Source organism: Scaptodrosophila lebanonensis, unplaced genomic scaffold (assembly GCF_003285725.1).
Source record: "Scaptodrosophila lebanonensis strain 11010-0011.00,11010-0021.00 unplaced genomic scaffold, SlebRS2 tig00000024-arrow-pilon, whole genome shotgun sequence".
Taxonomy (NCBI): Eukaryota; Metazoa; Arthropoda; class Insecta; order Diptera; family Drosophilidae; genus Scaptodrosophila; species Scaptodrosophila lebanonensis.
Window position 1 is genome coordinate 21,293,250 of NW_022060538.1, and position 69,942 is coordinate 21,363,191.

Below are 69,942 nucleotides of genomic sequence, written 5' to 3' on the forward strand. Positions count from 1 at the left end.
CATACGCCATGTCGCCCAAGGCAAGTGGACCAAATGGGCGTGCTTGTGACATTTAAGAATCAACGCCAGGTAGGGGTATTTGAATGGCGCTCCTCACTTCCTCGCTCTTCCTCGCTCGCTTTGCAATAGAGCAGGCTATATCCTGTCTTTAATAAACTCGCCAACGATGCCGACGACGGGAAAGTCGAAGCAGGGAGGGAGAGAGACTGACTGACGAGTATGACGCGCAAACAAGCGCCAAACTTTGTCGATATTTATCGAGTTTCATAGCCGCAGGTTAAATGTTTGTCGGCTTTCGCTGGCAAGTGTGTGTGTTGGTGTGTGCGTGTGTCTGTGTGTGTGTCTGTGTGTGTGTCTGTGTGTGTGTCTGTGTGTGTGTCTGTGTGTGTGTCTGTGTGTGTGTGTACTTGTTTGTGTGTATTCTTGCGGCTTCGCGTGTTGCTTTGTGTGTTGGCAAACGCGCTTCTTTGCCTTTGCCCACCTCAAGGGGCGCACATGCAAGCACACATGCTTAAGTGGGCGTGTGGGTCTGTGTGTGGGGGTGTGTGTGTGTGCGTGAATGTATGTGTGTGCGTATGACTGGGGTGCTTGCACTTCCTGTGTCGGTTTTATGGCATGTTTTGAGGCATGTTTTAAGTGGTTTTACAGGACGCGCTTCATTGCTTCTTGCAATCAATTTACTTTCCTCGTTAGGTTTACTCAATGCTCGACGCACACACACACACACACACACACAATTGAACGCCCACCTGTATAGATTTCACACATGAAGTGTGTGTGTGTGTGCGTGTCTGTGCCAGCTCGTTCGCTTGCTCTCTTATAAATTTATTCATATTTTAACTAAAATTTATCAATATGAGTAGCTGCGTCGCTCGCTTGCTGGCAACTCGTTTTTGTTCGTGTGTGTGTTTGTGAGTCTGTGTGTGTGTGCTATAAATAAGTATATATGTGTGTGTGTGTGTGTGTGAGGGTGTCTGAGCTGGGCGGCATGCATATTTAGTGCTTATTATGCCAGAATGATTGTTTTCTTTAGCCGAGTTACATTTATTTGCATACATACAGATGAAAATAATGCGACCTTGTATATATGTGGATGTGTTCGTGTGCGTGGATATATATAAATTTGTATTGGATGCTAAGGCATTTTCATTAATTCTCATCCATTGCGGCTTCTCCTACATGATTTGTCTTAGATATTAGCTGAAATCGAAAGCTATCGAGATGATGGGAGCAATTTTCATCTGCTTTTCAATTTCAATTACAATTTGCATTTGTATTGGAACACACAGTTAGAACACATTTAGGGGTAATTTCAATGTCTATTAGTATTAAATGCATACTTTTGAGAGCACACGCATGAGCTACTCATGATAACATACAAGTATATGTGTATTATTCAAATCGGACTGCTTTCCTCTTGGCCAAGATGCTCCCAGGCAATAATTATGTTACAATACAAAATAAATGGAGCAATTTGTTCATTAAGAAATTATTTGCGAAAACAATAAACTGACAAGCCAGGCTGCAACCGACCATTAGCTATGCAGGTTGCATGTATAATTGTATTTGCTTGTATTGTATTTACTTGCCTATTATGCCTAAGCATATGTCCTTATCGGTCTGCTGTTAACTTGTATTGAACTTCTTTTCTACCCAACTCCCATGTTCGCACAACTCATTGTTGAAAAACAACGAGACGAATTTCGAGGTGAAATGCTGAAAACATCACCGAAACATTAACGATTTGGTAATAAATCGATATGAGTAATGAATTAGGATTGGATATATTGCCGTTTGCTAGCTACCAGCAGATGGCGCCATTGACAAATTATATGTGGCGGTTGTAAGAGCCATCTATTAGTATTATATACACTTTATTTAATACAATAGTTTACAAGATAATATTCAATATTTTACGTGTTGTAGCGCGGCAAGGCTGTAGCGTCGATAGATTAGATCGAATGTCTTGCCATCGGAAGCGTTACCAATAGTGGCGAATGAGGTTGTCACATATACCTGATCTCTGGCCGATGCGTGGACGCTACTGACGCCTTGAGTAGTTTAAAAGAGTCCTGTGACCGAATTCTACAAAACCTTACAAGTTGAGCTCAATCGGTGCAGAATTGATCAACTTTTTACTTTGCAAACAACCAATTGTTCTATTTTAATTTATATAGGATGAAAATATAGGATATGTACATGCATTTATTATTGTCCAACATTGTAGTTTGTTGCCTAAATTGTCCGTAGTCATTAATTGCTAGTAGCGTGATGCGACTGCAAGCCTTTTTAATAGTAAATCCATTTCCCACAAACGACCAAACTGTTCACCTAGGAAGCTAAAAGCCTGTTATCGATAAGAAATCACTTTTAGTTCTCGATGGGGGTTCTAAATCCCAATTTTTAGCTCGCTTTTGTGATTTGTTTATGACAAAGCAGGCTGACATTACCGCAAAAACTCGTACATATATGTATGTAGATATAAATTAATATACTACACACATATAAAATATATAGGTGTGTGTGAGTGTGCGAACAATTGGACGGCGCTGCAAAATGCAGAGCTGACATTTTATTTGTATTTGTCATCATCAAGTTTCCGGCGCTTCGCTTTTTTATAAATAGTATATTTTCGTTGACAGTTTGTTTGCAAGCGTCAAATGCCAGCCAGCAGCAGAAGCAGCAGCAACAACAACAACAACAACATCAACAACAGCAATTACAACAATAGCAACAATGTCAACTTTTTAATTAATATCAAATATGGAAACATTCGCATGACCGAAAATATTTCGAAATGACAAAATCAAAGTCGAGTCGAGTCGCTGCTGCTATCACAGCTTGTTAAAACTTTTAATTAAATTTATTGTCGTTTAATTTTTGGCAAACTGTTGCAATTATTTCCTCCATCTCGTATTTATTATTTGTTTTGAATTAACTTCATATAGCATTGATTAACGCCCCTGCTAAGTACGAGTATGTCTTGAAAATGTGCTCGCAAATGCAAACAGCCATAAATGAAAACTTTTCAGTTAGTTACAAAAACCATTTGAGCATGTTTTTGAAGACATGAGGCAGAAAAATAGAACAGATTTCTAAACTGAACAGTTTGTGTAGATTAATGGTTTCCCCCAGGTGGACATCTCTATTGGCCAAATAAATTCCTTAATGCCATGATTTTTGTTATGTTTTTGGAACAAAATTCATTGCAGGCGGACATAAATGAAAACGAATTCAAATCAATTCACCAACAGAAAGTGGAAGTTATTACAAGTATTATTATTATACATATCTTTGTATATGGTAGTAGAGTCATTAAAAAATGCAAAACTCGTTATTTTTAAGTACCCTGTTTGCCATTTTAACACAATTTCTCCGAAACATAGAAGTATTATACATGGAAGTACTCCGACTCACAAGAGCGTTTGGAAAAGTTCTTTAGTTTGATGAGAAAAGTTACAATAATAACTAAATGTCTGCGGCTTTGCAAAATATTAATTGCTTTGAATGCTAAACGAAGTATGAAATGGAAGATAAAGAATAGAAGCATTGCATTATTCTTTATTTTGAAATAACTCAACTTTTCTAAAAACAATTCTTTATAATCAATAATATTTGTTTAATTTTATCTCAATGCGAGTGGATGAACAATATTTTAGTCCAAATTCAATTCGTGCTTTCAAGTGACATCATTTGGTGCAACAAAAATCGTTCAGAATGAGAATGGTCGCCATTTTCAATCAACCTTTAAGATGCAGGGCCAATTGTATAATCAAATTGGTTCTTTAATGACGCTGCCTGACACCGATTCCAAATTTGTGAATGTGACGAATAGTCGATGTCAGACTCATAAGTTACATATCACCACATATTTAGATCCAAACATTCAAAACATCGAAGAGTTTTCTCAGATTTAGATTCTTTTGGCGCCAGTTCTCTTCATGCTTAATCGTGATTTTTCGTGCGTGTTTTCCCCACCCTTTTAAATCGGAACAAAAACAGAGTCCAAGCCCACCTCTAGGCGAGACCAGCCTGCACACACACACACACACACACACACACACACACACACACACACACACACACACACACACACACCAATACACACACCACTACACACAGTGTCTTCTGCAGGACCACAGCAACAGATGTCGACCGCAGACTGTAATGAAAACTGTAGCACTGGGCGAGCGGGGAGGGGATGAGGGGCAGGACTCTGGGCGGGCTGACCATAGTGCGGCCCGTGCTTAATGCAGTTATTAATGCATAATGAGCGAAGGCGCCCGTTGAAGGCAGCTGACGGTTCATGGGGCCAGTTGGTGATGAGGATGACGACGCGTTTGGCGTTTTTGGAGCGTTTAAAAACGCGCATAATTCGCATGCAGCCAGAGCGCTTCACTCATTTACATGGAGTGTGTGCGTGTGTGTGTGTGTGTGTAAGGAATGCACGCAGCATGCTGTGGCGTGCATTTTTATTAACTGCATTGCGTGCATGTATGGCCGCGTGTGTGTGTGTGCGTGTGTATTATTATTTAAAAATTAATTACACGCCATGTTGGCTCGTTTGGGTTTTGCAGCGATCCTTTCTTCTCTTCTCTCCCTTTTTCAACTTACTTCGTCCGCAATATTTTGTTATTGCTGTTATTTTTAATTTAAATATAAAATATTGACTTGCTGCCGCAATATGAGCTGCTCTTTAACCGCTCGCCCGCAATTTGCTGGCCTTATTTATTGATAAGAAAAAAGTGTATTAATATCAAATATTAATTTATACGAGTATTGTCCGTCGTGCGAGTCGTGCACCTTGCCTTGTCTTGAGTGGAATTAAAGCGCTTTAAAATTGACGAGGGCGCACACATGGCGCAGACTTTCTCCTAAGATGAGGGCTCGTTCCACCCGTTGTCCTCGCCCACACCTCGCTAAATAAAGGAAAACAAAAGCGAGAGCTGTTGCTTCTTTTTGTGTTTGCGTTTTTGTTTTTATTGCACGCTGTCCAGCAGCAACGGCACGTTCCTGCTCAGTCGCCAGCGACAACGTCCTTTTTGCCATTTCCGGCATGGCCTGCAGTCCAGTTCAAGTGTGTATGTATGCATGTCTGTGTGCAGGACTCATAAAATTGTTTGCGATTTGAACGTTTTTGTGCGATCCAAAGCCAAGTCAAGCCCAGGCCATCCCAGCCAAGGCAAGGCAAGGCAGGGCAGCGCATTGAAAAATAAAACGCTCCATGTGAGGCTTCACACACACGGGAGACAGGGGAAAAAATAGTCCTTTGCAAGAGGAGCCAAATCAAGCGCTTGGGTGGAATTTCATCCTCCTGCCTCGGCATGTCCTGTGTGTGTTATCCTTTGACAAGCAGCGTGAATGTGCGCGCCAATGCAATGGCCGTCGCCCATAGGCACCCTCCCAGTCCATCCCCATCCTCCTCGGGCTCGTCGATGTGTTGGCCATTTTATTATATTTGCTCGCAGACATTTCTGCTCTAATACGAAAATGGGATTTTAGGATATAAAAATTATGATAGATTACCGTTTCATGCGCCCGTAGACACACACACACACAGACACACACATGCACTTGTCCATCGCATGGCGGACGACTGATGTCGGACTCCCTTTGTTTGACGTTCACGCTTCACGCTGCGCTGCCCTCACGAGTGCGTCGAGGGACTGTGGAAATCACTTGCTGCTGATAGAAGTGCTATTGTTGCCGCAGTTGTTGTTGCGGCTTATTGCTTTGGCCACTCTCATATTAAAGTTTAAGCTGCGCACTGAACTTCTGGCCTGCAGCTGCGCTCAAAAATAGATCCATCAAAATAATTGTTATGCATTACTTCCCCACTCGATGTTGTTAGCAGTTTATTATTTTTCCAAGCACCGACCGACAAATGGTCAATGGCCACTCCACTTGCACACACACACATACATATATATAACTATTTGATACATAAGTACACACATATATGAGTAAATCAAGGATTTGCTTCATTGCCGTTTTCTTAGCCAGAACTCACAGGGGCCTGTGGCGCCATCTGTGGGCAAGCGTGGCAAGCTGTGTCGTAGCAAAGGCATTCGCAATAAATGGAAGCTTGCCAGAGCTTTCATGCACACAGCTTAACCCCACAACGCCCAACATATTCGTTTAGCCCCCTATTGAGACAGCGACTGTCCTTGAAATGCCGTTTCAATCAGTGCACCACATTTTTTGTGGCACTTACAGCAACAAAAAAAGCGTTGCGAAATACACAAACAAAAGCCAACGATTATTTATTTATGTGTGTCGTTCTTTTTTGTTTTTGGTTTTTACAGTTCCAAATACATACATGTGTCTAGAAGTTGAGTTAATTAAAAGTTTTTCGAAACTCATAACGACAACTCACTGAACGATATACAGTCTTGAAGACACTCAGAAAAATTGGAGAGGTTAGCAAAGTTGGAGCAAGTCGAAACAAGTCCAATTGATAGAAGAAGAGCCGTTTTAAGGTGGAATTTAATTCTGAGCAGGAATAATAATAATCCGTAACTTTATTAAAATAGTTTCATTTTCATTAATTTTGACATGAACAATTTTTTTAAAACGTGTCATTAGGTCTGTGAAAAGAATTGCAAATCAATCACATTTTGTAGCGAAGGTGGGGCTTTTTAGATGCCCAGGGCACGTTCCAAACTAGTAATGCTTGAGGAATTAAATACAATTTAAATATATATCATGATTTCTTAAAGGTCGAACTAAAGCTCTAGAATAGAAATACAATAAATTAAATTGTCTTTTAACAGCTCTGATAGTTATTTAATTAACAATTGCTCTGAAAGTATTCATTTATTTTTTTCACTTCTATTTCTTGACGGATAAGTTTTAATAATATAAGAACGTTTTATACTAGCGTCACTAATTACGTCGACATTACACGGATCGTAAGTATTTCCAGTATTCCTGCTTTGTGACAGCATTCGACCGAAAAGCGCTCCCACTCGACAGATGTCATTATCCATTACCTAAAGCCCATCGTTCTACATGAGAGTAGAAAATCAGCCTTGTCAGAGGTAGAGTAATGATTGCGCAAACGTTGTGCAAAAGCAGCGACTCGCCGAGTCGTAGCTATTGAACACTGTTTGACAGCCTTTATAGAACGGGGATACCAGTGGGAATAAGCATTGGCCCAATGGGAGCGCGCTTCGGTCGAACACTATCACGTAGAAGGTACACTGGAAGAAAAATAGGCACTACACCCTATACTTAAAACCACTTAACAATTAGCAAACACTGTCTGGTTCATAACTTTAAGACCAACTCAATGCAGCAACATACTTATAAACTGGTCACACTTTTAAGTCAGATACGAAAAATGGGGTTTCCTGCTTGGCTTGCTTGAAACTCTATGAATTCAAACGAGCTTACGACAAAATAAATCAATAAATAGTAATTATTTGAATACCGAGAGTGTGTTGGGCCTCTTTTATGTCTCACAAAGTATTCGATGCTCCATTACTCTACATTTCCTCAATTTCCATTGGTTACCAAAAGCTAAAGCTGGCTTTAAATTTGAGCATTAAAGTGTAAGCGAAGTGAAGTCGAGCGCATATACTTGTATCCCCAACATTTGTGTTAAAATTTGTGGCTAGATTGTTATATCGAGGCTGTACCAGTCTTCGTTTGCAGGCTAAGGAAATAGGAACTGACTGGCACATTAAAAAAACATCACTGATCCATTCGGTGGCACTGAAAAGAGCAAGAGATATTCAACAAACCGTATTGCGGGGAGCATATGTATGTGTACCTACCCTATACTTTTAAAAGTAGAACCATCAAGCAGATGAGAGACATTTTTCTCCTTCAAATATCACAAATTTCATGGCGGTTTCAAGTATTGCCGAGCCTTTCTTCATTTCTTACATAGATGCCGGAGCGATCTGTCCAATTTTCAGCTGTGTTATTTTAGTTTTATGTTTATTATAACTTATTTACTCCAGTTATGAGTTTCATTATAACTAGGAACCTCTTGTTCGCGACCTAATTGTTTTTCCCTGGCAGTGCAAAGAAATTCAAAGTCAACCAGATGCTGAGAGCACTTTCGTGTGACTGAGGAGCGAGCAAAGAAAAGCAATGGCATATATACATACATCTTGATACAAATACGGCAAAATGTTAGGCCCTTCACTGAAAAAAATTTGGGTCTATTCACACAAACACGAGAAGTGCCTTGATTGTGTGTCCACAGGTGTTCCAATAAGAGAACAGGGGAACAAAAACTATACACTATACAAGTAAGCGTAATATGTGCCAATAACTTAAGCGGCCCTCCACGATTTAGGGCTACTAAGGCGAACAAAATAAATATTCGAACATAATAATTATTTAAAATAAATATTATATATACCTCTAACTTCAAGGGCCTTCTATTTAATTGTGTTTGTTTATTGTATTAATTGGACGACTAAGAGTATCCTGCTTGCCATCATTCTTTCATCTGCATTGGACCTTTTTCCTCACCAATCTACGAGCGGAGTCGTCGACTGTGCTTTTGTTGCTCAATGCGTTGCTTTTCTGTTCATTGTCCGGTTATTATTTTTTAATTAGACAACAATAGCAACAACTACTGGGTAATGGGTAACTCCGCCATGCAATTTGTAGGTACCCCCAAAAGGTCATAACTATTAAGCAACTGTCCAACTTTTTGGTTGGCAGCCCAACTAGCGACGAAATGTCTTTAAGGCTATGGTCGCCGTCTAGTTTCCAATTTCAAACTTCTGGCCCCGCCGCCGAAAGTGACTCAACCATGTAAACACCCTCCCTCCCCCTCCACCGCTCCTCCGATACACTCATCCCCCCGAAGCAGACATCGCGTGCTGCGAGATCGTGCGTCTCCCTCTCGCACGACCACTTCGCTGCTGCGTGCATGCGCCTCTGTGGGTCGCCGCAAGGGGCCGGAGGTGCTGGAGGGGGGCTTTTGTAACAAGTGGTTGGCCGAGCGCTGACGACTGCCAGCAGAGCTGAGCTGAGCAGAGCAGAGCAGTAGCCACATGCCAGAGCCCAGACAGAGTTGCGTTTTAGTTTTTAATTTAGTTTCAGTCGGTCTGGAGTGATTAGTTTAGCGACTGCAAAAAAAAAAAACATAAAACTAAACAACAACAATAAAAGTGCCAAACACTTGTCCAATATACTGGCCACCAAGCCAGTTGATGGCTATTTAGTAACTCTATAATCCCAAAGTCACGCGAAAAGTTACAGATGGGACGCAAGTGTTCTCACTGATTGTGCATCTAAATGGCCCATTGATTCCCTATATACATACTATATACATATATATACATATATATTTTTAGGTGCATACTCACCGAAAACTCTGTCAACAAGTGCATTTAATTAACCGCTCTAAAATGGGCAATTCGAGTTCCATTTGCGCCGATCGCAATGCCGTTAGGAATTTCGATGAAAATGGGTGAGAAACAAAACAAAAACCAAAGAGCAGACAAAGCGTTGGGTTTCGAGAGCTGTCTGATAAGTTTGGCCATCCAAAAAGAAATGTTTGGCCTAAGAAAGAATAAACAATCTCGATTGACTCCTTAAGTTGCTTCTTCTAGTAACAAAAGGCCAATGAAAGCAACTAGTAATCTTGATTTGTCGAAGTTTCGTTTCATATTCGTTTTTGCATGCAAATTTTTTAGACGACGAGTATTATGTTTACACCCACATTATGTTATTCTGTAAATGTGTTTATAGCACAGATAGATTCAGATGGGAACGCTTTTTGCTGTGTAATGCAGTGTGTAATTGTCAAGTGTCCAATTAGAATGTCCACGTTATCCCGGCTAACGAGATTAAGCTATAATCTCAGGAGTCTAAGTCAACATTACTTTAATACATAAATGCACACTGGTCGAAAAAGCAAAAGTTGAGGCATAAAATAAAATGCGGTTTGCAGGGACTTCCAATTTGGTACAGTTGATTGTAGTAATATACATACATATATAAAAATTGGAAAAACTTGTAGGTTAATCGGACCACGCCCACTCGTATCTCAACATACCTTTATCGGTGTTTACCATTTTAAAGCAAAGTTTATCAACAAAGACAAAAAGTTTAAAATTGAATGAAAAAACAATTTCAGTAGCAGCAAAATATTTTCAAAGTAATCAAGCTTAAAATCATCGGACTTTGAGGACGTCGTAAAAATACCAGGGTTGCAAAAAAATTTTTTTGGACACTTGTATTTTTATCTCTTGGTCTATATTCTATCAAAATACTAAGAATTGTTTTCTGTATTTTAACATTTTTCTTTTTGGTTATATGCCCCAACTTTTGCTTTTTCGCCCAGTGTGGTCCATTGGTGCAAAATATTACATGTAATAAAATATTTACAATATTTTTGAAGCAAACTTATTCTTATTCCATTCATAAGTCAGTTGTTTTTGTAACTATTTTTATTAAAAGCAAAAGAAATTGGAACGTCCGTAGATAATAAACCAATTATTTGATATATAGCTCACATATAGACATTCTCACAACTGTATGTATTTGAGAAGGAAAACCAACTCTTTTAAATGCGTAAAAAGTTAAAATCGTGCCATTCCAACTCTTGAATACCCTGTACTTAACTTTTCCCCTCCGACAGCCTTTGAACTAGAATTAACTTTGTTTCCATGGCAGAAACGAAATTGAATTTTAATGAGAGTTGGATCGAAAAATAAACCTAAATTCCAACTTAAGTCCGATTCAAAGCAAAAACATTATCAACAAATCAATAGTTGTTTCCTGCTTTTAATTCAAAAAGGGTGTTGCACTCGCATCTTCATTCTAATTACAAATAGGAAATAGGCGTCTATCTGGAACCACACACAGCACTCTGGCCACGCCCATCCACTCGTTATATCGAGTCACTGCCTTTGATTCCATGTTCACACAAACATTAACACACCTTTCACCTGTAATTAGCGTTTAACGATGTGATTTGCTGGCGTTTTATCAGCGATTCACAGGCGATTTGGAGAAGGCACGTGCCAGATCCTAAGACCCAAACGCAAACGAGTCCCATATATGCGCGGGTATATCTAGGTGGGCGGTAGGCTTATGGGCGTGTTCAATTGACGCTTTAATTAATGTCTAAAGCTGAATTAAGTTGCATGTTCGACACAAATTATCGAACGGCAACAGAGCGAATGGTGCCTGCTTTAGCGCCCTTGTCATGAACAATAAATGCACATAACATTATATAGTATACTATATCTATACAAGTATATACATAGGTATGTTTCTGAAGGTTGTTGGCATGTATGTATGTATGATTCTACAATTTGTTGTTGTATTTCATTTCGCGCTGTACTTTCAATTTTGTAACAAATACAATAGTTGGGCAAAAAGCGCAACCAAAACAAAGCCGACTCGGCTCAAGCTCAAGGCCAGGCCTTGAAGTAGACCGCGCCTAACCCAACAAAATGAATTGCTTTTCAATAATTACTGAACAGACAGTATGTACTATATGTCCTACTTTTTATAACAAGCCACCATATAATGCGAACCCTCCTCAATTATTTCAAAGCAAAAATAGCATTGCACATTTTTCAATATCATGAAATGGCTAGAAGGAGGACCACAGAATTAAAAAAGTTGGAAAATACTATAAACCAAAGCTGCTGCAACCAATTGGGGCATGAAGACAGGTCGTGTTTATGGAATGTTCTGGAAAAGCTTAACGTACATCTATAAATTAAAATTAAATAAAGTATGTTGCATGAGAGCTTCAAGAACTACAATTATCCTATTTGTTCCATTCAATTACAAACTCTGAATGATATTCATGCACTCGCGTGTACTTTTCAAACTGAAAAAAGGTTCAAATGCATTACAAATAGATTCCAACTTTGTTAATACGATTGTTCTAATTGGTGTATCGATCTGGAAAAAAGGAAACAGAATCGGATCCAGCTCTGCTTTAGAGACATCAATAGTTTTACACTAGCGATCGTTAACTGTATTTCCTTAATAGTTTAGATGCCCCGTCGAAATGTTTTCATGCCCTCACTGATATTCCCTGCAATTATCAGTTCAATGTACGCATACATGGGTCCCTGTAAGCCGCACACCTCTCCGCCCTAATGCGCTCGAAACGATGCAAAGCAAACATCAACAAAACTACATACTTATATACGAAAATATATGTATGTATGTATTTAATGCGATTGTAAAAACAAAAGCCTAGACGGCAGAATGTTTCCAATTGGCGCATTCAGTACATTTTGTGTGCCGCGACGTTTCGGTCAAAGTGAAAAAGTGACAGACAGGAGTACTGCGTCTGTGGAGAGAACACTAGCAACTAAAAATCAATTAAACTAATACATAAGTACACATATATACAAACGTCTCAGTAGCTAGTTGAAAAATTCTCGTATATACACTTAGAAGTACAATATGTACGTCGTTTTGCGCAGCTCCTACAGAACCTTTGGACGGGTCCAGTCTCTGTGAGTCTATGGTGCTAAGTATTGTTTATTAAAAAAAGGGGGCACGATTCGCATTATCGCTTATCAGCAGCCACACATATAGCAGCGGATCATGTTTTTGTCAAAACCCAATACCATCCATCCATCACCTGTTTAGCATGTGTGTGTTCCACAAATGCCAATCTATGAGATGTCTGCGACCCTTGTCTGTCTGCCCTGTCTGGCAAAAAACAGCTCATTTAAGATATTTCCTGCTGCAACGACTTCTCAGATCCGCTATATACTCGTATACTTGAACACACACTAAGTACATTTGAAAGTCAAAAAACAGCGTCAACATAGCACAGATTTATTAGTTAGTTATGTCACTTAAATCCGACAGACTTTTCAAACACCTACCTAATGTATCTACAAATGTATTGCAGCATATTCTAATATATCTCATTGGCATAGAAAATAAGTAGAAATAATGGTAAATATCGAAATACCATATTAGCTAAATACTCTCATTTTATGTAAGCATCAAGAACTTTGAATAAGAACTTCAAAATACCTTAAAAATAAAGATCGACCACTCTTTGTCTAAAATGTAATATTTTCTACGCACAGATCATCATCTGGAACCGGAAGGTTTTCAATAAAGCCCTTTTTCAATATCATATCGCTATGATAGCTACCTACTATCATCAATTCCAGTTTTAATAAAAAAAAGAATACTCTTTTAAGTTTTTTCAGTACTCCAATATTTTGAAACAGAATTAAAGGTTCCAATATTATATATTGATTAAGATTTTCATCTCAATTAGAAACTAATAACATATTCTTTAAAAAAAGTTATGGTAACAAGGTTTTCTGGAATACCTGGCCATAAAATAGGTCATCATTAGAAATGTTGTTGCAGCGTAAAATATAGCCAAATTTCCTATTTGGCAGACAAAAATTGTCTTTGATCTGAAATGAAGTTTAATTTTTTTATGTATGTACAAATATTGTGAGGCTTGGTTTCTAATCTCTTGAGCCTATTCAACCTATGTAGCATATAATACCAACTGCTCCAGAGATATTTGTATCTGGTATTGTGAATTCTTAAACTTGTACCTATTCAAGTGTTCTGCGGTGTAGATTCATTATACAATTGCCATTAGTTTCCCGCAAACACATGCCTACGCAAATAGTTGATGTGCCACAAACACTCTCTAATGACTTAGCACTACTCTCTCTTTCCACTTTTTCACGCTCTTTCTCATCTTTCCACCTCCCATGCTCTTTCCATTGACAGCACGCCGGTGTATCCAACGGCAAATAACTCATACAACCCTTCCAATGGCCAAGTATCCCCATATCATCACCATCATCAGAAGCAGCAGCTGCACGAACAACAACAACAGCAACATCATCATGAGTACTACAAAACCACAATACCAATTGGTCATACCGTTGGCAACGCCACCAGCTGTCAGTGTGAAACAGCTGATTTGAGCTCGAATAGCGTCCATACCAACAACAACAACAACCACCATGCAAAACCCACACCTACACACATGCTCACCCATACACACACAAGCACGCACTGTAGCTGTACGCCGACGCCGGCGCAAAAATGGCGCAGTAGTCGTTTGTGTAAAAATCATACGAGCGCAACAACAACAACAACGACGACGACTACTACGACACTCGAATACGAGCTTTCCAATTTTGCAAAACTAACAACACAAATCAGTACGCAACGCGACGTCGACGAGGCGACAGCAAGCGAGGCGAGCGAACGAGAATCAGAAATAATTGGTTCCACGGTAGCAACTACAGCAACAACGACATCGGACTCAAGCGAGCAAATTGTTTTGCCACCACTTTTATCCTCGCACGAATTTCAAGAACTACAGAAAAGCCTTCAGGCTCTTCACCATCAGTCCAACTACACCCAACAACAGCGCAACTACTCCACCATGAGCAAGGCCGTGTCCATAGATCAGTACGCACCACGCGATCGCCTTGGCATTTGGGGTCCTGGCGACAACGAAATCGTTGGCAGCATTTCGGGCCTGGAGCGTTTAAGGAACAAGCGCTACAACAAGGTGAGTGTCCCCTTACAATCCTCCTAGAGTAAATCCCATCAGTATTTGAAGAGTGGAAAATTACCGTCGCACAAAAATTGCCGCGATGGGGTGGGTTTCTAGCCTTGGCTTTGTTCGATGTAGGATGTGCCCGGCAACTTGTTTGGGCAACAGTAGCGGCACAAATTGTGTGCCCAGCTGGAATATTTTTTGAGGTAGTCGAAAGAATTTCGGTCGCCCTTTGGCCAGATTAGCCACGTCCGTGTCTATTTTCGTTCCAATGTGCTTGACATTTCTCAACTGCCACTAAAAGAACGCACTCATAAATAAATAAATAATAATTAAGGAAATTTAAAAAACGGCAGCTGCCACACAATTTGGAAATGTTTTTTGGCAGCATGTCTCGCTTTCATTGGCTTGCTTGCGTCGCTTTGGCTTGACCTTTAGATGACATAGCCACTCGGAACACACGCGCCAGTCACACAATCAGTCTGGAAGCCCAATACTTTGATATTTATTTGTTGCTGACGATGTTAGCATAGAAAATCGATAGCGTTTATTATTATTATTATTTGTGGGCTTCCATCAAATTGACCAATTAACTTCTGACTACACTGTGCAACAAGATACAACAAACATGTGTATACTAACTAGTCTGCTGTTCTCACTATCAAAATTTCCATAGAGAAATATAAGCACCTGTATTAGTGCCTGGCAACAAGCAGTTTGTAAAGACAAAAGAACGATTTATTTTGTGTTTTACAAACTATTTTTTCAGATCAAATCGAAAAACTATAACATACAACCTCCTTTTGTTGAGGACCCAGCTCAATGATTTTACCATCTTGATAGAATAATCGCAAGACACTTTGCCAAGCTCTGCACTTTCGATTTAGTTTAAAGTCCAAATAGTTGCCAGTTTTTTAAAACCGTCTGGCAGTGTTGTAAACCTCCTTTACAATTTCTAATTGAATCAAACACCCCAGAATGACAATGCAATTCAAGTTCATTGCCAATTTGCAGATGCTGCTGTCTGTGCCTTCTTCTTTTCTACAAACTTTCCGCTACCTATCGAGTGTGCGGTTAATAAGTGTGTAGTTTGTGAGAGCGTAGGCGAGAGAGAAAAATATAGTGAGAGGGAGAGAATAGAATAGAGCGAACACGGGGAGTGCGCATGATTGCTACTTTTTTTTTTTGCTACGGCTTCGTCACAACAAAAACAGTATGGCTTTTGCATTTTACATGAGCATTTAAAAATTTTCGAGGCATTCCGACCGTTAATGAATGATTCAATGAATTCTGTATAAAATGGAAAGTCAATAGTATTCTGAAAAAGATTCATTAAATTTCTTTTCACATTATCTGCAGCTCTTAGTAAATTATTCAAAACTATCCTGCAAACATTTTAAACATACATACTTGTACTTCAATTTCCTAGTGGTTAAATGTTCGTGTGCCTCCCTTTTTATTGCCTCCACTTGGCCCTCTATAAAGGGCATTTGTGTGGGCGGCTTACAGCATCGCCTCAGAAGTGCATTGAAAGTTCCCGTTCCCATTTCCAATTCATTGCTCTCTCCCTCTCTATTCACAACATTCTCGCTTGCTCTCCATTTCTGCTTCATTGGCTCAAGAACAGCTGATGCCTGCTCAGGCCACTCGCACAGAAGAGTGCACGCGAATGCAATCGGCAGTGTGTAAACATTGTTTACATTTACAGCAATTTCTTTTCATAGAATATCAAAATAGCAGACACTTGACAGACAGTCGCGTCCGATGAACAATGGAAAATTTAAGGCCCTTTATCGCGTGGTAACCGCAATTTTTCCACTCCAGGCTGATTCCGAATGTAATTATAAGTAACGCGAGAACTGACCTACACTAAAACACTCCCTGGGCTTTGTTGTGGTAAAGCAAACAGCGTGATTTCTTGCGGAAAGTGATAATAGGCGGTGCTTGTGGTTGGGGCATTATCAGTGGCCCGAAATAAATACAACAGTATAAGCAGCAAAGATAATGCTAATTAAAACCAGAACAACATGTATCGGCTGTTTTTTGTACTATTTGACCGTGGTATAGTCAAGTGCCTTGTCAAATACCCTCTACTGTTGAGCGTGATATGGCCAAGTGCCTTATGAAATGCCCTCTACTGTCTATTACTGTGCAGCTTTTCCATTAGTGATTTATTCCAATTGGAACTGCTTGAAATATATAAATATAATTTATTTATTTATTCCATATAGAGGCAATATAGAAATATTTTCCTTAACATTTCTGAAATGCAACGAATCCAATAGAAATGGTCTTCTTTTTCAACAAATCCTTAAAGTCCTCCCACCTTTCTTTTCAGAGCTATGGGAAATAGCAAAATGTTTTGCATTTTCAATATATATTTTTTAAAAGTTGTTTAAAAGTTTGAAAGCTTTGTTTTTTATCTTCACAGTTAGCATGATGAATAACTTAAGCTGGGGCCAGACAGACTAGTAATTTGCACAAAAATTTGGCACACAAATTAGTAGTGCTTTGTTAAATAAAACTTTATTTGTTTAAACAACATTATATTCATGATATACTCGTGCAATTCTAAAAATAATCTCCAATTATTTGCATGTCTGGCCAAAGCTTTAGTTGTTAACTAATAACAGCATTTTGAATTTGTGGCATCTGAACATTAAACACATTATTAAAAGAAACTAGTGGTCAACACTTGAACTTTGTGCCCATAATGGACGCCCTCTGTCCCACTTTTGGCGCTACCTTGAGACAATGCAGCCCCTACTGACCCACAAAGGCAAGACGCTAAACAAAAGAGCGGCAACAATTTGTGCATAATTGTTGTGTCTGTGCATCCGTTTGGACTGGGACTGCGGATTGCTGATTAAGGTGCTTTCATCATCTGACAACTGATTGCTCTGCCGACACATTATCTCTTCGCCATTAGCCAGTAGGTCGGGCAAGACACATCAGCTGAGCTGAGCTGAGCTGATTTATTAATGTTTTGGTTTCTGTTTTCTGTTTTTTGTTTGCTCGTTTCTTTCTTTCTCTGCCTCTTTGCATGCAATTTTGTCGTTGAAATTTATGCGTAATCGCTTATTACGTATACGCCATGGAGTGTAACAGATTTTGTGAGCTTGTGTTGAAAGCCAAAGCGAAATGCCAGACAGGGGGGGAGGTCAGATTGTTGCCAAGTTCGAGTGAAGTGCCGTACGCATTCGCACGCTTATCGGGCATGCCGGCACTCCGGCACTTTCAATGTCAATGGTGTCGTTTCCACAATCAGTCTATACCTCCACATATAGTATACTATATATTTGGAATGTATTTCACCAGCATCGATGACGTAGCGCAAAGGTGCGATGGCTTTCATTATCGCCAGCGGTCTCTAAACACAATTCCATCCATCGACAATTTATCAATTAACAGCTCATAAAACTACAAGTATATAAGCTGGCAGCGAACGGAGCGGCATGCACGTAAAATTTATTCCTAAATGTTTTCAATTATTCCGGGTTCAGTTTATTTAGTCTGTTTGGGGGCAGTTCCCCAGGTCGGGGCACACGCACACATCGCATGACAAGCTCAACAAATACCATGATTAGATTAAATTTGAATGCTCCAGTTGTTGTTCCGGTGCGTTGCATTATGGAGCATGTTTGTCCAGTCGGGAGAGAAATTACTCCAGAAATTGCTCGTCAGTTAGCACTTTGTGATGAAATTGTTTGCATTTTCAGCATGACTGCGCATTTTGTGAACTTATCGCTAGGGCTTTACCCGCAGCGAGCGGTGCGTTCCGTTTTTAATTGTGACGCATAAACACCTTTGGGAAATCAAACATACATATGTATATCCAACTCTGCATGACGGCGATATAAATCATGAATTAAGATGTAAATATCTACAATAATATGATGATGTGGCGATTATTTGGGGAATTTTGTTTTGTATTTTTTTGTCATTTCAAGAACTACAAGTATAAATCGAAGACAAATTATGTTCAAGAGGGTATATATTAACAATCACAAACGCCGCTTAAAATGATTAATAAATACAAATTCCTATTTGCAAATTATAATAAGATATAAATAACAAATGTTTGTATAAAAGGAAAGCCTCAATGCAATATTACCTACATAGGTGATTTCAAGATTAGTTTTGAAAAAAGTTAGAAATATGAAGACTTTCTTCTTCTTAAATGCCTTTACAAATTAGTACTATTGAAAAGATTTGCTTTCAACACCTTTTAAGTGATAGATTAATTTTGATTAATTTCTTAGTGGAGTCTCTTTCCTGTGCCTTTTGAAATATATAGTGTTCAATGAACTACCCCTACAATCTTTATTGACTGTTAGCTTTCTTTTCTATCTATGGGTGCTTCTTCTTCTTCGTTTCTGGAATGTTTTCTCCCATAAGTATTGGGGCCTAAAAATATTCAATTTTGAGTAACGGTAACCAGTTTTCGAAAGTTCTTATTCTTATGCCTTTACAGCAAATCTGTACAATTATCTTCAAATCTCTTGCATTAGGAAACAATTCTACAAACAAATCTCATCAGTTCTTTCCAGTAGCAAAAACCGCATTCCGATTAGGTCCCGGTTAAACAATAGTCTCATCTTGAAACTCGCACATATATGGTCAGCACTTTAGCATAATTAAGCATATTGTAAGATTAAGAATAGAACCGGGTAATACTACTTTATTATGAGCGTCCCTAGTTAGTCTTTGTGCGGTCACGATTTGTTGTCAATTATTAACAAAAAATATTCTAATCGTACCACCAACTGTGCATATTTACGTGTAGTTAATGACTAATTCCGCATAGATGATGTAATAAGCCCGCATTCAGGCCAGGTGCACGTATTAGCCGCATGAACTGCCATGCCAGAAACAGGAATCGTCAGTCGCGATATCTCTTCATAGCCAGCGAACAGTTTTTGGTAGGGAGTAAGCAATTAGTTGAATTAATGAATTGCGAAAAAGGTTTAATTTGATTCTCACACCCAGTACTAGACCATACACCATACTCCCATTAAAGAAAGCTCAAATTTGACCTTCTAACTTAGCTTGCAACACGAGAAATGTGCCAACTAAATGTACATTTCAAAATATCTGTAATAATTGCACAAAAAATGATCGCCTAGGCTCAGCAATTGGCGCTGTAACGAGGCCAGCGCTGACTCATGGAGCTTACTTTCAAAAAATGAAATGCCTGCCACACGCGTATAGAAAAGACGTCAACGCATTTGAATACCGGTTTGCACTTGGGCTTCGAATGGGCTGCTTGACGCATTATTCGCACACCAACTTACAAGTGTTTGCTCTGACTTTGAACTTGAAACGTTGGGACGACTGCGACTTGGGCAAACAATAATCTCAGTTCTCAGTCGAGTCTGGAGGCGTGTGCCGCGAGCGAGCGAGCGGCAATTAAATGTAGCAAAGGTCAGAAACAGCCACCAATCACGCCAGTCGTGAAGCCGCTGATAGCTGAGAGAAGCACGCGCCTGCTCACGCGTTAGTTTAATGCGATGATACATATGATAATGATATGTGGGCCATAGGAGTGTGTGACAACGATGTCGTCGCAGGTCAGACAGAACAAAAACATTTCCACGTGTAAATAGGTGGAGATAACCAATGCAATGAAAATGATTTCTGCTTTCCTTCCCACCTTCTAAGTAGTAGAACATATTTTTTAATTGAACACACTCTTCAATTTTGAAGAGGCTTTCAATGGTCAGCTCATCTATGTTCTATGAGCACACTTCCTAAGTCCCTAAGTTCATATAATATTTTCGGAATTGTCGTACAAATTGACAATTGTTTTCCTACTTTCTAGGGTCTCGCCTTCACGCATGCGGAACGCCAGCAATTGGGCATTCACGGGCTGTTGCCGTACGTAGTGCGCACCGATGAGGAGCAACTGGCGCATGCCCGCGCCCTGCTGGACCGCCTGGAAACCGATCTGAACAAGTACATGTACCTGATTAGTCTGTCGGAGCGGAATGAGCGCTTGTTCTTCAAGCTGCTGGCATCGGACATCGCCCACATGATGCCGCTCGTCTACACGCCCACTGTGGGTCTGGCGTGCCAGAAGTTCAGTCTGATCTTCCAGCGTCCAAAGGGCATGTACATCACCATCAAGGACAAGGGCCACGTGTACAATGTGCTGAAAAACTGGCCGGAAATGGATGTGCGCGCCATTGTCGTGACAGACGGCGAGCGCATTTTGGGATTGGGCGATCTGGGCGCCAATGGCATGGGCATCCCTGTGGGCAAGTTGGCCCTATACACTGCCCTGGCCGGCATCAAGCCAAGCCAGTGCCTGCCCATCACACTGGATGTGGGAACGAATACACAGTCTCTGTTGGACGATCCCCTCTACATAGGGCTGCGCCAGAAACGCCCCGTTGGCGAGCTCTACGACGAATTCATCGACGAATTCATGCGCGCATGCGTGTCGCGCTTTGGCCAGAACTGTCTCATTCAGTTCGAGGATTTTGCCAACGCGAACGCTTTCAAGCTGTTGGCCAAATACCGCAACGATTACTGCACATTCAACGATGATATCCAGGGAACTGCCTCGGTGGCCGTCGGCGGATTGTTGGCTTCGCTAAAGATCAAGAAGACGCAGCTGAAGGACAACGTACTGCTGTTCCTGGGCGCAGGCGAGGCTGCTCTGGGCATTGCCAATTTGTGCGTTATGGCCATGAAGGCCGAGGGCCTAAGCGATGACGAGGCCAAATCCCGCATCTGGATGGTGGACAGGTAAATAGTTCATTTGTTGTGTTGAAGCGAAACTTGACTCAATCGTCAATTTGTTTACAGCAAGGGCGTCATCGTGCGTGACCGTCCAAAGGGTGGCTTAACGGAGCACAAATTGCAATTCGCTCAGGCCCACGACCCCATCGATACCCTGGAGCAGGCCGTGCGTCGTGTGCGTCCCAACGTTCTGATCGGAGCTGCCGCCCAGGGCGGAGCCTTCAATAAGGAGATTCTGGAGCTGATGGCTGAGATCAATGAGACGCCCATCATCTTCGCCCTGTCGAACCCCACCAGCAAGGCCGAGTGCACAGCCGAGGAAGCGTACACGCACACACAGGGCAGATGTATTTTCGCCTCGGGCTCCCCCTTCCCGCCCGTCACCTACAATGGCCGCAAGTTCTACCCTGGCCAGGGCAACAACTCTTACATATTCCCTGGTGTCGCTCTGGGAGTTCTCTGCGCCGGCATGCTGACCATACCCGAGGAGGTATTCCTCGTAGCCGCCGAGCGTCTGGCCGAGCTGGTGTCCAAGGAGGATCTCAACAAGGGCAGTCTGTACCCACCTCTGACCTCGATTGTCAACTGTTCGATTGCTATTGCCGAGAAGGTGTTGGAGTATGCCTACAAAAATGGTCTGGCCACTGTTCGTCCCGAGCCCGCTAACAAGGTGGCGTTCATTAAGACGCAAATGTACGATCTCGACTATCCCGGGGCTGTGCCCAAGACCTATACCGTGTAAATGAGCAGCTGCAGGATTCATGGTTCCTCTCTGGAACTATTTTTGCCGTCGTCCTTTTTGTCACCCGTCGTCGTAGTAGTTGTCTATCATCACAGCGTTCGCCCATTCCATTCAACGTTCTCTTCAAATGCCTTTACGTATCTCTGGTATCCACAAATATTCGGCGATATTCCACGGGCACTGGCGGCACCTCGTATGTTATTTAATTTATAGCGTCGCACATCTCTGTAGCATATAGCAAGATTTTCAGATCAACCCATGCACCAAACCCCCCTCTATATGTTCGCTGCCCCAAGCTCACCAAAATCTTTGATAATCGTTTCTTAACTTTGCTAATTGGACCGACAATTTTTACGATGTTGATATGTAAATGGGATATTAATATACTTACTAGCAGATATATCTATATATGGAAAATCTATGTGAACTTCTACACAAACTAATCTAAGTACTGTGTATAAAATAAAGAATATGAAATAAAATTACCAAACCTATGAGAGCCCATCTTATTTATGTCTCAACTAACGATCACCGTTGTTTCTATAATTGTTTCAAAAATGCTTCCTTGAAGCTAATTTTGAAACACCTCCATCGGCGGTATTTTCTAAAAATACGATTCTATTTCATATAAAAAGTGAAAAGATTTGTATGCATAGATTTCAGCCTGACCTGCCTCAGGTTTTTCTCGCATTATTGACACACATTTCCATCGCATCAGTGGTGTGGCGTTCCAACCAGTTAGAATCAGTTCCGTTGAACTAAGCAGTGAATATAAATTTATATTGATTTATTATCCTATTTGCTGCTAGTCCCAACGACCGGATCTTTTACTGCAACTAGTTTCTTTAGTCCCTCTAGTAAGTTATTTCGAACAGTGGAAAAATTTTATGAAATCAATGAAGACTTCTCCCACGAAGTGGTACAAAGAAACAGTTATTTTCTTTTCTGAAAAAATATATTTAATTTTGAAAAGCTCTTTAGTTGCCAAATAAACAAAAGAATTGAAAAAAAAAATGCAAATATATTTAAAAAACATTGAAAAACACAAGAAAAGGGTAAATAAATAAAGGAACTATTGATCGAACTAAAGAAATTAAAAGAACTAAATTCCCTAATTATATTTCCCAACTCTACTACAGTAATAAACGCAGTCCTGGTTAGCAAACAAAACCAAAGTAGTCTGAAATTCAAATGCACAGCTAATTATTTAAATTAAAATATATTTTAACATTTCTACTGTTTAAGTAGAAAAAAGTGGATTTTAATGCAAAGTAGTTCAAATGTTTTCAAGCATTTGTATAATGCTCCAGTGTGAACAAACTATTTCTAATCAATGAAACAATTTGAAATGTATTTTTTTCCACTCCATTTCTAGTTCTATCAACCAAAGTATGGTCCAATTTATTGTGACATTTACTTTAAGGGCTTTTTTTTGAGACTTCCACATTATTTGTGCAATTTTCTAAATGGTTGGTCGTTAAGTCAATTGTCTTATATTTGTAATATATTGTAATATAACTTATTAAATCAGTAATGAATACTGGTTTAGTTTACGACTCATAAATGAAAGGTAAAACTAACGCAACAATTTAAAATACCGGCATAATTTCAACGACTCGCTGGAGTTGCCAGATAACAACATCTTGATTGTGCTCTTAAAGAGTGGCAACGCCTGTCGCACTACAAACATGCCACCATCTCTAGCAGCCATCAGCTGTTGTCCTGCGCAAAACTACGCACAGCTTCTGTGAAAATTGCAGTGGAATTTGTGTTTGCTTGGGAGAAAAGGAGTACCATTAACAGAATTAAGGCGCATTTGGGGAGCAAATGCAAGGAAAATGGGCAACCAATTGGTCGGCATTGCACCGTCGCAAATTCATGCGGTGGAACACTACTTTTCTGGCCAATTTGGCAGCGAAATCATCTTCGAGTCGAAGTGAGTATAGAGAGAGGATTACGCCTTTTTCTATGTACATATATATGTACATAGATATGTATATATACATATATATTCATACGCCCTTTTTTCCTTGATATATGTGTGTATGCAATTAACACCAGTATGGGCAGCACGCGCTTCTTCAAAGTAGCCAAAGCCCGAACGCTCGAGGGCCTGATAGTTGTCAAAGTATTCGTGAAACATGATCCAACGCTGCCGCTCGAGGATCACAAGGAGAGACTGGAGTATATTAAGAAGACACTGGCGAATGCTGTCAACTGTTTGCCCTTCCAAAGGGTTGAGGTCGGTCTGGGTTGTTGCTTGGTATACACACAATTTTGAAAATGTTGCTCACTCCCACGCCTACTCCACATCCACAGCTCATTGACAAGGCGGCGTATATAATGCGGGAATTCGTGAAGCACAGCCTGTACGATCGCGTCTCCACACGGCCCTTCCTGACGGTCCTCGAGAAAAAGTGGATCACATTCCAGATACTGTGTGCGCTGAATCAATGCCACAAGCAAAAAATTTGTCACGGCGACATCAAGTTGGAAAACATTCTGATCACCTCGTGGAATTGGATTCTGCTGTCGGACTTTGCCTCGTACAAGCCCACATACTTGCCGGAGGACAATCCGGCCGATTACACGTACTTCTTCGATACGAGTCGACGACGCACGTGCTACATTGCGCCGGAACGTTTTGTCAAGTCGCTCTCGTCGGAGGACGATGGCAACGTCTCCATGGTGCCCAACGATTCAATCATACGCCTGGCGCCCACATACACCGGAAACACCTTATTGCCAGCCATGGACATATTTTCAGCGGGGTAACCGATTTCCTCACCATTTAGTTCGCATTTGTTTGATTAGCACCGCTTTCTTGCAGCTGCGCCTTGCTTGAGCTCTGGACCGAGGGCACAGCGCCCTTCGAGCTGTCTCAACTGCTTGCCTACCGTAGTGGAGAGCGCGAGTTGGTGGAGAAACACTTGCAGGGCATTGAAAACGAGCGTCTGCGCAACCTGCTGGCCTCCATGATAGACGTTAATTCGATGAATCGCAAGAGCGCCGAGGACTACCTGGATCAGGAGCGTGGCAAACTGTTTCCCGAGTATTTTTACTCATTTCTGCAGTTGTATCTGCAAATGTTCTCATCGATGCCCATCATGACACCGGATGACAAGATACAGCACCTCCACAAGGACATATCCCACTGCATCAAGGTGCTGACACAGGCGCAGGATCTGACCCCCGACGACCAGGAGAACGAGTACAGCGCAGAGCAGGAGAAGCAGGATGCGACGCCTTGTGCGCGACTCCCGCCCGAACAGGATGGACTTATACTTATCATCACGGTAGTCACCTCCTGCATTAGAGGCCTCAAACAGTCAACATCCAAAATTGCCGCATTGGAGCTGTTGCAGAAGCTGTCGAAGTACACCACGTCTGAGACAATACTGGACCGCATATTACCTTATATTGTAAGTATATAGCATGCTCGAAGAAAAGCCCTACACTACAAGTATTTCTAAAAATGTAGAATTGCTATGGAAATGCAATCCTCAACGGCCAATCTTTGCTGATTGCAGAGTTCGATTTAAAAATTAAGAATTATTATTTCTAAACCAATTGCTAGTTCCCTGATTTGTAATTCGTACACGTTCTTCATGCAATCCTCAACGTCCAATCTTTGCTGAACCAACAGAGTTCGATTTAAAATTAACAGAATTATTAACTCTAAGCCAAATGGTAGTTCTATGATTTCTAATCTTTGCTGAACCAACAGAGTTCGATTTAAAGTTAAAAGAATTATTATCTCTAAACCAATTGCTAGTTCCCTGATTTCTAATCTTTGCTGAACCAACAGAGTTCGATTTAAAGTGAAAAGAATTATTAACTCTTAACCAATTGCCAGTTCCCTGATTTCAAATCTTTGCTGAACCAACAGAGTTCGATTTAAAATTAACAGAATTATTAACTCTTAACCAATTGCTAGTTCCCTGATTTCTAATTCGTACACGTTCTTCATTTGAAGCTGCATTTGGCGCAAACGCCGACCACAAATATGCAGGTGCAGGTGCAAGTGCAGGCCATCGACACACTGACTGCCTGCCTCAGCATGGTCAAGGACATACCACTTAGCGATGCGAATGTATTTCCCGAATACATACTGCCCTCCATAGCCGATCTGTCCAGCGAGCAGAGTGCGGTGATTGTGCGCGTAGCCTTTGCCAAGAATATTGCCGCATTGGCCAAAATAGCAGTTTACTTCCTGGAAGAAACGCAGCGCAACGCGCCCAACGACATGCCCATGCAGCGCTACGAAGCTGAGCTGAACGCTCTGCACGACATTGTGCGCCAAGCCGTGCTCAGTCTGCTGACGGACTCCAAGCCCATTGTGAAGCAGACGTTGATGGAGTCGGGCATCTGCGACTTGTGCGCCTTTTTTGGCAAGGAGAAGGCCAACGATGTTATACTTTCCCACATCATGACATTCCTCAACGACGACGATAAGAACCTGCGTGGCGCCTTCTACGATAATATTGCCGGTGTCGCCGGCTACGTGGGCTGGCAGGCGTCGGACATATTGGTGCCGCTGCTGCTGCAGGGCTTCACCGATCGCGAAGAGTTCGTCATTGGCAAGGCCATACGTGCCGTCACCACTCTCATCGAACTGGGCCACATCAAGAAGCCCACAGTGACGGAAATTGTCAAGGAGACCGCCTGCTTTTTGTGTCATCCGAATTTGTGGGTTCGTCACGAGATTTGCGGCATGATTGCGACCACAGCGCGCACTCTCAGCGCCATCGATGTGCAGTGCAAGATTATGCCGGCGATTGGTCGTTTTCTGAAGGCGCCGCTCATCCAGGTGGAGAAGCCGCACATTCTCCTCGACTGTGTGCAGCCGCCTATACCGCGTCAGGTGTTCGATAGCGTGCTGCGATTTCAGGACATCAATCGGTTTGTGGCCGCTCTCGAGGAGCGCAACAGAGTGCGCTCCAAGACACGCGCGGGCGCCGTGCCACAATACGAGGAAATGGGCCAGACTTTGCTGAACGTAAGTGCTTTGGTAATTTAAGTCGGTCTTTGTGCCACTCACATTTCCAAAACACTACAGCTCTTCCGACGCCTCAGCTCCGAGGGCTTGACGGACGCTGTCGAGCTGCAACTGCTGGCCATGAAACCCTTCCTCATCACGCTGAAGCACAAGGCCCAGCAGTATGCGGACGAGGCGACCACAGGCAATGGTCGAATTATCATCAGACGCAAGGAGGCCTGCCACGAGTATCCGCTGGCGGATAAGACCAACAAATTGCCGATCGAGACACGTAAGTGCTTGGAATAATAATTATTTTATCTCTTTGGGTAAATCAACTAAGAACTTCTGCTCTCGTCCTTGCAGGTCAAAGCGATGGCCACTTGCCCGCCTTAGTCTCGCCAGCCTCGGATGTGGCTGTAACGCCAATTGGTGGCGGCGGGCTGGCGGGTAGTCCTGCCTCCGGGGTGATGGTGCTCGGAGTACCTCAAACCACCGTGAGCGCGGCCACATCGCTGGGCGAGTACACGCTGCCGGAGCGCAATTATTTGCTCGAGCGCGCCTCGGAGTGTCGCAAGGATCTGGAGTCACTGCGCCTGAAGATCAAGAGTCGCTACAATGTGTTGGCGCTCTCGCAGCGTTGCAGCTATGACAAGCTGAGCTCGCCCTACCCGAGCAATTGGCGGCTCAACGGCACCCTAGTAGCACATTTGCACGAGCATTCCGAATCTGTGATCAAGTTGGCGCCTCTGCGACCGCATGGCTCGCTCTTTGCGAGCGGCAGCATCGATGGAACTGTTCGCCTGTGGGACTGCAGCAAGCTGAACGGCAACCAGGGCATCAACAAGTCCCGCCAAGTGTACTCAACCAACACGCCCATCTATTCAATCGCCGCCTGCGATGGCGGCCAGTCCTTGGCCGTTGGTGGCAAGGACGGCAGTCTGCTGATGATGCGCATCGATCGCAACTCCACCAAGATGACTTTACAGCACGCCCGGGACCAGACGTAAGTGATTCAACTGCTTGAACTGATCGTTCTAGGATGAGAAGGGCATTCTCTGTAGGACTTAAGTAATATTCTGCCCTTGCAGCGAGCACAACGACGGACCCATTGTGGATATGCACGCCTATGACCAGGCGGCGCCGAGTGTGATTGTCTATGCCACGCTGTATGGCGGCATTGTGGCTTGGGACACGCGGATGCAGCACAGCGCTTGGAGGCTGCAGAACGAGCTGCGTCATGGTGTCATCACTACCATTTGTGCCGATCCCACGGGATCCTGGCTGGCCACAGGCACCAGTGGAGGCAAACACATCTGCTGGGATCTGCGCTTTCGTCTGCCCATTGCCGAGATCAAGCATCCGGCGGACTCGTGGATTCGCAAGGTGGCCTGCCATCCCACAGAGCCGTCCTATTTGATTTCAGCGTCGCAGTCGAACAACGAGGTCTCGGTGTGGAACATTGAGTCGGGCCAGCGGCAGGCGGTGCTGTGGGCCAGCTCTGCTCCCGTCCTGACCAATACAAGCCTCAATGATCCGGCCACCACCTGCGGCGTTCTCAGCGGCGTCGTCGATGGCTCGCCATTCATACTGACGGGCAGCTCGGATCAGCGCATCAGGTATTGGGACATAGCTTCGCCAAAAAACTCGGCCCTCAAAGTACCAGCTGCGAATGATAATCTACAGGAGGTTGCCTTCAGCTACAAGTAAGCTAACTCGCTAATGGCGTGAAGAATACGTTTTTAATTTAAATTTCAAATCCAGCGCGCGCCTTATTGATGGTAGCCAGGTAATTGAGGAGCAGATCATACCCCTAAACAATGCCGGAGATGCGCATCAAATGCGCTCATCGACGGAGGAGAATCCCAGATCAGGTCCGGACATGCCTACGGCCAGCCATCACGATGCCATCACAGACCTGCTCATGTGCAAGGACAAGGGACAGATCTATATAGCGTCAGCGTCCCGAGATGGCGTCATCAAGCTATGGAAATAGGCATCGACAAATGCATCTATATAAACCATTTTCCAACTGTGATTCTCGATTAAGCCGCCTTATGTGCAACGAGTGCTTAGACAAAGTGTTAATTATGTATGTCTAAAGTCTTGGAGGGTCTTCCAATTCTAAAGCTAGACACAATTGACCAAAGCTTGACAATTCTACAAATTGCAAGAATTATAAAATAATTCGAAAGTAGAGGCGATCGACCTCAAAAGAATTGACATGAGCATCCAACCATTGCAAAACATCAATCGAAAAATGATGATATATACTTATGTCCATATATGTATATACCTTTGTATGGTCTACCCTTTTAACCACTTTGAGAGACGGCTTCTGCAATAAAAATGTAGCACTCTAGTAATAGTAATTGTAAGAAAAATGTTCAAAGCAATGCCAACAGCATCCAACCATTGCTGAACATCAAACACAATTTTAAGAGATATGTCATGATCGGATCGCATTGGAAAGGAGAGAATGTTACTAGTATTTATCATCTATATATGCACATATGTATATTTTTGTATTGCGTCTATCCTTTACTCAATTATAGCCATTTGAAGATGTGGCTTCTACAATAAAAATAAAACACATTATAAACAAACGATGTAACTAGGAACTAACTCTTAGTGGCCTCGGCATCCTCCTCAGACTCGCTGCTGCTGCTGCTGGAGGGATAGAATTCCTTCAGGTCGCGCGGCTTATCGCGCTCCAACTGTTCCGCCTCCAGATATTCATTTTGTGCCTTTAGTATTTCCTCGCTGCTTTTGCAGGCCGCGTACTTGTTGAGCAGCTTTTCATTCAACTCGATGAAGGAGTGACCCCAGGAGAACTTGCCCATGTACCAGTGCGCCTCCGCCTGGAAGCCACATATGTATAGTGTGGCGGCAATAGCCTCCACACAGCTCAGCTTGCAGGGCTTGCCGTAATTGATGGGATTGGCGGCCACCAGAAAGGGCAACAGACGTGGGTGTGGACTGCGCATGCGGTTGAAAGGCGTCTCCTCCAACTTGGCCCACGAGCAATCTACGACGGCGACGCCCGAAGAGGCCACAATCTCACGATCCAAGGGACTCACGCAGTGGACGCCCACCGGTGTGAGCACGAGGCCGGGAAATTTCTGACCCAGACGCAAAATGCGTATCAGGTTCAGGCGCGCCAACTTCCGCCCCGAACACTTCTTCGGATCACAGTGGTTTAGGTCCCACATGGCGACCGTGAACTCCGGAGCCTGGCCATGTGCCTCGCCCTCCTGCTCAGAGGAATCGCTTCCATCGCTACTACTATCGCTTCCTTCCGTATCACTGTCCGCAATTGCCAGTTCGCTGGCACATTGTGCAAGGCTGCGTTCGCTATCGCGATTGGATTTAAAGTTCCGGGAATGGCCGGCACCTCCACCTCCGCGCTTGTACTTGCCCTTATTCCGAGCACTCATTTGGCTTCGAGTTTTGTTGTTTTAGGTTTCCTTAATAATAAATAGCAGTCGGAGGTTGCCACCTAATTACAAATGCCGCACCACGCTTTCAACTTGTAACAGTTGGCAGCTGAGAAAAGGCGTTAACTTTTCAAAGTATCGGGAATTTAAAGAAATTATAACGATTTATGCAGCCTATATACAAGTACATAGGAAATGATTCACCAGTTCCTCATTAGATTCTAATGTTGAAAAATCTCGTAAGCTAAACATAATGAGTGAAAAATAAAACGAAAATATATATTTCAGTAATCGTAATAGGCAAAAGAATAAACTGACGGAAATGGTTAAATGTATTGGTCAAATTGTTTCCAAAAATTATTATTTATTTGTATACCATTCTTAAAATACCAATATAAATAACATAAAGGTCGAACTAATTCAATTGAAACTAAACTTTTAATAGAATTCAGCCATAAGATCTAATCAGATGGCGAAGTTGGGTAAACATTTCGAGAGCTACGAGAGTTATAAAACAATTTTTCTAGCTTCAATATTGATGCGTCTTATCATACTAATCAAGAAAATATAAATGTCTCTCTTTCAACACAACAATTGCCCTACCTGGACTAACAGTCCATCACAAACCCATAAATTATAATAGCACCTATGTTTAACGCTGATAATGCAACATTTTACATTCTGCGTAAAATTTCAATGTTATCTATTGCAATCCTTTAAGATTAATAAATTAATTAATAAGTGTTGCCCGACTTAAAAAAAAATTAGGTATTTGTATGAGTTTCATTCATTCAAGCGTATGTACTTAGTCTATTGCCAGCCACAAATTTCCACCAAAAAGTATATGCCTTTAACATTTTGTGAAGTGTTTTAACACAATTTATTTAAATAAGTTGTGCTTAATGTGTCGAAGCAATGCTAACAACCGCAAGAGCGGCGCCACTGAATGCAACGGTCTGGCAGCTCCACCGTTTGTCTAGGCACACGACAACCCTACGCCGACGCTATCCGGATGCAGCTGCAGCTGGCGCTGTTTTTCAATTTTGTATCTTTGCAGCGACCGAGCAAAGCGGCCGAGCGCCATCAATCGCTGGTGAAAAGTGAGTTTGTGCCACTATTTGGCTTTCATATATTTAAAAAAAAAACAACAACATCTACAGAAAATGAGACTAGTTTAATTCGAACACAAACTAAACTGTGCAAATAAAAGAAAGAACGCGTTTAAGTTTATTTGTGACCAAGGCAAAGTACCAAAACAACAACAACCGAATAAAGCCGCAAACGCTCAAGCAGCAGGACAACGCGACGGTCGCAACAACAACAACAACAGCACACACAAACGCATTTCAAAATGGCGCCAACGAAAGGCAATTCTCGCACTGCTGTGACGGCGCAGGCCACGATGAACGCACTGCTGCCAGCGGCGGCTGCGGCCTCGCGTCGCAATCTGGCGCGTCGGGCTAATAACAATAAAGACGCCAATGCCGAGAATATGCAAGCTCGGGCGAAACGCAAGGCGGACAACAGCCCCATCAAGAATGAGAAGATCAAGCGCTCGGCGCTGGGGAACCTCACAAACAATGTTAAGATCATGACGCTGCATTCTGGCGAGGAGGATGCCAAGCAGCAGCTGCCCAAGAAGCCGACGGCACAGCAGTTGCAGGCCCTGCTGGATGCAAAGAATTTGGACAATCTAAACACAATTGCACCCACCGTGGTTGCACCCAACAAAATAATGACGCGCGCCTCGTTCAAGACTGAGGATTCTATGGAGAACTGTCACAAGATACTGGACAAGTTGGAGGAGGGGCTTGCGCGTCAAAAACGCAAGGTGCCACAAAAGAAGAAGCCCGTAGTGGGCGATATGTTGGCCGAACCGGCTCCTTTGGTTGTGCCTTCGCTATCGCTGCCGCTTCCTGCGATTCCGGCGATCCCAGCGCTGCCCAAAATGCCAGCGCCACTGCAGCCAGCAGCCAACAAGCCGGCGCGTCGCATTTCCAATGACTTCAACAAGACTGAGGAGAGTCTCTACATGTCCGCTCTGGAGGACATCTCCAATGAATCGGTACGCCTCTCGGGCAACTTTGAGGCAGCGCGTCGTCGCTCTGCCGCAGCGGTGCAGGCGCAGTTCCTGGTGACACCAAATGCTGTGGTGCGTTCCGTGCCCGCCGGAGTTGAGGACTTTGATCGTCAGAACTGGGACGATCCCTTCCAGGTGTCGCACTATGCCATGGACATTTTCAACTATCTGAAAACGCGTGAGCCAGAGTTCCCCATTGTGGACTACATGCCCAAGCAGGTGCATCTGACCACCTGGATGCGCACGCTGCTCGTCGACTGGATGGTGGAGGTGCAGGAGACGTTCGAGCTCAACCATGAGACGCTCTATCTGGCGGTCAAAATAGTCGATCTCTATCTGTGTCGCAAGGTTATCAACAAGGAGCGACTGCAGCTGCTGGGAGCGGCCGCCTTCTTCATCGCCTGCAAGTACGACGAGCGCCAGCCGCCGCTCATCGATGACTTTTTGTACATCTGCGACGGCGCCTACAATCACAACGAGCTGGTCAAGATGGAGATGGAGACGTTGCGCGTGATAAACTTTGATCTGGGCATACCTCTCTCGTATCGCTTCCTGCGGCGCTACGCTCGCTGCGCCAAGGTACAGATGCCCACATTGACTCTGGCGCGCTACATCCTCGAACTGTCGCTGATGGACTATGCGACCGTTGGCTTCAGTGACTCGCAAATGGCAGCGGCCACTCTATACATGGCATTGCGCATGCATGGCGGCGTCAACGAGCTGGACAACAAGACATGGACGCCCACGCTCGTCTACTACACGGGCTACGAGCTGGCCGATTTTGCCGAACTGGTGCCGGTGCTGAACGCGGGTCTGCATCGGAAGTCGCGGACCACCATCAAGACGATACGCAACAAGTATTCGCACAAGATATTCCATGAGGTGGCCAAAGTGCCGCTGCTGAGCAACAAGGAGCTGTTCCAGAGCAATCTCGACCTGAATGCAAGCAACGCCGCCACATGAGAGCTGACCACCCCCGCACCAGCACCAGCAACAGGAGCAACCCAACCCCGGTCGGGAGACCTCTCGTCGCTTAGCCAAATTAAATTGATCACAAGCAAGAAAAATTGTTACGCTTCACTACGCGCTTAAGAGTAGGCATAAGTCGCTTTTAACTCAAATCGAACTAACAACAATCCAACCGACCCATCATCATCATCAACATCAAGAATCTGTTTCCCCATCCCGATGATTAAGGATTAATGACCGATCGATCGGTTTACTATAACGAAACTAAACTAATCAAGCTCGTGCGCATTTATATATATTTTTTGTAATGTTCATCATGGTTTATTTTGTTTCGTCTATTTGCCGATTTATGACATTCATATTATATTTAATTTTTAATATTCTTGCATAAAAATTCAATGTTAAGTTCATTTTGTTTTTAAACATGTTTTCTGTTCCACCTTCCCCATCCCTGCCTTCCCTCCCCTAACACCTGCGCCTTCACACAAGCCACATTCGAATAACTATACAAGTAGTAATGCACATCCAAAAGAACTATACGAACATATTTATAAGGAATCGCATTTAATAAACTTTTTACATATATATTTACATACATATTTAAGCAACCAAAGCAGCCAGACTGAACAATACGAGTAACAAACACTCCATACAGCCCACCGCAGATCAGTAGAAGCTGAACCTGAAACTGAACCCGAAGCAACAGAAGTCGTCGTCGATTAACAACTAACAAATGGTTCTTGGACCGTCCGAGAACAACCCCCAGAAATAATGATGTATGTAGTAGTTGTTGTAGTTGTTATTAACGCACTGTTTTGTTTATGCATTTCTGACTTTTTAAACGCCACAGACCTCTAGATACATATAGATACGTATGTATGTATGTATGTATGTCTGATAGTTTTGTCATTGTCCTCTAAACTAGTTATGTATGTATGTATGTACTTGTACTCCATGTTATGTATATGATGTATGTGTATATCTCGCACCAAAACCAATAAACTCATTTTTGATACTTGTATGTCCGTTTAAGTGTTGGTTGTTTAAACTAATTAACTGTGTTTCGAAGTGAGTTACACTATCGAATTTCCCTTAAATATGTATGTACATATGTACTTTTGTATACACATATATATACATCTAATTCTGTTTTTACACGATAGATTGGTTCCAGAAACAACCGTGTACAAAAAAGACATTGATCATATGCGAAAAATGGTTCCTTATCTCTAAAGGAATATATATGTAAGCAATTTTCAAACCGTGTTATATCAAAATCGTGCAAAAACAGAATTGGGTGTATATATATTTAAATTAGAGTCGCATTTTTGGCGCGCCTGTCCACATATTTTAGCGCCAAATTCTTGTGGGATTGCGCGCGCGCGCTCTCCTTGGCCGTCCTTATCCCCGCCACCAGGTTGCGCCTGCGCCGCAAGACGTCTTTGTTGTCCAAATCGCTGCATATTATACAAGTATATATGTACATACATACATTGTACTTGTATATATTGCCGATTTATGTCGCTGCAACTGAGCATGAGCATAAGGCTGAGGCTGAGACTGACTGCCTGAACTGATTGAAAAGGGCAGGCCTGCGCACACATTTCTACCACCTTTCTGCCACTGCCATTGCCACTGCCCGTGGTCTTCATCCTCGTCTGCCCATTGTGCGAGCAACGAGCAGCGCCCTCCTTTTTCTTGTCTCGGATCCTGTCTGCTGTCTTCTGTCCGCTGCCTGCAGCCAGGTAGTTTTTACTTTTGCGCCTCTTTGTGCCGAAAAGGAAAGCAATGCATGCCACGTTTTACGGTTCAGTCGGCCCAAGGGTGCCTTGCCCTAAGTACACATGACGTACACGTCTCCTAGCCGAGGTGCAGGCAACAAATAAATACATATATGTATATACATATCTTTATATGTACATGTATTGCTAATTAGTTTGGTTTAGCGCTCATGGGGCGTGCAAAAATCAAGTTTATTTCACAGTGACAGCTGCCTCATGAGATGCTACAATGGTAGGTTTCCACAAAAAACTATGCTAACGGTGTTTGCATCTTGCAGCTCAAATGCCGGCCCTGTTGAAGGCGCCGTTGTAGCCACCGCCGTAGCCGCTGCCAAAGCCAAAAGGACCGTGATTGTTCAGGACATCAAAGGGTCCCTTATGCACGCCATCCTCCTTGTACTCGGTGCTCATTTTGAATTCGTGGTCCCAATGATCGCGTACGTGTGGATTGTGGGAGGGATAGCGATGGTGGTTCTGGTAGCTGAACGGTGGCGCTGCACCACCTGCTGTGGTGACTGGTACGCCGCCTGGGCCGTAGCCTAGGTACTGCGGATATTGTACAAGTGGCGGATAGGGCTGCGGATACTGCGGCAAATATTGCCCCGGATAGAACTGCGGATTAGTTAGCTGAGGTGGTGCCCTGGCGGGATAGTGGCCCGCTAAAGGGAGAGAAGATTCGTAGTCACCAGGCGGCAGTTGCGCAGGATATCCAATGCCGAGCGGTGGCTGCTGGGGTGGCGCACCTATGCGATTCCCACCCTCGGAATAACCATATCCCGGTGGTGGCTGTTGCAGTGGCCTGCCTGCCGGATACCCAAGTCCTTGCGGGGGTATTGCATCCGCGCGATAACCAAAGTCCTGCGGCACCTGCTGTGGTGGTCCCACGGGATGGCTTGCTGTAGCGCCGCGCAAATCCAAACCACTCGCATTGGCGCTCTCGCTGCGCTCGTGACCGTGCGGCTCGTCAATGTCGGCTGCGCCATACGTAGTGCTCGGACACGTGGCACAGGGCTGTTGTTGCGCCACCGGACGACCATATGGATAAAGCTGCGAATTGACGCTGGCCCGAGCGTGGTGGCGGTTGCTCTCAATACCGCCAGTCAGCGTGGAGGCCAAGTTGAATACTGTTTTCGCCTCTTCTCTGCTTTCATCGCGCGAATATTCCGAACCACCGCAGCACGCGGTCAGGGTTAGGGCCAGCCCCAACAAGCAGAGGACATTTGCTTGCATGATTTCTGCGTTCAATGCTGGCCAACGACTAGGCCTTTGTTGGTTGTGCGTCGCGAATTTAATGCGAGTCGGAGGCCCTCAGTTTTTTCCACAGGGGTTATCAAGTGACTGATTATTGTGCGATTGAGGGAGAATGTGAGAGAAGCTTGATTCGCGAGATAACTTTTTTAAGACAACAAATTGGACGAATCACAAATCAAGGTATTCGAAAACAAGTGACGAGAAGATTCGACGTCTTCCAAGAAAATAAATATAAATAGGTCGACAGTCCAAATATTGAACTCAGGAGGAAATTCTGTAGCTCAGCCCTGGCTGCGAGCTTATCAACATGACCCATTCCATTCCAGGCCGCATCGGCAGCAGCCTGAAGGTCTCCCGAGTTCCATTGTCAACACGCTTATCAGCGCTCGGATTATTTCTACAAGTATATAAACATGAATGAATCCACACACCACATCACACAATTCCTAACAACGCAACAAAACAAACATGCAGCTGGGCACTGGATTACCGATGCTGCTAATAGTTCTGCTCCTTGGGGTCTCGCACGCACGTCCTACCTTTGACAAAATTGCTGAAGTGCTGCTCGACTTGGTGGACGAAGGACCGTACCATGGGAGACCGTATGGAAGACCACCGTCCCCGCATGGACCGCTGATTCAGGAAGGCTACGAGCAGGGCTACAACTATCACTACGGTGGGGGTGGCTATCAGCAGCAAGGTCCTGTAATTGTCGGCAGTCCGTATAGACCGCCTTCGCCAGCTTACGGACTGCAGCCGCCATCGAACAGCTATGACTATTATCCGAGGGCGCCAACACATTACAGGCCAGGAGCAACAACTCCCTATGAATATTCACAGCCTACGTACGCACAGGGATATGGCAGAGGAGGGTACAGACAGCATGGCTACTGAGCCAGCTTTGAGTTTCAGTTATCATATGTGATATTGATATTAATACCGCTATCTGAGAATTATTTAGTGTCTTGTTATATCTAAATTTTTATCAGAACCAACGCCCTACACATATAGCTGCTATAAGTATAATTGGTAAAATAAAGTGTATTTTAGTTGAAGGGCGGTGGTATAGAAAGGTAAAGGATATACATCGTGCTTGGCATTTAAAAATACTTGTATATTGTATATTTCGTTGCTTTATCCCAACTTATTTGCTTTAAAAGTTCTTTATAAAATCCGTTCGATTTCTACTTATTCTGGCAATAAGTTGTGAGTTTTAAATTACGGCTAATACATCGAATTCTACAATTATAAATGTATGCTTTATTTATTTATGAGCGCATGGTTATTGAAACCTGTTTGTAGAGATGACCGGACGAGACAGAAACGAACTTGGGATGCGGTCACAGGCAGTGCAGTGGGTTCAAGTATTTTGGGAAAATTCCTGATACTAACTGGTTTATCATTCGTTATATAACTTTAAAGATATCTACAGATCTTTCAGGGTCAGACCTTCGTCTGATGTTTCACATTTTATTATATACTATCTACAATATGTCATGCTTTATGGATAAGCTCTGTTTCGAAAAAATCGTATCACGATGGAGAGGCTTTCCGTTTAGACGGAAGAGTTTTATATATTTTATTTACAAGTACTGTATTTCTAAAATTAAAGTATTCATATGTCAGCGTCGGCGCGGATCGATCTGCTCGGCTGGATTTGTGGGCACCGACTGCGACGTTCGATCGGGCAGATGTACGTAGTGGACTGATGTTGGATAAATGATGTCCCGCAGTTGGGACAGCTGAATGGATTGGGGTGGCTTGTGAGGCAGTGGCGTGGGCGCGGGACTCGGCGGTGGTGCAGGTGCAGGTGAAGGTTCTGGTTGTGGTTGCAGCGGCGGACGTTTGGTGCCCATAATCAGTGAACCATGGGTCGGCGTTTTGGTAGTTGGAACCGTGGGCTGTGGCAGTGTGGCTGGCGTTGTAATGGAGCCAACAGGATTCGTATTGTCATAGTTGTTATTGGGATCGTATGGGCCTTGAGTGTCTCCATTGGGGTACCGATTTGTGGCTGGCGTTGTAATGGAGCCAACAGGATTGGTATTGTCATAGTTGTTATTGGGATCGTATGGGCCTTGGGTATCTCCATTGGGATACCAATTTGTTGGTGGCTGCTGATTGTTAAAATTTGCGTTGGGAAAGTTGGGGTTCAGATTATTTCCATTAGGGTAAAAGGCTGGAGGCGGCGGCGGGCGATTTGGTCCAAATGGAGGTGGAGGCGGCGGACGATTTGGTCCAAATGGAGGTGGAGGGGCCATCATGCCATGACCATGTCCATGACCACGATTATGTGGCGGCATGCCAGGCTGGAAAGGTGGCATTGGTGGCCTGCCAGCGCCCCAGCCAAACATATGCGGTCCCATGCCCGGATTGAAGGGTGGGCGGCCCATGCCATGCGGATGTGGTGGAGGTGGTTGCCTGGCGCCGCCATTTCCCCATCCGCCAAATCCGTTGTTTCCCCAGCCACCGCCTTGATGCATATTGAAGCCATTATTGTTGTTGTAATTGTTAAAGTTATTGGCGGGAAAGTTATTGAATCCACCGCCGAAGCCGGGCAGTTGAGCAACAGCGGTTACACCGCCCGCCGAAGCCACCGCGCCGAATGGTCCGGCCGAGGAGACGGCGAACTGAGCGCGGCTCAATCCGCACAAGAGCGAAGCCATTAGCAACGAGATATAGAATCGCGACATAATGGCTTATTGGACAAATCGTTCAACTAAACACGTCGAGCATCACATTCTAACTGGCGGGAGGCTCGAGCCATCGGTCACGGAGCGGAGAGTGTGCAGCGATAAGCTGTTTTCGGTTCCATTGGAAACCTGTCTCAGCATTGTTTGTTTGTGTTCATTAATTAATACGTGATGAGCGGGCGTGATTTGCTCGCTTCGTTGTTGCTCTCTACGAGCGGGCCGCTCGACTGCCGTGCCTGCTAACGGTCAACAAGGGGTTAATGTAATCATCAAAACTAAAACAAAAAGCTCGACAGCGGCGACTGCGAAGAAGCTGACTGCGGACTAAGAAGAAGACAGCAGTTTGGTAACCGCCGGTATCGGTTCGGCATTGTCTCCGACAGTCCGACAGTCTTTGGGGGATGCGTGGCGCAGGCGCGTGCTCCGCATATTGAGTGTGGATTGATGGATGTGGGCGATGGGAAAAGCACAAAAACTATAAAGAACAAATAATGCAATAAACCGTAGCTGGACATCAACAGAAAATAAAACCATTTGAATGATCCAGACCGCAATGTGTCAGCACTGGATCGGGCTATGATTTGGGTATAAAAAGGGGACAACTGCGCAGATCCGTTGTCAGTAGAACAAACGACGAGCACGAGCGATCAGCACACAAACATAATACATATATATCTTATATACAGGCAACATGAGAGTTCCTAGTCTGTTGTTCCTATCGTTGCTGCTGGGCAGCTGTTTGGCATTAAGCGAAGCGATTCTGGCGCCACTGCTGAAGGGCCTGAAGAAAGGACATGCTCCCAGTGTTGGAGTGTATGTCACCAAGAGCTATGGTGGAGGCTATGGCGGTGGCTACAACACCGGTTATGGCGGAGGATACAACACAGGGTATGGCGGAGGATACAACACAGGGTATGGCGGAGGATACAACACAGGATATGGCGGAGGATACAACGCCGGCTATGGCGGAGGATATGGCGGCGGATATAGTGCAGGGTATGGTGGAGGATATGGCGATGGATACAATGGGGGATATGGTGGATCTGGCTATGCCGGCAACTATGGCTATGGCAAGTATAAGAGCTATGGCTATTCATCTCCCCATCGCAACTATGGCCATCGTCGCCCAAGTAGCCAACGCACAGGACGCACCTTTTCCCAAATAAAGCGTATCGTCACTCCGGATCCATATCCCTACATATTTGGAGGCCGTTTCTTGCCCGGCAAAGGGCCGCTGGGCTGAACCAAGACTAAGAGTTTAAGCACAAATAAGTTGAAATTAAACTAAGATACATACTAGATAGGTACATAGATTAACAAAGAATTAAATAAAAAGTATTTTAGTTTTGAAAATAAGCGAGAATCCAGAATCCAATCTTTATAAAGTTTCTTACAGCCTCTCTTCAAATACCAATTAAAATTCAAAGTGGAGTGGAGCATGAAAAGTGTTTTGAGAAAGCAAGGAAAGTGGCGTTGTGTAATAAATTTTTCTTTGATTTCTGTGCTTGTTCAACAACTTTGTGTTGAAGAGCAATTATGGCGTGACTGCCACGCCCACTCCACAAACAACAAAAGAGCCATAAAGTCGCACATCTACTTAACTGAGCCATTGAGCGTGATTTGTTTTGTTGTTATTTTTAATTAGCTGCAGAAGTGTGTCTCTGCGGCTAAGCTAAAATTTATGATCAGACCCGCACACCGCCCGAGTAATGCTGATCGCACGTACGTGACTGACATACGATGCCTAAAATAGTGTGTATTAAGCTCACATATAAATTGTATTATTGGGGCAGGTAGCGGCAGTTTCTAGTCTACAACATTGGGTTAAATATATACTACGATTAAAAGGGCAATACTTGTTTTGTTTTTGTTTAGGAAAGGCTCGTCATGTTTAAAAGCTTACATCCAGTTCGACTTGTGCCTCAATTTGTCATAAAAGAGACGGACATTAAATCGCCAGACCGGCATTATTTTATCTGGCAATGCAGCTGACAAATGCTTATGAATCAGACACGGAGTACTGGGATGTCCAGGCCAAGTGATTCAATATGTTAATATGGTTTTATTTAGCTCTAAAGTACAAAGTGAGAAACCAAGTCCATGAACATTTTGTAGAAAAATTTGACTATAGTCTATAGAACAAAAAGCCAAATGCGACTGAGCATAAATAACAGAGCTGGGAGTAATACGTCTAGAAGTTCCACATTTGACTCCTCTGAAGTAATTATATCGAGCTTACTGAAGCACAGCTCCTTTTCTTATTAAAGATATTTAAAATCATAATTAAAATCAACTTAGTTCTAAGAACGATGATTTGAAAACTGCATACTGTATAGCCGAATACTAAGAATTCAAACACAAAGACAAATTAATAGGACAAGGAAATTAAAGTATTTAAATTATATTTTAAAGACCCAGAAACTGATCATGTTGTCTCTTCTCAAATGTGCTTTTTATAGAGAAACAATAGACACTTAAGACTAAGATATGCGTTTCTGACGCACACTTTGTTGTTGCAGGAAGTAAAAGGCATCCCCCTTTATTGACTGGAAATGCAAAAATGTCTCCATAAAGTCGAAGCCAAGACTCAGTTGGCGCACCTACGTCATTAGTCTATAATTAATTCTAAATAGTCACACCTATGCTAATCGCACAACAATGCTAGCTAAATCATTCACCTGTGCTTGGACATAAGTTTAGATCGCAAAGATCACCACAAATACAAGTGCCCGTATGTACAGAGCCGGCTTAGTCACGGCCTCTAGCTCTGGAGCATATCGGCAGCGACCGATCAATGGTGTGAATGACATTTTGCCACGAGTGTGCCTGTAAATTTTCAGATAAACTCGCCAGATACAATGAGTCGCGTCGATAGTTGATCGCTGCGCTACGTGAGGCGCATGCGTCGCGTCGTGGAGAGCGATCGTCAGAATGCGTGAAAACCTGTATGTGTTGCAAAAAAAGAAAGAATAGCGGGCTGTTTTGGGAAGTAACTATAAAAAGGGTAGTACGCGCTGGTATGAAAGCGTAGTTCTTGACAGTCCAGACGTCGGTTTAGATCTCCTCCGCACACCCCAGCTATGTCTGTGCTAATCGAACGGCTATATTGGTTGCTGACCCTGGTGCTGCTGATGCTTGCATCTGCATCTGGAACTCCGGCACGAGGCTACCAAGGCGAACGTAACGGACGCAGCTACTCCGACATAGCACGCGTTCTCAACCCGGATCCGTACGCTTTTGCAGGCTCGTATGGTCCATTTCCCAGACAACCCTTTTGGCCTTCAGGACCTTGACCAGGCGCCGCAGTAATTGCCATTAATTTTGTAAAAGACTCGTCTGATTTTTAGTTTGTAAATAAAATATGTGCGTAAAATAAGATAAGCCCAAGGTCACGCAGTTTTTAGTTCAAGTTGAGGGTTTTTTCATCTACACTGTGGAGTTTATTGTTGCCGCCCGAAAGTATGCTATGCTTTTTCGCAGAGACACAAACTTAACCCTTATAGGGTGCGGGGGAATAGATGAGAAATAACAAAGCGAAATAAGGCGGCAAATGTAGAAAGCTGGTCAGTGTTTTTAAAAGCCGTAACTTACACATGCCTTGGTGCGGGTTAATGTTAAGCAGTAGGAATGTTCAATATAGTATTTGTGTATAGAAAAAGATTTACAATTAATCGTCACATATGCATAGTTGGAAGTCTTTTGCATGCCACAAACGATTTATAAAAAGTATAAATAATTAATAATTAAATGAAATAAATAATTAAATAAGACTGAACTCCTAGTTTAAGCTGTATTTGTATTTGTATTTTTCTATAAGTTTAATTTAAGTTATTGTCGATAATAACAGTATAATTAAAGTTAAAAAAAATTAATAAATAAATAAAAAATGCCAAGACCCCCTTAGAATGTCTAACTGGCATTTGCAAGGGAATGTTTGGACTGAGTCCAGAAGAGGGTGCAGGTTTCCAGAAGGTTCAGCAGGCTTTGTTTCTAGCTAGTGAGCTGGCGGCTAGCTTTAAGCTTATAGTCGAAAGTGTTCAGTCATCATACTCTTCAGCTATATTCAATATACAGTCTTGGCTGAACGTCGCCAGCGATATGGTTGCTTTGGACATATCTGACCTAGAACTTAGTAAATAACAAAACATTAAAATATATCGTTGTCGTTTGTTCTCCAAGGAAGTCGAGAGACAACTGTTTAACATATAGAGTACTAATCAAAAATCTCGGAGACGCAAACTATTTTATATTTCAGAAATATCCTTAATCTGTAAAGCTCGTCCCATTAAATTATGTGAATCCATTTTCAAACAATCTCGAAGCCACATAACACTTTCATACACTTTATGTCCAATTCTAAGCGAGGTAAGGTTTCAACACCTACAGAAAAATCAAATGAATATGGAACAGACTAGAGATCCCTTAAACGGAACTAATTGGACTGCATTAGTAAACTATCTTAAACATACACTAATTTAAATTAATAAAACAAAAATTAAGGGAATAAATATAATGGCTGGCGACTGTAAAATATTTATTAATAAGGTTTTGCTGTAACACCAACTTCTTATCCGACCTGCTATCTGGGGAAGACCCGTGCAGCCAGGTGGAGTACACTAGCTAGTTCATGGTAATTGTTGGTGATCGATAGACGGTTTAAGCCAAGTCGATGTAGTTGAAATATAGCTTTATTTCTTTAGCTTAACTATGAATTAAAAAACGTTCTTTTTAATGTGATTATGAAAATAAATAAAGCTTCTACTACTACAGTCTTAGTTGAAATATAGCTTTATTTCTTTAGCTTAACTATGAATCAAAAAACGTTCTTTTTAAGGTGACTATGAAAATAAATAAAGCTTCTACTACTACAGTCCTAGCAACCACACATACATTCAGATCCTCACAATTAAGCCAAGCTGCTGGTCGAACGCGGCCGATGTGTAAAAAACGTAATTAACACACGGCCATGACGCGCCGCACTAATGACAAATGTGCATTAAGTTTGTCTGGCCACGCCCACTTTGGAAGTTGGTTCGCCTACGTGTCGACGACTCCATTACATGGCCAACAATAGAAGCGCAGTCAGCAACTGACAGGACAGAGGACGACAACGCACTCAGCTTAACATACGAACCGCTCATCGCTCATCGTTCATCGTTAAAATCGTGCGCTTCAATGGTTAATATTAAATCAACATCCGATGCCATCTGGTGGATTAAAAATCCGAAGGGTGCAGAGTTGAAGGAGAGCGGCAGAGGGCGTGCTGGGGGGCGCAAGAAGTCGCGGGACGCCAGCTTTTGTCTGGATATGGCAGATTTAGTGCGCAATATATCCTTGCAGGGATATAGCAAGCTGTTGGCGCCAGAATTAACGCTGTGCGAAAGGTAAGGCAAGGGGGTAGGCCGGCTGGCAGCAAAGATAAAAATGCAGACGCTTGGGCTGCACATTGACGTTACTCATACGCAACGTGGCACGCATCGCGCGCTCCATAGACAATTTGCATTTGCAATTTTCGCAGCGCTGCTCCGAACGTCGGATGGCGTATAAACGTATCTCTGGCGCTTTTACTGTTACCTTTGTCGTCTCCCCGTGCATTGCATTTTTCGCATTTCGCATTTTTCATTTCCGTTTCCGCTTTTTTCCTCAAAACCCACTCCCATGGCCATGTCGCTTTGTGTATGCTTATCTTGCTGGCACGCTGCCTGCCTCTGCAACGCATCCACCTTACCGAACCTCCTCTGGCGGTGGCGCGCTTATTTGCAGATTAATTTGGCTGCTGGTGCACACCACAATGTTCGGCATACTGCTGGCGGTGCTCTCACTCACCTGGGAACAATTTGCCGCACAATACTTTGTCATCAATCTGAAGGATCCCCTTTATCCCGTCGAAAATGTGCCATTTCCGGCAGTGTCAATATGCTCGAACAATCGCATTTCCAAGCAGGCGGTCACAAAGTATGCGCTCGAGCTGTGAGTAGCCCCCATCTCGATGTTCTCAGTCATGTTTGAGCTCTGATTGAACTAATATTGAACATTCATTTCCCTATGCTCGGCCAAGGCAAAGAAATGACCCGTCCCGGCGCAGTCTGGACTATTACCTGGAACACTTGAAAAACTTTCGCGATTACTACATGACAGGACAGGAGAGGACTATCGATATGGAATCTAATACGAACTTTCAAACGCTGTTGGACTTGTTTGGCACGTGGGAAAACGAAACATTCTACGATACAAGACGCATCATGAAAATGGTAAGTCCAATTGGAACGTATCAGAGTACTGGGGGAAGGACAATCAATTATGCACACGACAACTTTTGGTAAGAAGAAGAATGCAGGAAACTTTGTGGCACCCACTTCTCTGTGCTCCACACAACATAGAATTATGGCTCTGGGTCCAAAAATTGACCAAAAACTTTGAGTTTATTGGAAATGAGAGAGGGAAAAACTTTGTCCCTCTCATTTTGTTATCCAGAGAATCACTTTATGGCGTTTAATGTTCCTGCACTTGCTGCGTTCATGTGTAGTCAGCAAAGTCTTTCAAATGGTCTCTTAGAGATGTAAGTGGCTTTTCTTTTGATTGAACCCTGCAACTAAAAATTGTTTATTTTGTTGGTAATCCTATTATTATTATTATGTATATACCTATAACTCATTTTTATAGTAAGTTCTGCAAGCCTTTAATCTATGTACTTATTTCGTTCACTTTCCAGCTGGCGCCCGAGTGCAAGCACCTGATTTTAAAGTGCAGTCTGGCAAATGTTAACATACCGTGCTTTAGTAAGCTTGCCTTCCAGGAATCGCTGAATCCTTGGGGACCCTGCTGCACATTCAACACTAAGAACAGGTAACTATGAGTGGCAGGAAGTCAAGTTATATCCAAGCTCACTAATGGATTGCAGTCTCAAGAAACGCCATTTTAAGAATCGTTTGGCCAGCTCGGAGCTCGGCTTGACAGTGGTCCTGAACTCCAGTCAGGATGATTATTTCACGCCCGTTTTAAATACCAATGGATATATTGTAATTGTGCATGACTCTGAAAATTATGCGTCCGTGGCTTCATCCAATGCGGTCGAAGTACATCCCGGACAAAATGAGGAAAGTTTTCTGATGATTTATGCACGCGTGGTGGAAACCGACCCCAGTCTGGATTCCTTCTCAGCGATGAATGTGAGTTCATGGAAACAGAAAGGTTCCAGCATTGAATATAGGGCAGAATATCTCCCTTAGCGTCGCTGCTACTTTGACAATGAGGCGCCTAATCCGGAGCAACTGCTGGCCTCCATCTACACCTTCCCGAATTGCATCACGCGGTGTCGCATCCGAAGCATGGTCGCCTTATGCCGCTGCCTGCCGTTCTATATGCCATGGCGACTGGTAGAGAACCAAGACGGCGTCGTCTACTGCACCCTAAACCATATTCCCTGCCTGAGGCAATATAACTGTAAGTAACGCTCCAAGGTCGCTTCGACAGACGTATGATTAGCATTCTATTCCCGCTCAGTCAAATGGACCAATGTGCTAATAGAACGCAAAGCCGTGCCTGGTCTGGAGCGCGAAATGGAGGAGGCTTTGTACTGTCCACAGTGTCTGCCTTCGTGCAATGATGTCCAGTACAGTGTGTCGCTGCATTCGCTGCCTATCGATAACTATTTGGTCACTTTTGCCAACAAATCGGAGTCCAATTCCGACATATCTCTATTGCGTGTCTACTTTGGTGACCCCTACGCCCACTTGTACATACGGCTTCTAAACAATGCCTGGTTTGAAGTGTTCAGTGAGTGCCACGCGCCAAATAATCGATGACTTACTAATTTGAATTTTCACTTGAAGGCACCATTGGCAACATTTTGTCTATCATCATCGGATTCTCCTTGGTGGCTATCTTTGAGACCCTCTTTGTTCTGCTCAGATATATCTTTGAGAGCTGTGCTCGCCTTCTGGAGCAAAATGAAAACTCTGAGAAGGTAAAGAAGGCAAAGAAAGGCTTGGATCCGGAAAAATTGTACATTTGTCCATAAAAGAAAAGAATCTATTTTCTACTATTTTAGTATCTTAACGTTTATTAAATTTAACCTACATTTTCACCTTTTTAGCAAATGTGCTGCTCGTCAACTATTAATTATATCCTTTTCACACAGCACAAAATATTAATATAAGAAAAAGCTTTTCTAATAGACTATCCTTTCACGGCTGCCTCACAAAATGTATGAAGCTTTGAGTGTAGAGAGTGATTTCTTTTCACATTTTTATTACAAAAGTTGACCGCGATTTTAACTCATTTGCGGGTGCAATTATCAGCATTTAACAATTTTAAGCAGCTTAAGCTGCGGTCACATACAAATATACAAATGATTTGCCATCAACTTCGTCGTTTAATGAGTAGGTCCCTATTTGATTTGTTGTAGCAGAAAACTGTTATTATGTTTAGAATATTTACCAAGTTGGAGTGAAGTTACATTAAATTCAGGAAGAGTTTGTGAAATTTAAAGAATGTGTACAAGCTATTTATATAGAGCTTTGTAGTAAATTCGAATGCCTGGCCGTAGATTAGCCGGGAGGGAGCTTAGTAAGGAGTCTTAGAGGACAACAAGTAAACAGGTTTAGGTTTAGTCTCGAACATGAAGATGTTTCTTCTGTCTCCTCTGCACGATGGGGTTCCTAACTCAATAACTCAACGTGTTTAAATAATATTGTATGCATTTTTATTAAAATTTGAATTATTATTGATTAAAAATGAATTAAAATGTTCCCACATTAAAAGTTGATTACATTTTTTCTTGGCTTCATGGAAGGAGCCTTTGTGCTTCACAATTTGGGTTCTCAGGTTTTTTTTAAAGTTTCATTCAACAGGATTGGATGGGTTTCTAAGTATATTTATGCTACAACCCTATTTACATTTATTTTACAAGATACTCGTAGATCAAATATTTTCTTGCCTGTTCATCCTTCTATCATCTCAAAATTGTACTCTCTAAATCATTTGTAAGTATTTCAAGGAGCTAAGAAGCCTGAGGGTGTGAAAAACTAAAATATGGAGTCAAACAACCGCGGGCCTTGTTTACCTTCTGGCTCGCCTTTACGTCTAAGACTGTTTTGGTAGCAATGGGATGTGTGAGTGCCACAAACAAGGCCTGTCTATTTTCCTACAGTTGCTGATGATGATGATGACGTTTCCGCTTGCTGACATTTAACGCGCATTTAACTAATTTCGTTTTAAATTGTTGACAATTAAAGAAAATTGCCAAGACGAATTGGGCGGCATTTAGGCTAACATGGAGTAGCAGCAGGACCAACAAGAAGAGCAGCTACAACGGCAACAACAACATGAAGAAATTAGACGGCATGTCGCAGTTAATTTGTTGGCAATAAGTTGGAACACGAGGCCTAATTACAACAACACGCACGACATGACTGCAAAATTTTCATTAAAATGAGCCCCGCTAACGAGAGACACAATGCGTACAATCCGACAATCTACTGAGTATCCTATCGTATCGTTCCGTATCGTTCGTATCGAGTGAGAGTTACCCCCAAATGGTGGAGCGGCCTACAAAAAGGCACGCGGCACGCAGACAGCCGCAACAGTTGCAATTTATAAACGGCTGAGTGAACGCGCCGCCAAACATGCCACCAGCAGAAGCAGAAACAAAAAAAGGAACAGGAATGGGAGCGGGAATGGGAGCGGGAGCGGGAGCAGCAACAAAGCCGCCTCCTCGGCTTGTTGTGGGCCGGGCTGCCTGGTGGATACCCGCACCTGTGCCTTCGTTGGATGGCGGTGACGAGACAGGCTCGACCGAGGAGGAGGACACGCAAAAATTGTCATTTGCTGCCGAGCTAAAGGATTTGTTGCACAACCTGTCATTTCATTGTTATGGCAAATTAGTCGAGCAGGGTCGTCGTATTTCGGAGCGGTGAGTAATGTCCTTCCGCGCACCCTCATTGGGAGCGCTTTCAATTAGCTCCAATCAATGCATTTGGCACTGGCACTGGCATCGCCACAGCTTCTTCTGGCTCATTTTCCACACCACTGCGCTGAGCGTTCTAATTGCATTCCTGTGCGACACATACACTAGTGAGAAAAAGGCTCTGGTCACCACACTCTACGACCCGCTCTATCCCATCCGCAACGTGGAGTTCCCGACGGTCTCTGTCTGCACCATCAATCGCATATCGAGTCGCGCGGTTGTGCGGTATGCGCAGGATCTGTAAGTGGAGCAGACGCCTGAGCGTGTCGTTTTGCATATTGGTTGGCATAATGGGCTAATTCGCTGGTTTGTTGTTTGGCTTCGCAGCAGCGACAAGGATCCCAGCCACCGCAATGTCAGTTACTTCATTGAGGAGCTGCGGGCTTTCGGCTTCCTGTACTATCGACTCGATAAGATGGACGACTATGAGCGTGCTTTGCGATTCCAGGGATTCTTAGATACCTACGACGTCGAGCCACAGGACCTGTTCTTCAATACGCGATCAAGGATGCATGCTCTGACGCCGAACTGCAGCGAAACCTTTGTTTCCTGCCGCCTCGCCGGCGAGCCGTTCAATTGTCTGAAGCATTTCAAGGAGATGCTGACTGGTAACGGGTTTTGCTGCACCTTCAACTTTGAATTTGGGTAAACAGTCGAAATAGTCTAGGAAGGTCTTTAATGCTTAATTGTATCTCTCAATTCCTTTCAATTATTTTCCACCCTTTCGATAATATAATATTCATTTCAATTCTTTACATTGCTATCTGTTTAAAATTTTGATTATTTCCGATCAAATTATGTATTATTCAATGATACAGAATTCTTTGAAATGGTATGCACTCCGACTTATTTGCATTATTTTCAATTATACTCAGTTGCTCTCACACTGTTTCCTTCTGTTTAATTGTAAAAAATTATATTTTATTCTGTTTAAAAAAGTTTTTTATTGTGATTGCTATCATGTTCGATTCTTCAATTCTTTAATTCTTTACCATTTAAATCCACTCTTTAACCCAATTTATTAGTTAAGCTTTATATTCAATATTACTCAATGTTCAAAGTTCATTTAATTTTTGAATTCTTTTCAATTCAACTAATTTCAATTACTTCTATTCTATTCAATTCTAACAAAGTTTTTTAAGTTCTATTCAATTCTATTACAATCAGTTGTAATCTATTCCATTTAGTTCTATTGAGTTTTATTAAATTGTATTCAATTACATCCAGTTCTATTTAATTTTATTCAAGTCTTTTCAATTCAATTCACTTCAATTCTTTTCAATTCTATTACATTCTATTCAATTAAATTCTATTTAATTCTTTTTAATTTCATTCAATCTATTCAGCTCCATTATATTTCGTTCCTTTTAATTTCATTTAATCTATTCAGTTATATTATATTAAATTCTACTTTATTCTATTTAATAATTTCGAATTTTTTTGCGTTTTAATTCTATTCAAATTTTTAAATTCTTTTTTATTGATATTTTATCCAGTTGAATTAATTCGCCTTGATCGAATTATTCTTAATTTTTACCAAATATTTCGATTCATTTATATTTAATTATTTTCAATCCGTTTCGAGGTACACTAAGAAGTCCAGATTTCGTCGAGGTTTTTTTGGAGCCGAATTGGGTCTGGTACTGACGCTTAAATCAGCACCCAGCGACAACTTTTTCAAATTGTATTCGCCGGATGGCTTTTTAGTAAGCATTAAACATTATTAGCTAATCCTTTATATCTGTAGATTAGTCTGGTAGATTTCTATTTATGAACAGCATAACTATCCGGACTATTTCTCTGGAGGCGTTGCGGACCGCTTTGCGCCGCTTGGTCACACAACGTTGCTGCCAATTCGTCCGAAAATCTTCGAGACCGTGCCGGAGGCACGCTGTATGAACCCGGAAGTGGTGAGTAGAAGATCCTAGATTGGTGTTTGGTAGCTCCGCTCTAAATGGACACAAATCTGCAGCGCAATTGTCTGTTCAAGGACGAAATGCCGCGCATGTTTAAGAAAACGTACAGCTTCAGCAAGTGCATCTCAATCTGCCGAGCACGCAGCGTGCTGAGCCTGTGCGAGTGCGTGCCCTTCAATGTGCCGCAGAACTATTTTGGGGGGGTTATGGGACGCGTTTACTGCACGCTGCAGCATGTTGAATGCATCCAGCGCTACGAGTGTAAGTGCCACGCGGCGTATGCGCAATGCCTGAGCGCTCATTAATAAAAAGAATGTCCCACAGTCAAATGGCTGAACGTCATCACCAGGCACGCAGATGTCCCGGGCCTGGAACATGAAATGGAGGACGCGCTCTACTGTCCCGGTTGCTTGCCCTCCTGCACGGAGACGCGCTACAAGGTCCGTGGCGCCATGATGCTGGCCCTGAGCAGCTCATACAAGCCGATGGGGTGAGGGTTGGGTTGGTAGGGTTGCCTTTGATAGGCATTGCAAATGGTTTTCATTTCGCAGCTACATCGATGGCAATAACGTTTACGACCATGGCAACGGCAACGGCAACGACAGCAGCACCGGCAACGGTAATGGCGGCGGGGACGGCAACGGCACCGAGCTGGCGGTAGTGCGTATTTACTTTGCCCAAACGCACATTCAATACTTTCGGCAGATTATTAAAAATGCTTGGTACGAGACCTTCAGTGAGTATGCGCCTCAAAGGCTCTTCCTGGGAGAAAATAACAATTTTGCATATTTTTCCATCGCTTCCGCATTGCCTCTCCTTCGCTTTCCCTTTGCTCCTTGTACGGGTGTATGGGTTCCAGGTACAATTGGCAACATCTGCAGCATCATAGCGGGCTTCTCATTGATTGGCATCTGTGAGCTGCTTTTTTTTCTAGCCAAACAATTATGGCACGCATGCAAAACGGAGCTTAAGGCAGAATGCCATCATGTCTCGACTAATGGCTTTAGACGGGCCCGGCAACAGGAGCAGCAACAGCCTGAAAAAATGGAGTTGCTTATTCTGCCGTAATTGAGCGAGCGACCGAGCGATTGGAGTGGAGCGAAGTGAAGTGACGGACAGGTCTACAAATACCTACTAACTACATACAGCCGCCTTGGCACAATTTTAAAGCTCACTAATTTTTATGCAGCACTCACACACACATACTAGTACTAAGTACGAAGCACTCGCAGTAGTTCTGTGGGGCGGAACAAATGTTAATTATCTGAGTCCAGCTGGGCATTACTGTTCCAATCGAATGTGGAGCACAAACGGAATTGCACCGACTTTGTGTTTTGTGTCCATGCCTTTGTCATAAAAATAAATGCCACACAGTGGAAAAAGTTTGCCAAAAAGGTCCTGGCGGACACATTAGTGCAAGCAGTTGCTACGACTTGGACACTGGCCAACGCAATGGCCAGCACGTGGACACAGTTGCTGGCAAATCAGTTGGACATTCGAATGTTTTTGCAGTTATGGACCACAAAATACTGTACACGAGATTTGGCACTTGACTGCATACCGAAGCACGAGCGCATCAATTTTTATTTCTTGTATGCCACAATTCCGGAAATTGCGAAACAAACAACATGCTGAGTTGGTGTGAAACATGGCTATAAGCTGACGAATGGAATGTGGCATTTGTTAAAGCCTAGATAGCACATATGGGATCTGCATAAAGTTCAGTTGGTTTTTGTAAATTCCTGACTCCCACTCCCATACCCTGTTAATGCTTCAAAGGCTCATCAGGCACATTGTTTGTTAATTGGAATGAAGAAGTGGTACTTGCTGGATGGATTCGTGGCAGAAAGAAGTAGCTGAAGAAGGAGTCGAGAAGAAAAAAAGGTACTCGAACAATATTCACTATAGTTGACATAATAATTGTTAATATTTATTCCAATTACTAAATTGACAAATCAGTTAACAATTTATATAATAGTTATACCCCACATCTTTCACATTTATAATCCAATATTAACTATTAAAATAAATTTATTAAACCACTTATGCTACGAGTTGAGAGAATAACTTTCATTGAACATTAATATTTACTTGTAATAATGTCCATCTCTTTTTCTTAATAATATTTGCAATAAACCATAAAACAATGTCTTATCATTGTTTTGTATTAAAAGAACAGGCAGTTTTCCGAATTGTTTTACAGTTTCTCCAATTTGGTCAAAAATATATAAAGGTAATTCTTTTGTATCTAGACGTTGGATAATAGAATTTCCATTCCATGAATTTTTGTAGAGTGACTTAGGCTAGGTTCGGTTTTTTTCTTGTTCTAGGTGGTGGAGTGGACAATTTTTTAATGTATGCCCGGTTTCAATGAAATAAACATTTAATATTATATTTATATCTCAGCAGTTAACGACTTTAGTTAATGATATTCTGAGGCAGGTGTGGCTCACCTAAGCTGTCGATTCATTTACAGAAAAATTTCATAATTGAATTCTTCAAAATAACAAAATGGATTGTTTCGTTCAGAATAAGTTGAACTGAACGTGTCCTTGAAATAAACTACACAACCTATTCACTGACTTCCCCATTCAAAAGAGTACTTCAGGCTATTAATCTGCTTTACAAGATGATCCTTAGGTCGTTAAAGATTGTCTGATTTTCTTCAGCAATACTTTTGCCAGCTAAAGATTTATTTGATCGAAGATATCAAAATAAATTCCACTAAGTCTTGGTCTTGATAAAGAATTGATCTTTTAACAAAAGAGAACGACTGTTTGAGGGCTTAGAGTTTTATAGTTGGATTTAGTGGTCATACACATCCACATCGATTAGTAGGAATCGTGGCCCTATTTATGTGCCATGCGAAGCAAGATTTCTAGTACCAGAAAGTTGAGTTATTCCGCTACTTGCGTTTACTTAGTCAGCAATCGAAACTGATTTCGCGTATTATGTGGGAAGGATACAGGATACAGGATACGTACTCGTACATCATTGTATCTTCATTAAAGCGAGACAGGGGCGAAAAAGCATTGTAACCAGGGCAGAGGAGACGGGACTGTGCACGTTTTACCTTAATGAATTTTGTGTGAGTTTTGACTTTGCTGAGTATTTGAGTATTTGGTCCCCCATTTCCGGAACGTTCACACACAGAGTGCACACATACATACACACCCGTACATAACGTATGTAAATTTGAGCATCGCTGTCTGAAAATTGAAATGATTTCCGTTGAATTTGTATGCCAGTTGTTTGTTTTTTCATGCATAAAACTGCCTAAAAATTGCAAAAAATTTAAATGAAGCTACGCACTCGAGAAGAGAGACGCTCAACGGCAGGCAGCAACAGTCGATGCTTGGAGCTGGAGCTGGAGCTGATGCTAGAATGGCAAACAAAGCAAGGAAAATAAACAGTTGGAAAAGCGAGCCAAAGAAAAAAGAATGCGCCCAGCTATGGAAGAGGCAGGGGCAGTCAGCAGTTCCCCCGTGTGGCGTATTATCGCACAATACAATATGTATATTGGATTATTTCGTTTGTGCGAGTTGAGTTTTCTCCCGTTCGACTTGGATACACGTTTCCCCCTCCCCCCCTTCCCCTACCCCTCCACATTTCGCTACCTGCTGCCAGCTACCTGATGGCGTTGCCGGCTGGCTTAACAGACAGCAACAACAGGATAAACAGAGTCCTGCATTCAACGGCGCGTGCGTTTGTGCCTGACGCTGACGCTTCATCTGATGGGGGGCGATTGGGTTGGGGTTGGGGCTGGGGTCTCGACGGAGTCAGTTTGCCAGCTGCCCCGTTTCATTAGGGGGCTGGGGCATACTTCGCATATTGCTCGCTCGTTTTGTATAGATTTTCATGCCGAGCAACAAACGTATACAAGTAGAACTCCGAGTACATCGGTATGCAGAAAATCAGAAATATTTTCTATGATTTTCTCCCGCAACTGCCCACAGAGCACATGAAGTTTTTAATTGAATTCTGAGCTTTACTCTTGGCAAGTTTTGCGAAAGTTACTGCGAATAGCGTCAGCCCGTGGCAATGGTTGAAATTTTGTGGGTTTCCTAAAATCACCCGCAGGCATTTAAAGTTAGTAAGCGCGCTTGTAAAGCCAAAGTTAGTCGCCTGGTCTGGTGTGGACATATTGCCCGATTAGCCAAATAGTACGTTAAGCGAATTGTGCCTTAGTACGGAAATTATGGTGGCGCTGGGTCTGTGCCAGCAGGAAGCTGTTAACTGTCCTTACACTGCGAATAGTGCGGCAGTAAATCCGAGCTTAGGTTCGCCGAGAACCTTTCAATAAACGAAGTCTCCCTTTGCCTGGCAAACGCTTTCAATTATACATATATATAAAATAGGCCAATGCTGGTGAATATATTGTATCTGCCATATGCTCTACATGCCATGTATTTCTCAATAGGCACTTACCGGCATGACATGCCCTGTCATTAGAGGATTCCGCACATGGAGGGTATTCAGAGGCTGGATTTTCGACATTACTTGAAAGCTGTATTATTGTGAACATCCAGATTAACTACCTGTGATACATACTTTGAAGATTAAACGGAAGCTTTTAGGCTCTCAATACACTTTCAATTATGTCAAATAAATAAATGTGATTTAAATGAATTAAACATGCAAGCATTTTTGTTCCAGTCAATCCTCAAGTGGTTTCTTTGCAGTTTTAAGTTTCAAATAAAACATGATTTTTAAGTGACTTGGGCTGCCTGGATATTATGTACATTTTCTAATGCGAGATGTTGGGTTTGGATCATGCCTTAAAATATTTCTCCAGTCATCGTTTTTCTAATTTTATTGCAGTTATGTGATAATTTATCAGAAAAATACATAGTAAACGTATATTTCCACTAAGTTCGAAATTAGGTTTATAATTGACGACAGAACTGTGTGTGTATTTCATGGAAATAAACCGAAAATAGTCAAGTTTAATCTAAGTGTATGTTGCCATAGCCCCATGCGAGTTTAACAAAGAGAGTACAATTTTCGACACCGCTTGGCTCTAAATAAATTTGTTTCCCAATAATATACTGCATGGGTATTCTAGTAGGTATTGTAGAGAGCCATTTTCCATCTCTTCATTCCAGATTTAGCAGACGATTTTTAAATTTCTTAGATTCAAGCGTTCCTATTATTTTTCTCTACGCTCTACATTTTAACACACACACTAGCAAGTGTCCTGTTGTGTGCCTTCTGAATGCCCCTAATGTGCCCATTTTTTGTCTATAAATAAAGTTAAGTATCTTTTGTGGCCTTATGGGGTTAAGCTGCGTGCAAAACCCTCGCTAAAGCCAATGAGCTCCAATCCAAGTCTGGCAACCCATTTAAGACTCTCTGCTTCTTCTCATTCTGCTGAACGACTTTATTCGGCGCTGCGTCGCATCATCATCCTCGTGGATCATGGTGTTGTTGTTGTTGCTGCTGTCAACATCGTCGCCTGCTTTTAAGCACCGTTATCCTTGCCGAGCGTTGGGTGCTTAAACATTCAATTTGGTTGTTTTTGCTGCTCTCCGAATGTGTTGAATTATTTAAAGTAAGTGTTCGTGTGCGTGTGTGTGTGTGTGTGTGTGCGTGTGTATGTAAGCATGTATGTGGGAGGGGGGAAACGGCGACCCACTCGTCCATTTTTAAGTACCACCTACATATTTGCTTTAGTCTGGCCGTTGTCTGAGCGCGCCCTCATGAATAAACATGCAAACAAATTACTGTACTCGGCAGAGGCCCCGAACAAAAGAGAGCGCAAACATTTCGCACCTTCGCTCGGTGCTGCAAAATTCTAATTTCGCCGTGTTTTGTTTTGTTTTGTTTTCGTCGAACAATGGAAACTAGGCTAAGATCCTAATGACGAAAAACGCTGCACACATGTATGTATTCGATGTCATTTTTGTAGCGGTTTCAAGTACTTAACAGGGGAAGAAAAACTGTAAAAAACTGAAAAAAAAAAATAAAAACGTGCTGCTCCTGAAAGTTTATGTTGGAAATATTGTTGAGCTTTTCTATATCCTTAACTCAAGTGTAAGGGTAAGCAGAAGGTAGAATCGAAAACCACACGTTATAGGTAAATCCAACTTTCTTTTTCCATAACAGTTTTAGAGATGCCCGTAAAACCTTTGCTTTACTATATAGCTGTCATCTAATCAATATGATTTGAAACAGTTTTGTATAAAAAAAAATTATATATTAAGCTTAAGAAATCGAATTACATATTAAGTATGTCTTAGTCATAATATGTGATGGCATTTCATCAGTTGTGGGTCACAAATATTCAAGATGGGCTCTCCAATGAGAAAATCGAAGCAGGACGCTGATCAGCTTTAACGCTTCTGTTAATTTATGTTAATATACTACAGTAAAACAGTAGTCCATCACATTTTTCTCGGTTTTTAGTTAGAGGTGTTTATTTCTCAAGTCTAACATCTATAGCAGAATATGAAAGAAAGAAAATGTATCTTTTTTTGTAGCTTTTTCTGAGATCTACAGTAAAGCCAAACTAGGATAATCAGAAACTGTATTTTGTACTTGGCATACAACATTTTCTACTGACTGTACATTATTCATATTTCTACCTATGTGCATATACTTGTACATATGTACTCGTAAATACATTTGTACTTTTTGAAATGTGGATTACAAAGTTTATTCACCGAGCCGTGCTATCTACTTGTGTCCATAAAATATGTATACAGCCGAAGTGGTTTTGCAGCCTAATACCCAACAATACTATATCAGGCGTCATTTGCTTCACTGGATTTCTAAGCATTGTGAGTGTCCGGCTTAGCAATTCCACTTCCAGTCACAATCTCAATCAAACCCACTGAAGCGTATCCCCATGCGTTCTATTTGGAGTGCGTTGCACCCGACTTAATGCTTGTCAGAAAAGTAAAAAATTATCAACTCTCTCAACACCCACACACACACGCGTGCAGATATGTAGAGGAACACGCCCAGCTGTGTCTAGACATCAATCAACACCTAAAATTTTGATTGACAGCCCAAGCGACAGCATGAAAAATAAATCTGTCATTTGCATGCAGTTTGGTTTCAAATCAATCGCTGGCTTGTATGTTCATACGAGTATATATATTTGAAAACTGAGCATTGATTTCCTGCTACTGTTGTTGTTGTTGTTGTTCTTGTTGTTGCCGCCAAAGTCAATTTGTCAAAAACAGCATGGCCCGTCAAAGCATTTCCAGCTTTCAAACAAGCGCACAAGAAATGGAAAAATATAACGCCTTGTTTTCTTGCTTGTTATTATTTGCTTTCCATACGGCTTAAAAAACATTTCTCGCGCTTGCTTTTAAAATTAAATAAATATTGAAAAATGTATTTTCCATTTTATCGTTTCATGTCTGTGTGCGTGCGTGCGTTTTTTCAACAACCGCATATTTAATTAATAAAATAAATTATTGGAAAATAAATGATCGGGGGCAGAGCTGGGGCGGGGCGTCTGGCGAATCGGACATAAAATTGTTGGCCACAAAAGTTGTTAATCAAACGGTTTTAAAGTGTTTGCCAGAGCTTCCAGACTGCCTCTACATAATGTACTATACCTTTCAAAGTATTTATTTGTATACCAGACAGCATATTTTTGTGCATTTGCTGTTATTAAATGCTTCTCTACACTGAGACGAAAGCCGGCCATTAAAAGCCATTAAAATATAATAAAGAGGAATGAACAAATGAACAAATGAAAACACGTTATTGCGAAGAGACTCACCAAATATATATAAAACATTTTGCAAAGTTATAAGTGTGATACCAATTTATACGTAATTAAACTGATTTTAAAAAATGCTATTATGAAAAAAAAAATTAACGAATTGTTTATGTTCAAAACATCGTGGATAATAATAATTAGTAATTAGTAGTAAAGAGACCTAAAAAAATATTAATAATTCTAAAACGAATAAGACAAATACCCAAAAAAAAATTTACATAACTATAACTTTTGACATTCCTAAAATATTAGCCGACCGATTAGCAGATTTTCAGAAAAGTTATTTAAGCTGTCATAAGTCCCCCGTTATTTGAAATCTGATTGACATATCAACCAATTCAATCTGGGCGGCTAATCAAAAGCTCAAAATTAGTTTTACAATCAGTAAAGTGTGCTCGTACCTATTACTAAACTATTTCATATTAATGTGCCTTTTGTCTAGTGTAGCGTATAAACGCTAATTTAAATATGAATTGGTTTTTTTTTTAAATTAAATTAACCCAGAAATGTTCCATTAAAGTAACAGTTCCAATGGCTACACACAGATTTTATCCCATTTTCAAGAATTTTTAGAAGATATTCATTCCTATAATCTTATAATATAATCCTCAATTGTATCTATTTATACACATACTATATAATGTGTATTTTCATTTTGCGAGTGCACCACTCATCTGCTATGAAACGCTGGTTATACGAGTATGGGCTTGTTGGCACTGGGGCTCAGTTATTATATTTTGCAATATTTAAGCTCATTATTGTAAAGGGACAACGATGTTGAATTTGTTGCTGGAATGAAACACAAACATGGTATGTGTGCATGTGCTTATATGCAAATTCAATTTGGGCAAACCTCAACGAGTTTATTCATCATACGCTGCGTGCGCGCTAGGAGTCGGAATCAAATGAATTACAAGTAGCTGCGAATATATGTACGAGTGTGCGTGTCTGTACATGCTCGTATATGCGAAAATTGCTGTTTAAGTATTACATTTTGCTTTTAATTTTGCAGCGTCTATGGAAAATATCCTGCAGCTGATTTTTAATTACGAAAACAGGAAAAAAAACCCCCTGAAGTTGTAGGAACTTCGTGTGCATGTGTGAGTTCGCATTCGCTTACACAAACGTAAACACGTGCAGACATACCGACACATAGTATATATATACATACGTATGACTGCCAGAGCTTCCTAGAGGACGTGAGGACGACCTCAATGAAGTCGTCTGCCCCAGCGTGTGTGCGTTTGTGTGCGTTTGTGTGCCAACAGATTTCAATTTTTGTGTGTTAATTACATTCCCGGCAAAAGTTCAGGCTCTCTGCGCCCGTTTTTATCGCCGGCATCGGACGCAATGTTGTTACACACACACACATACATACATACATACAGCATAAGTGAGTGTGAGGAATGTGGGCGTGGCAAATCCAGTGCTGCTTATGCTCAGCATTTTAGCGCTTGTGAATGTTTAATTATCAAAAATTTTCACTTGATCCTTTTGGCTTTTCCTCTTGGCACATTTAGTTTTGCTTGTGTGCGTGTGTGTGTGTGAGTGTGTGTGTATGCGGCTTATGGTAATTGCACTCTGGATGTGTGTGGGAGTGTGTCGGTGTGCGTTTAATGTTTTTACAAGTGCTCATATGGCCTGCTGGTGTGCGCTCTGCTTATCTACTTTTAGGCGCGCCGCACACAAATTTGATTTGCTTGTTGAATCGAGCCATTATTAATGCCACTTCCGTTGCCAGCTGCCGCAGCCAGCTCTAGCTACTACTAGTTCCCGTTCTGCCTATTTACTTATTTATTAATGTACTCTGCACGAGAACAACAGCAACAGCAACAGCAACCGCAGCAGCGAAAAGGCAAGCGAATCATTCATAATTAGAAGTGTGGGTGGAGCATAAAATATCATAAGCGCCGCACATTTGTCATTTTTATGCTCCTGTTGTGGGCCAGAAAGGACAATTTAATGCCTTTAAAACAGCAAAATGCCGTTAAAGCGACGCTAAAAGAACCTCAAGAACAATAACAACAATCCCACCAACAAAGATAGCCGACTAGCCGCGCAGTCTGTTTGTCTGTGTCGGTGGCGGTGTCGGTGTCTGTTATTATCCCGTTGTCGCATGACAAATAAACACATATTCCCTCTGTTCTCTAAAGAAACGCTGAGCAACAACAACAAGAACAACAAGCGTATTAAATTAAATACATAAATCATCTTTTTGTGTGTGTGCAGCGGTCGCTGACAGTGGAGCGGGCAAGAGTCTAGAAAAAAAGCACAACAAGCTCTCTTTGTTGTAATTACGACTGTCTACAAAGCAGCGTCGCGATCTCACAAAATATTTTTATTCATACTATATATATATACTTGTACAATATTTTTTATTTGGGCATTGTCTGGCCGGACAATGTCGACACTTGTTTTAAAGTTGTCGTAGTGGACTTTAATAGCTTCTTGTACAATTTTAGCGCAACGTGAAGATGTACAAACTTTTCATTATACTGGAAAAATTCGGCAACTCATTCTAGATTTATTAATAATATATTTGTAACAGGAACTTCAACAACGAGAGTTTTTAAGTAGCAGCAGGGTATGAGACGCGTTGCTGACTACTACTTGTATAAATAAATTCAACAATCTCATGGACTACAGTGTGCACTTATATATAGTATGTTTACCAAATCAAGTTAAAGTTGTAAGATATAATCGGATATAATCGGACTACGCGAGTAACATAATGTTTGTTTAGCTGATACTGACTCCGAAGAGGGAGATAAGAAACGTCTCAAGTAGTTGAATAAAGTCGTTGGTTAAGTGCCTCCAAGTACGACTCAATATATTAAAACTAAATACTTAGCATAAAAGTGTATAATAATTGTAAATACTTGTACCTCGAATTAAATAAAGACTTGTTCATTTTTCGTTAAACAATCCCTGCACAACCATTATTATTCGCGTAATGTCACAATTTTTCGTTTTTGCATATTTTTGATTGCCATTTGTATCGATGGATAATTAACACACAAAGTCGTTGGATCTAGAGATTAATTTTTGAGTAGCAAAATGATGTTGAAAACTTCAGCTAGAAATAAAGGTAATTTACTTCTGTACACAAGCAATCTTGGAGTGAGATTAATGTTATTTGAAAGCACTGATGACTTGTTTTCGTTGCCATTGTAGTACTTGAGCTTAAATATTCCTCAATTAAATAATTGTTTTATATATATATATATACTTGTTCTTAAACTAAGCCAGTTAAACAGTTATCTTAAAAAGAGTGATTGTTCCATCGAACTTTCCTATGGCAGTTATATAAAATAACGAATTTATATATGGTTTATAACAAACTTGCTATGTGTATAGACAAGACAAGTCAACATACCAAGGTTGGTGTTCCTATCTATTATGGTTCGAAAGTTCTCGCTGTTCATACAGACGAATATATATAGACGGACGAATTTTTCGATTCGCTTGTACAGAGTTGGTAAATATTCTTGTAAAATCTGTATAAATAAATACCTAATGACCATAGTTATGAAATCTAATGTTGCTCGTCAAACCAATAGAGATATCATAAAATATATACATATATATTTGTTTATACCGGTAGATATATTGACGTCTCTGACCACACTTAGCTGTGACGGGGCACATCTAGCCGAAGGACAAATAATATTCCCCAATTTTATATTATTGTAATTAGATTAAATTTTTCCTTCTTAGGCTCTCCTAGCTTATAAAATGATTTTTATAATTTTTCTATACTTTCCTCCTACGTCGACAGACTATGTTTGTTAACATAAATAAGTAAATAAAAAGCTAGTTTCAAAGTCAGATAAAATATATAGAAGCACAGACATTATCTTATGAGCGTTTCGGCAGTCATTCCTATAGATTCCAATTGCAACTAAATCGGATGTCTTTCGTGTACAACACTTGTTCATGCATATGGCATTGTTAATTGCCGATGTCGGGCTCATTAGTTATTCCCTCTCGTTAGTGGCACTGTCGAGCTTAAATTAAAAGCCACACCTTGTCTATGGCATAACTTAACGACAGCATTATAATTATTAACATTACAAATACGCACACAGACACACATACACACACACGATGGATGTGCACAACATACATTATCTACATAATTAATTGTTAATGACAATAATAATGGACAATTAATGTGACAGTTGCTCTGCCAGCTGGCATACGATTTTAATTTATATGCGCGGATTTAAAATTAATTTCACATTGTTTGCCAAATCAACTGTAAACGTGATAAATTAATAGTTTAAATAAAATTAAATCAATGTGTTTTTATTTATTTATGCATTTTTTTTTGCCCCATTCAATGTCAGACGGCCTTTGAGCTCCGAAGCGAAACAATTTAATTTATGCCTCTGCCCACAGACAAAAAGAAAATATAACACTAGATAAATATTATCAACTGGATGCTGATTAAAATGGCTTTCTGTAACCAACTGGCAGCTGAAACTTGTCGCTCTTTGCTAGCTGCCATTAAATATTGACAAGGCTGGCAAAAAGGATTGTGATTGGGGGCTGGGTTCGGGTTCCGTAATCTCCCGTCAACAAACACTGTTGTGTGTGTCCTGCTCAGCTGTTTTAGGAGGGGTTTTTTTTTTTGTGCGGGCCCTGAATAAATTCAGGAATCTGTTTACGCCAAGCCCCAAATCGGGACTCCTTGGTGGTGGGGGAGGATTTTCTTCCTTTTACGGCTCCAGATTGTTAATGCAAAAGTTAGTAACTACATGGCTACAAAAAAGGTGTTAAAATGTTTCCCTCAACTAAGCAGCTTGACACATAAATTTTCACGTTGCTCTTAACGGTGAATAACCCTGCCCCTTCGCTCCACCCCACTCCTCTCCTCACCTCTCCTCAACTCCCACACCAACACAGCGCTCTCATTTGCGGCAAATATTTGACTTGCATTTCATGTTGGTGTACAAATTTTTATGTCCTGCTCGTTGGGGGCAGCGTTGGGGAAGAACTGCGTCAGCTTTAGCTGTAGGTGGTTGAGTTTTAGTGTTCTTGTTACTGTTGCTGTTGTTGTTGTCGGTTTTAATTGTTGCATATTTAATGTGTGCTTGTTGGCTCATTACAATACACATTGGCGCTGGAGACGGCAGACAGTTTGGCAGATTTACGCGCTTTTCATGGCCATGGCCAGCAAAAGTTGTTGGCGCGAATTCATCAAAATTGTTGGCTGCATGCGCATATTCTAGTTGATTGTTTGCTTTACGAGTTTATTTCGATGCTTATCAAAGCTTTTACGGCCATGGCCATCAAGGCCAGCCAACAAGCCATGCAGCCAAGATACACGAAGGTACAAAATCGGGGGCAACAATGTGCGGACACTGCCACTACCGTTTAATGCACATCATAATTTCTATGTTTGCAGGCTGTAAAATGTGCATTAAAGAAATATCTGCGTGCCCGCAATATGAGCACACAATAATAATAATAAAAATAATAATCATTTCTGCTCGAAATACCGTGGAGGGCTATTCGCTGCTCGCTCGTTACCATGGCTCTGCCTTTTGTGCGTCATTTTAAACGATGATACTTAAATTTCCATTAAAGCACTTGCCATCAATAACTGCCGGACTGGCAGGACAGACGGGAGGCGGGCGGGCGAGCAGCGGAAACCGTATTTGGTAGCTACAGTGACCAAAGTCAAGCATGCGCTGCGGTCGCACAACCCCCTCCCCCTCCCTCCACCCGCCACTCCAAACACCTGACAAAGTATTGCACATACATTTATATATATAGAATATGTATGTACATGTATACAATATCTATATTCCCAGCTGCCATCCAAAACCATAAGTATATAAAACGTACATATAGCAGAAATAAGTGCGCAAGGTCTGCTGCTGAAAAAATATAGCTCGACATTTGAATATCGAAGAGAACTAACACTTCGGGTCTTTAGTTCCACCGTTGACTTATTATATCAACCCTAGGTTAGATAAGACAGACTTAGTTCGGTCTATTGTGGCAGTCAAGTAGCGCAGCCAGGACTTAATCCAGGGGGACAAGATTTTTTGACCACTTTTTTACTATCAAATTATTTGTACTATACAAAAAACACATGAAAAATATGGAAAAATGAAATTCAAAATAATGAAAATGTGTTCATCTAAAGATTTCAAAGACATACATTTAAAAGACAGAAAATTTGTGATCGTTTCGATACCCTCTTTAGAGTGAGAAACGTCGAGCGTCTCTTAATTGTTGGCAAATCGTTGATAATATTTTCAAGCTTGGAAAAAGTAAATAAATTTGCCGAGTGGGAGTGCCATTTAAAGTTTAAATTTTTAAACGGATGTGTTAACTGATATATCAGTGATAGCATCACTCAAGCTATACAACATAGTGTTCCCCGTTGATGGTTTTATCTTTTGAAAGATATTTCCTTGAAATGTATATTTCCAAAAACTGATGCCATGACCTTCACAGCAGGTGGAACTATCTGATATTCCAGGGCTATGATTCCACTCAAAACACTTTTGAGCGGAACTTTTTGAAATGCCTATTTATTTCGATATCCTACGCATCTTCTGTTGACAGTATTAGTCCAGGAACTATTTGTGGATTTTCTTCACCTTTTCTTATCTCCAAACTCACTTGCGATGATCTTCTTGCCGGCACTCAAAATTGTGCGAAGGAGTAAACTGATCCAGAGTAGAGACTAGCTCGGCTTTGAAAATATATACGGGTATATAGATCACGACTTTCCGAACCAAAGTATTGACAATTTTTTTAATGTTTACAAATATATTGAGAGCTATCAAAAGAGATCAAAGAAACCATCTCAGTTATGTTGTACTCTAAAGCAAATTGATTTTCAAACACTATTCGCGATCTATAGTATAGTTGGGAAGCCCAGAACAATTAGCTTGATGAAAATTCTTTCAAAAACTCTGTGACAGACCTTGCTTGCGAGCTGTACACGCAATTGTGTATTGAGTGGTGGAGTGACGAGTTGCGCACAATTTCATTACTGGCTGCATTTTAATTTTATTTTTTATTTAACTGGCCCAGGCCGCAAATATTTGCACTTTAAAATTGAATGCAGCGCCATTTGTAAATGCTTTAAGCTTTTTGCTGCTGGCCTCAAATGCAATTTATGCATCAAAAGAAACAGCGAGTGCTACAAAAAGTTGGGCCTATTCTAGCTGCCCTCTGCTGCCCCATTCAGTGGCAGTGGCAGTGGCAGCGGCAGCGGCTACTCACGCACCTAAAAACGCAACCCATTGAAAGTAATTATATAATTTCGCAAGCTGAAAATATTTATGGGCGAGTGGCAGCGGGCCATGCCTTAAATTCTTGGCTTGAGAGGCAGCTGTTGGCAGTTAGGAGCTGGCAGTTGGCAGAGAGCCTTTGGCATTTCATTGTTGACTCTAATTTTTAGTCTCATGGCCGGTCGGCAGCAGTTGATATGAAAATAATAACTTGGCCCACAAGCTTGGCAGCGCGTAATAATAATGATAATGTGTCATAAGGTAATTATTCAGTTGCAAACGAGAGGCTGAGGCAGGCCTCAGGGCTGGGGCCACATAAATAAATATCCTGCAGTTATTTGGAGTGTGTGTTGACAGCGAAATTGATTGCAATTAATGGGCCGGTCGGTGCTGGCGCTGAGACTGAGGCCGAGGCTGAAGCTGAGGTTGCGGCTGAGGCTGGGGTTGGGGCAGGACAGCCCACAGCAGAGCGGTGAGTGCGTCTTAAGCCGCAACTGGGCGTGCGTTTTGCCATCTGTGTACAGATATAATGCAGCAGAAGACATTTGTATAAGTTACGAGGATATAAGTATGTAGACAAGCGGTTGCTTTCTATGCAGGTTAAGTGCTTCGGTTTTCAGCGCCTGAGCGCTTCCGTTCAAAAGATGTGCACACAACAGAGCCACTTGCTTTGACTTCAAAACAAACAGCCACACAAACAAACCCATCCACATACTCGTCCAAGCCTACATACATACATATATACATTTATGTTGAGTTGTAGTTGATGTTTTGGCATGGCTTATCAATTAGGGAAATTAGTTGATAGCCAGGCGCCGAAGTATGCCAAGGTTTTGCTTAAGATGTTTATGCAACCGGCTGCCAGCTGAATGAATGAATACTCAAATGTTTGCGCACTTGAGCGTAGCATGAAAATACTTAACAGTATAGCGATAGTGTTAAAGAATGAGTTGGGTTAGTGGTGGAAGTAGTCGTACTCTACGATGCATCCGAATCAGCACTCGGGTACATGTACTTGTAGGTAGTACAGTGAGTTGATAGATAAAAGAATCTAGAAGTGTTTTGGTTAAAGCCTACTTTTAAATAAGCCTTCCAGAACCCCTCATAATAAAATGAATAGGTTCATTACTAATGGAAAGACTGTTAAAAGTGAAATTCTAACGAAGAAAGACGGATGAGGGAAAGTTTATTATTTTATAATTAAACCTAAAAATGATAGCTAATAGCAGGGATTGTTTTGGTTAAAGCCAACTTTTAAATAAGCCTTCCAGATCCTCCTCATAATAAATGAAAAAGTCCATTACTAATGGAAAGACTGTTGAAAGTGAAATTCTAACGAAGAAAGACGGATGAGGGAAAGTTTATTATTTTATAATTATACCTAAAAATGATAGCTAATAGCAGGGGTTGTTTTGGTTAAATCCAACTTAAATAAGCCTTCCAGATCCCCCTCATAATAAAATGAAAAAGTCCATTACTAATGGAAAGACTGAAAGTGAAATTCTAATGAAGAAAGACGGATGAGGGAAAGTTTATTATTTTATTTATATTATATTAAAAATAATAACTACTAGCAGAGAACTTCAACTACATTTTATGGAGCGTTAGATGGCACCTGAGTTGGCTGCGAAAATTGATGTGCTGGAAAGGAATGCGCAGAATGTGAGAATTTGGATATCCGAGTTTTATTTCGATATAGTGTTTGTTTGTTATGTTGGTGTCGAGACTGAAGAAATTTTAAAATAAATTATTTGTGAGAGCTTCCAAAAAAATGCATATCGTTGTTTTAGCAAAAAAATAAATAAAATTAATGCAACTCCAATATCCAGTGATTGTATTCAAACAAATGAAAGAGCGCTGAAAAGTGCAATAAATAATTATGTAGATTTCATTTCATTCATTCGCTCTTGTTTCACATTTTTGTTTGGGCAGTAATTTTGTTCAACTATTTTGTTAAAAAAACTGAGTTGCATTAATTTTTTCATTCTCGTATCTTCCAGTGGCCTATCCGTCCATTTCCCCATCAATGTTAAAAGATGGCCTATCTAGCTTTTTGGTTTAAATGAAATTGTTTAAAATCGTACGTTATTCTATTAATAACAAAATTGTTAAATAGGTATCCACTTTAAATAATTTTTGGAAGTTTTACGACACATGTGTTTGCCATTACCCGTAATTATTTGTATAATTACTATTATAATCATCAAAAATTATGAATTTAAATAAAAGTTTTCCAAGCGCAACTGATTAGCTATTTAGTTCAGGGAAAGCGTAGACTTCGAAATACTCTTCAGTCGGGTTTATATATACATACTATATACTTATGCCTTACCTATGTTCCCTAAACTAAATGATGAAGAGAGAGATAAAGTTTCCTTCTCGACCTCTTGCCTTGTAATCTAAAAAGTAAAAGTTGGACCAGTTTTTCATATTGTAGCGAAACACTTCACATCTGCTGCAAATAGTGTGCAACTGTACTTTATATTGTAGTGCAGAATAATTGGGAAATAGCCGCCTGAATAACAAAATTGTTAGGTCATAAAAGCTTTAGCACAGCTCCGAAATTTGCCATTAGATAAAGGTCCACATCATGAAAACCATGCTTCGAATATGTGCTGTGCTATTTGTGTTGCTGCGACTATGCTATCAAAATGTAGGCCTCAAGAGCAGTATAAACTCCTATTTGCAAGATTAAAAGTCTGTTTTGTTGTTTCAGAATGCCAGGAGTATAACAATTACGAGGGCTGTTTGCAAATCCCTCAACCAATCGTGGGTGCAAATTGAGGAGTGTTCCATTCGGGAAGGCACACTCTTGAATATATACGCCACGTTTCTGCATCCAACTAATGACATCGTAATGAGAATCCAATTAAAGAGGAAAACGACCAATTACGTGCCATGGTATATAGATTATGCGATTAATACATGCGAGTTTTTGGCCAAGAGGAACAAACAAACCATAAAAGTCATTTGGGACATGTTCAAAGATTACACAACGATAAACCATACGTGTCCTTATGAGGTGAGTAGGCGAAGGTCTTCTGCAGCAGACATCTTGCAATAAACATGATTTTAGGGCTTGCAAGGGATACAAGATTTCAAATTGGATGGTAACATTTTTCCTGCTTCCGTTTTTCCCAATGGTGACTATTTGGTGCTGGTGTCATGGTTTTTCCATAAGAGTGCACAATTCACCACAAATATATACTATTCGATATTGGAGCAAAATTCAACTAAATAGCTATCCGGCAGAGCTGCTTAGTTTGATTTAAAATAAAGATTTGTAATCTCGCAGTGCAATCTCCATTCAATTTAATCGTATGACTTGGCTTATTCTTAAAACTGTTTAGTTATTAAAAAAATAGTAAGTTATTATAAAGTATGTAGTACTTTGCAGGTTCTTTTTCACACAGTCTTATGAAATATGTCTGAGAATGGTTCAGAAAAGGGTAGGTGTTTGATTCTAAATTTCTTAATTCCATACATTGCATTAATCAAGTAAAAATGTTAAGAATTTCATGTACGAATGTACTCGTATTTAAAAATAACTAAAAATTAATTGTTAGGTATTTGGGTGTCCGAGCACCTACGCTTTAACTTGCGTTTGCTTTAATCGATTAACAAATATAGCTGTGTTATGTTCTTTATCTTACAAACCAACAGAAAAATCTGTACCTTGTAGATCCTTTTACCCACCAAACACGCTCTCTTTATCTTACTGCGCTCTCTTCTATTTTTTGCCACCTCCCTACCTCAACACGTTCGTACACAGCTTGATTCAATTCGGCCAACTAACAACAACAAATGTACGCCAACTGTTTTACAGCAAGTAAATTACATATTGTGTCTCTCTTTCTTTCTTGTTAAGGCTACATCTTGTCTGCCGAACTCTGATATGT

At 41.7% G+C, this 69,942-nt stretch overlaps 11 protein-coding genes across 11 annotated transcripts; 8 read left to right on the top strand and 3 right to left on the bottom strand.

Annotated features, from left to right (window-relative positions):
* Positions 1–9,298: 9,298 nt before the first annotated feature.
* On the top strand, positions 9,299–22,477 carry LOC115622011 (NADP-dependent malic enzyme). Its single transcript, XM_030515866.1, has 4 exons — positions 9,299–9,436; positions 13,714–14,509; positions 20,319–21,247; positions 21,308–22,477. Exons 1-4 carry the CDS (start codon positions 9,375–9,377, stop codon positions 21,981–21,983), a joined length of 2,463 nt encoding a protein of 820 aa, XP_030371726.1. The 5' UTR covers positions 9,299–9,374; the 3' UTR covers positions 21,984–22,477.
* Positions 22,478–23,769: 1,292 nt separating this feature from the next.
* Positions 23,770–29,570, top strand: LOC115621236 (phosphoinositide 3-kinase regulatory subunit 4). The gene is made up of 9 exons (XM_030514827.1): positions 23,770–23,919; positions 24,045–24,225; positions 24,303–24,754; positions 24,814–25,405; positions 25,960–26,982; positions 27,043–27,253; positions 27,328–27,967; positions 28,053–28,667; positions 28,726–29,570. Exons 1-9 carry the CDS (start codon positions 23,822–23,824, stop codon positions 28,955–28,957), a joined length of 4,044 nt encoding a protein of 1,347 aa, XP_030370687.1. The 5' UTR covers positions 23,770–23,821; the 3' UTR covers positions 28,958–29,570.
* On the bottom strand, positions 29,456–30,409 carry LOC115621237 (ribosome biogenesis protein TSR3 homolog). Its single transcript, XM_030514828.1, has one exon. It carries the CDS (start codon positions 30,396–30,398, stop codon positions 29,583–29,585), a length of 816 nt encoding a protein of 271 aa, XP_030370688.1. The 5' UTR covers positions 30,399–30,409; the 3' UTR covers positions 29,456–29,582.
* Positions 30,410–31,467: 1,058 nt separating this feature from the next.
* On the top strand, positions 31,468–34,034 carry LOC115620551 (G2/mitotic-specific cyclin-B3). The gene has a single exon (XM_030513835.1). It carries the CDS (start codon positions 31,750–31,752, stop codon positions 33,439–33,441), a length of 1,692 nt encoding a protein of 563 aa, XP_030369695.1. The 5' UTR covers positions 31,468–31,749; the 3' UTR covers positions 33,442–34,034.
* Positions 34,035–35,383: 1,349 nt separating this feature from the next.
* LOC115621064 (basic salivary proline-rich protein 2) lies at positions 35,384–36,481 on the bottom strand. Its single transcript, XM_030514589.1, has one exon. The coding sequence runs from the start codon at positions 36,456–36,458 to the stop codon at positions 35,508–35,510; it is 951 nt and encodes a 316-aa protein (XP_030370449.1). The 5' UTR covers positions 36,459–36,481; the 3' UTR covers positions 35,384–35,507.
* A 300-nt stretch (positions 36,482–36,781) lies between these two features.
* LOC115621472 (protein lifeguard 1) lies at positions 36,782–37,731 on the top strand. Its single transcript, XM_030515131.1, has one exon. It carries the CDS (start codon positions 36,948–36,950, stop codon positions 37,371–37,373), a length of 426 nt encoding a protein of 141 aa, XP_030370991.1. The 5' UTR covers positions 36,782–36,947; the 3' UTR covers positions 37,374–37,731.
* Positions 37,732–37,978: 247 nt separating this feature from the next.
* LOC115621005 (proline-rich protein 2) lies at positions 37,979–39,169 on the bottom strand. Its single transcript, XM_030514525.1, has one exon. The coding sequence runs from the start codon at positions 39,167–39,169 to the stop codon at positions 38,102–38,104; it is 1,068 nt and encodes a 355-aa protein (XP_030370385.1). The 3' UTR covers positions 37,979–38,101.
* Positions 39,170–39,860: 691 nt separating this feature from the next.
* Positions 39,861–40,412, top strand: LOC115621006 (keratin-associated protein 21-1-like). Its single transcript, XM_030514526.1, has one exon. It carries the CDS (start codon positions 39,861–39,863, stop codon positions 40,410–40,412), a length of 552 nt encoding a protein of 183 aa, XP_030370386.1.
* Positions 40,413–42,249: 1,837 nt separating this feature from the next.
* On the top strand, positions 42,250–42,462 carry LOC115621008. Its single transcript, XM_030514527.1, has one exon. It carries the CDS (start codon positions 42,250–42,252, stop codon positions 42,460–42,462), a length of 213 nt encoding a protein of 70 aa, XP_030370387.1.
* Positions 42,463–44,344: 1,882 nt separating this feature from the next.
* LOC115621662 lies at positions 44,345–45,143 on the top strand. Its single transcript, XM_030515369.1, has 2 exons — positions 44,345–44,553; positions 44,933–45,143. Exons 1-2 carry the CDS (start codon positions 44,345–44,347, stop codon positions 45,141–45,143), a joined length of 420 nt encoding a protein of 139 aa, XP_030371229.1.
* Positions 45,144–45,300: 157 nt separating this feature from the next.
* Positions 45,301–52,120, top strand: LOC115621009. The gene is made up of 14 exons (XM_030514528.1): positions 45,301–45,420; positions 45,882–46,015; positions 46,071–46,338; positions 46,399–46,612; positions 46,673–46,945; positions 48,869–49,082; positions 49,173–49,376; positions 49,464–49,781; positions 50,722–50,842; positions 50,915–51,046; positions 51,109–51,313; positions 51,377–51,542; positions 51,604–51,788; positions 51,912–52,120. The coding sequence occupies exons 1-14, from the start codon at positions 45,301–45,303 to the stop codon at positions 52,118–52,120; spliced, it is 2,763 nt and encodes a 920-aa protein (XP_030370388.1).
* The last annotated feature ends 17,822 nt before the right edge of the window (positions 52,121–69,942 follow it).

Excerpts from the sequence above, each read along its gene's own strand:
- LOC115621005 (XM_030514525.1), bottom strand. The coding sequence starts at position 39,169 with ATGTCGCGATTCTATATCTCGTTGCTAATGGCTTCGCTCTTGTGCGGA.
- LOC115621472 (XM_030515131.1), top strand. The coding sequence starts at position 36,948 with ATGCAGCTGGGCACTGGATTACCGATGCTGCTAATAGTTCTGCTCCTT.
- LOC115621006 (XM_030514526.1), top strand. The coding sequence starts at position 39,861 with ATGAGAGTTCCTAGTCTGTTGTTCCTATCGTTGCTGCTGGGCAGCTGT.
- LOC115621236 (XM_030514827.1), top strand. The coding sequence starts at position 23,822 with ATGGGCAACCAATTGGTCGGCATTGCACCGTCGCAAATTCATGCGGTG. Across the intron at positions 24,226-24,302 it reads TGCCCTTCCAAAGGGTTGAG|CTCATTGACAAGGCGGCGTA; the intron begins GTCGGTCTGGGT and ends CCACATCCACAG. Across the intron at positions 25,406-25,959 it reads ACCGCATATTACCTTATATT|CTGCATTTGGCGCAAACGCC; the intron begins GTAAGTATATAG and ends CTTCATTTGAAG.
- LOC115622011 (XM_030515866.1), top strand. The coding sequence starts at position 9,375 with ATGGGCAATTCGAGTTCCATTTGCGCCGATCGCAATGCCGTTAGGAAT. Across the intron at positions 14,510-20,318 it reads GGAACAAGCGCTACAACAAG|GGTCTCGCCTTCACGCATGC; the intron begins GTGAGTGTCCCC and ends CCTACTTTCTAG. Across the intron at positions 21,248-21,307 it reads CGCATCTGGATGGTGGACAG|CAAGGGCGTCATCGTGCGTG; the intron begins GTAAATAGTTCA and ends ATTTGTTTACAG.
- LOC115621237 (XM_030514828.1), bottom strand. The coding sequence starts at position 30,398 with ATGAGTGCTCGGAATAAGGGCAAGTACAAGCGCGGAGGTGGAGGTGCC.
- LOC115620551 (XM_030513835.1), top strand. The coding sequence starts at position 31,750 with ATGGCGCCAACGAAAGGCAATTCTCGCACTGCTGTGACGGCGCAGGCC.
- LOC115621009 (XM_030514528.1), top strand. The coding sequence starts at position 45,301 with ATGACAGGACAGGAGAGGACTATCGATATGGAATCTAATACGAACTTT. Across the intron at positions 45,421-45,881 it reads CAAGACGCATCATGAAAATG|CTGGCGCCCGAGTGCAAGCA; the intron begins GTAAGTCCAATT and ends TTCACTTTCCAG. Across the intron at positions 49,083-49,172 it reads GGTCGTCGTATTTCGGAGCG|CTTCTTCTGGCTCATTTTCC; the intron begins GTGAGTAATGTC and ends GCATCGCCACAG.
- LOC115621064 (XM_030514589.1), bottom strand. The coding sequence starts at position 36,458 with ATGCAAGCAAATGTCCTCTGCTTGTTGGGGCTGGCCCTAACCCTGACC.
- LOC115621008 (XM_030514527.1), top strand. The coding sequence starts at position 42,250 with ATGTCTGTGCTAATCGAACGGCTATATTGGTTGCTGACCCTGGTGCTG.
- LOC115621662 (XM_030515369.1), top strand. The coding sequence starts at position 44,345 with ATGGTTAATATTAAATCAACATCCGATGCCATCTGGTGGATTAAAAAT. Across the intron at positions 44,554-44,932 it reads GAATTAACGCTGTGCGAAAG|ATTAATTTGGCTGCTGGTGC; the intron begins GTAAGGCAAGGG and ends GCTTATTTGCAG.